At 46.0% G+C, this 72,089-nt stretch overlaps 2 protein-coding genes across 2 annotated transcripts; one reads left to right on the forward strand and one right to left on the reverse strand.

Moving 5' to 3' along the window:
• Positions 1–43,175: 43,175 nt before the first annotated feature.
• Positions 43,176–47,761, reverse strand: LOC127323731 (uncharacterized). Its single transcript, XM_051351851.2, has 6 exons — positions 47,346–47,761; positions 45,800–46,032; positions 44,651–44,860; positions 44,481–44,571; positions 43,886–44,120; positions 43,176–43,760 (listed from the first exon to the last, which is right to left on the reverse strand). The coding sequence occupies exons 1-6, from the start codon at positions 47,561–47,563 to the stop codon at positions 43,371–43,373; spliced, it is 1,377 nt and encodes a 458-aa protein (XP_051207811.1). The 5' UTR covers positions 47,564–47,761; the 3' UTR covers positions 43,176–43,370.
• Positions 47,762–50,892: 3,131 nt separating this feature from the next.
• On the forward strand, positions 50,893–55,062 carry LOC127323732 (uncharacterized). The gene is made up of 7 exons (XM_051351853.2): positions 50,893–51,990; positions 52,159–52,411; positions 52,926–53,083; positions 53,321–53,485; positions 53,565–53,655; positions 54,043–54,262; positions 54,356–55,062. The coding sequence occupies exons 1-7, from the start codon at positions 50,970–50,972 to the stop codon at positions 54,680–54,682; spliced, it is 2,235 nt and encodes a 744-aa protein (XP_051207813.1). The 5' UTR covers positions 50,893–50,969; the 3' UTR covers positions 54,683–55,062.
• Positions 55,063–72,089: the final 17,027 nt, after the last annotated feature.

Here is a 72,089-nt window from a genome sequence, read left to right on the forward strand (position 1 = left end):
AAAAGTAACTAATTTTTTTGTATTTTTAATATAGAGTGCAAGACAATAGAGCAAACTAGATAAAGTAAATGCAAGTAAACTAATTTTTTTGTGTTTTTGATATAGCAAACAAGATAGCAAATAAAGTAAAACTAGCAACTAATTTTTTTGTATTTTGATTTAGTGCAGCAAACAAAGTAGTAAATAAAACTAAGCAAGACAAAAACAAAGTAAAGAGATTGAGAAGTGGAGACTCCCCTTGCAGGTGTGTCTTGATCTCCCGGCAACGGCGCCTTAAAAGAGCTTGATGGCGTGTAACTCACACGTTCGTTGGGAACCCCAAGAGGAAGGTATGATGCGCACAGCAGCAAGTTTTCCCTCAGAAAGAAACCAAGGTTTATCGAACCAGGAGGAGCCAAGAAGCACGTTGAAGGTTGATGGCGGCGGGATGTAGTGCGGCGCAACACCAGGGATTCCGGCGCCAACGTGGAACCTGCACAACACAACCAAAGTACTTTGCCCCAACGAAACAGTGAGGTTGTCAATCTCACCGGCTTGCTGTAACAAAGGATTAACCGTATTGTGTGGAAGATGATTGTTTGCAGAAAACAGTAGAACAAGTATTGCAGTAGATTGTATTTCAAGATAGAGAATTGGACCGGGTCCACAGTTCACTAGAGGTGTCTCTCCCATAAGACAAACAGCATGTTGGGTGAACAAATTACAGTTGGGCAATTGACAAATAAAGAGAGCATGACAATGCACATACATATCATGATGAGTATAGTGAGATTTAATTGGGCATTACGACAAAGTACATAGACCGCCATCCAACCGCATCTATGCCTAAAAAGTCCACCTTCGTGTTATCATCCGAACCCCTTCCGTATTAAGTTGCAAAGCAATGCAGACAATTGCATTAAGTATGGTGCGTAATGTAATCAACAACTACATCCTTAGACATAGCATCAATGTTTTATCCCTAGTGGCAACAGCACAACACAACCTTAGAACTTTCTCACATCGTCCCTGTGTCAATGCAGGCATGAACCCACTATCGAGCATAAGTACTCCCTCTTGGAGTTACAAGCATCTACTTGGCCAGAGCATCTACTAGTAACGGAAAGCATGCAAGATCATAAACAACACGTAGATATAACTTTGATAATCAACATAACAAGTATTCTCTATTCATCGGATCCCAACAAACGCAACATATAGAATTACAGATAGATGATCTTGATCATGTTAGGCAGCTCACAAGATCCGACAATGATAGCACAATGGGGAGAAGACAACCATCTAGCTACTGCTATGGACCCATAGTCCAGGGGTAGACTACTCACACATCACACCGGAGGCGACCATGGCGGCGTAGAATCCTCCGGGAGATGATTCCCCTCTCCGGCAGGGTGCCGGAGGCGATCTCCTGGATCCCCCGAGATGGGATCGGTGTTGGCGGCGTCTCTGGAAGGTTTTCCGTATCGTGGCTCTCGGTGAGGGGGTTTCGTCACGGAGGCTTTAAGTAGGCGGAAGGGCAAGTCAGAGGGGGCACAGGGCCCCACACCATAGGCCGGCGCGGCCAAGGGGGGGCCGCGCCGCCCTAGGGTTTGGGCACCCTGTGGCCCCACTTCGTTTCGTCTTCGGACTTCTGGAAGCTTCGTGGAAAAATAGGCCCCTGGGCTTTGATTTCGTCCAATTCCGAGAATATTTCCTTACTAGGATTTCTGAAACCAAAAACAGCAGAAAACAGCAACTGGCACTTCGGCATCTTGTTAATAGGTTAGTTCCAGAAAATGCACGAATATGACATAAAGTGTGCATAAAACATGTAGATAACATCAATATTGTGGCATGGAACATAAGAAATTATCGATACGTCGGAGACGTATCACCGCCCTCGGAGGCGACGGGCTCGAGGGCGACGGTCGCCGGCGCATTCTTCTTGTCCATCACCGCCACGGAGCGCGCGTAGGGCGATTGGTGTTTTTTCCTTCGATTTGGAGAAGTTGATGGTACGTGAGAGGCGTGGTTGCGTGCGTGAGTGAGAATGAGACTGTGTGCAGAGGGAGGGACAAAGGGCTCTGTACAGGCAACGTGACGGTTGGTCTCGGCAGTTTTTCAAAAAAGCTAGACGTTTGGTCTCAACACGCGCACCGCCTAACCGCTGCATCTGGACATCTCGGCCTTCGAACTATCCTGCTGGGCCTTCTGACTCGTACAATTTCAACCCACTCCAAAATAGGAAAGTTCGGATTTTTCTCAAAAAAAAGGAAAGTCCTATGCTTCGCAAAAACAAAAAAAACAAGGAGATTCAACATATAAGTTTGTTTATGAAAAATAAAGATTTAATTATTGCAATAGCTCAGAGCGAAATACACTGTTTATTGTCTACAAAATAATCAAGATATCAGATGTTTCTTGTACGGGGAGGCTGACATCGGGGACCCATGAGCCAGCAGCGTCGTCAATGTTTTAAAGGCGGCAGGGGATCGAAAATAAAAAAACAATCAGTTGGTAAAAAAATCCAACAAAAGAAAACATTTATCGTTCTGAGAGGATGACATCCGGGACTCATGAGGCAGCAGCATCCTCAACGTTTATTGTTTATAGAGGCTGACATGTGGGACCCGTGAGCCAGCAGCGTCGGCAACGTTTTAAAGGCGGCAGGAGACTGAAAGAAAAAATAAGCCAAAAAATCAGTTGGTAAACAAAATCCAAGAAAATAAATATTTACCGTTCTGAGAGGATGACATGCGGGACCCATGAGGCAACAGCATCCTCAACGATTCCAAGGTGGCACGGGATCAAAAGAAAAAAAGGAAATATCCAGAAATTAATTAGGGGTCAAAATAAATCCATCAAAGGAAACTTTTATTGTTCATAGAGGATGACATGTGGGACCGACCTGCCAACAGCGTCCTCATCGTTTCAAAGGGGGCAGGAGATCAAAAGAAAAAGGCAAATAGCCAGAAATTAGGGGTAAAAAATAACTCCAAGAAAGGAAACTTTTATTGTTTGTAGAGGATGACATGCAGGACCCATGAGCCAGCAGCTTACTCAACATTTCAAAGGCGGCATGAGATCGAAAGAAAACGGAAAGTGACAAAATATCAGGAGCCAAAGATAATCCAAGAAAAGAAATTTTATTGTACATAGAGGATGACATGCGGATCCCATTTAGCAGCAGCGGTCTCAACGTTTCAAATGCTGCTTGAGATCAAAAGAAAAAAGAAAGTTGATTGTACATAGAGGATGACATGCGGGTCCCATGAGTCAGCAGCTTACTCAATGTTTCCAAGGCGGCAGGGGATGAAAAGAAAAAGGAAATAGCCAAAAATCAGAGGGTGAAAAAAATCCAAGAAAATAAACTTTTATAGCACATAGAGGATGACATGCGGGGGCCATGAGCCAGCAGGTTCCTCAACGTTTCAAACGTGGCATAAGATCAAAAGAAAAAGGCAGGTGACCAAATATCAGGAGCCAAAAATAATTCAAGAAAAGAAACTTGATAGTACATAGAGGATTACATGCGGGTCCCATGAGTTAGCAGCTTACTCAATGATTCCAAGGCGGCAGGGTATCAAAAGAAAAAGTAAATATCCAAAAATCAGAGGGTGAAATAAATCCAAGAAAAGAAACTTGTATTATACATAGAGGATGACATGCGGGTCCCATTTGCAGCAGTGGTCCCAACGTTTCAAATGCGGCTTGAGATCAAAAGAAAAAGAAAGTAGCCAGAAATTAGGGGGTCAAAAAAACTCCAAGAAAGGAAAGCTTTATCGTTCATACAAGATGACATGTGGGACCTATGAGCCAACAGCTTACTCAACGTTTCAAAGGCGGCAGGGGATCAAAAGAAAAAGGAAATAGCCAAAAACCAGAGGGTGAAAAAAATCCAAGAAAAGAAACTTTAAATGTACATAGAGGATGACATGTGGGTCCCATTTAGTAGCAGCGGTCTCACCGTTTGAGAGGCGGCATGGGATCGAAAGAAAAAGGCAAGTGACCAAATATGAGGCGCCAAAAAATCCAAGAAAAGAAAGTTTTATAGTACATAGAGGATGACATGCGGGTCCTATTTAGCAGCACCGGTCTCACCGTTTGAGAGGAGGCACGTGATCGAAAGAAAAAGGCAAGTGACCAATTATGAGGTGCCAAAAAGAATGCAAGAAAAGAAAGTTTTATAGTACATAGAGGATGACATGCGGGTCCCATTTAGCAGCAGCGGTCTCAACGTTTCCAAGGCGGCACGGGATCAAAAGAAAAAGGAAGTAGCCAGAAATCAGGGGGTCAAAAAAATCCAAGAATAGAAAGAATTTTGGTTCATAGAGGATGACATGCGGGACCCATGATCCTGCATCGTAAACGGCTCGATCGGAGAGCGTTGAACGAGATGGCGCGATCGAGAAAAAAAACAATGCTAGAGAGGCTGCCATCTGGGCCCTACATCCCTGGGTGGTGCGGATTTGCGTTGACTCGGCCGGCGAACCCGAGAATTCGCGATGCACCACATCTCGGGCCACCATAGGAGACATTTTGGCCGCTTTCGTCGGGCTAGGTGGCCTCAAAAACGAGAAAAAAAAAGTTTTGACATGCACCACGGAGAGACCCAAAATCGTCGGCCATGGTGCACCAGCAACCACGGCGCGACTTCAACTTCGTCGGCCATGGCAACTTTTCTTGTAGTGTCATCTTAATCTAGAAAGCATGGTCATGCATTGGACATGATCAACTTATTCCTCATTAATCTCTCTTTGTTATTCCTCTCATCACACTCATCCAAATTCTTAGGGTTTATGATCATCACCCAATTTGTAATGACCAAAGTATTGGCCTCATAATAATTCATTAGTGAATCATGGTTCTCTTCTCCAAGATCAAGTATAAGTCCCTATACTTGAGTATACACATGTAGCTTGAGCTCTTTGGGATACGTAGGGTTTTCTCTAGGGTTTATGATCATTACCAAGGTGTAATGATCACAACACTTGCTTCTCTTGAATCACTAATCCAACAAGTTCTTACTTACCATCAAATGTTAGCTAGGTCAAGTAGGATTTAATATTTTACTTATATTTATTGTAGCATTGGTTAATATCAATGACTTATCTCACTAGGATAAGATTTGAATATTAAGCTAGGTTCTACCCAGTGGATAACATAAGCATATGCATGGTTCTCTCCTTTCTCTAAGGTTTAATGGAATGAGTTGGGAAACAAGGTTGGAATGGTCAAAGTTTAGTAAAGAACTAATATGAATGTCCTTGACATGGATTCAAGTCTTGTAGTTGAAAGATATACCATGTGACTCATGGTAGGAATATTTGGTTAGTGAAAGACATGGAAAAGATAAGTAAAGAATGATTTCTTAATTAATTGTGTGCTTTGATTTATATTTGAATAAGTATTCATGTGTTGTTGTAAGGAATGTCATGTTGAGATCTTTTATAAGATCTTGTAGTTGACCCTTACTTAAGGTATTGTTTGTTGTAAAACTAATTCCATTTTATATAGCCAATCGATCAAATCATATCTACCCAAAACAAGCTTTTAGCAAAGTTCACAGTGAAGTTTATAGCGCTTGACTTGATGATCTACTTCAATTCCAGCAAGTCAAGTGAAACTTCAGTTATTGTGATAAGTTTTACTTGAAAGCGCAAAAATTCCCCGTATTTTCTATGCATGAATGCAAAGCACACTTTGGTGTTCTCTCATTTTATAGCATCTAAACCTGGGATATTACAGAGCCATGACTCGGTCATCGGCACCAACCAAAAGTACGGGAAATACTGGGCGAGGATCAAGGCAAAGTTCGATGAGCGTAAGCTAGTCAACAAGGATTACCGCACGATGACAATGAAGAGGAGCCAAAAGGCAATGTCGACACGCTGGGCCGTCATCCAGGCGTCGGTAAACATGTTCCATGGGTACCATAGCGAGATCGAGAACAGAGGGGACTGATACGGCCAAAACGTATCTACTTTCCTGAACACTTTTGTTGTTGTTTTGCCTCTAATTTGTGTATTTTGGATACAACTAACACGGACTAACGCTGTTTTCAGCAGAATTTCCCTGGTGTCTTATTTTTGTGCAGAAAATCAACTTTCAGGAAAATCCCCGAAAATAATTGCAATGGGCTTATTTTCACAGAAGACTTACGGAGCCAGAAGACAAGACGGACACTACTAGGAAAACCCTTACCGCCGGCGCACCAAATTGGCCTTCTGCCGGCGCACTGGAGCCCACCGGTGCGAATAGGCCGGTGATAACTGTCTATTGCCGGCGCACCAGCCTGTGCGCCGGTGGTAGCTCAGTTATTGCCGGCGCACTGGTCAGCGTTCGCCGGCAATGAGGTATAGCTCTGGCGCACGTGGTGCTGCACCGGCACTAGATGCTGTCAGCAGTGGCGCGTCGCTGTGCGCCGGCAGAAGGGGGTAGAGGTGCGCCGGCGGTATAATCCAAAATTTCAAATTTTACAGCACTTTCCAGCATATTACAATACATTCACAATCCATCAAATACAATAGATATTTATACAGCAGTACATGCAATATGAGAATCACATAGAGAGTCAAGTTTCATTTCGGTATCAATACACAAATACACAAGTCTCGTTTCGGAATGTTGATTCATACAACACAAGTGCATATGCAACACCGAACGACGAAGTTTCACAAAGTTAGAAGTCTCGGTACATAGTCATCACAAGTATCGTCATACACCTCACAATGTAGGTCCTAACCTAAACTACAATCACATAGAACATGACCAACATGGTCACGATGACCATCATCACGAAGGCCATGGTCTTCATCCGGTTCCTCCTCATGTCCCTCATCTCTCCCGCTAGATAACGGGCGTATCTTCCTTCTGTCTCCACCCTAGTGGGGTATCCCTTGTAGCTGTTGCCGCTGAAACGGTGCACCTATCTCTGACAGTCCTCCCAGTCGTCGTAGACTCCAGGAACCCTCCCCTTGTACACGACATATGTCGTCGGCATCTCCATTCACAAGACAAGTAAAACGTTATTAGTACCAATGCAATGAACAAGTGCCAACTCAAATAAGAGACAAGTAGTATGAACTAAATAGTGCCTCATACTTTGTTGGTCGAAATAAATAATAACATACAGGGATGGGGTCAGTGAGGCTAGGTAGGATGCACAATAGATTGATATTTGTGGCCATCACACCAAGCCTCACTGGCCCCACCCCGGAGTGTACAAGTGACCGAACATTTTAATCATCGGCCAATGCAATTAAGAAGTGCGAACTCAAATAGAAGACAAGTAGTACGAATTAAATAGCGTGCCTCATACTTTGTCGGTCGAAACAAATATTAACATCCAGGGATGGAGTCAGTGAGGCTAGGTAGGATGCACAATAGATTGATACTTGTGGCCGTCGCACCAAGGCTCACTGGCTCCACCCCCGAGTGTACGAGTGACCGAACATTCTAATCATCGGCGAACTCCAAATACGAGGCAAGTAGTGGTCGAGTAAATGCAAATAATTATTAAGCTATGTATGCCATAATCTTGAAATATATAGCAAAGTAAATGAAACTATAGACACATGTTCACATGCACATTCATACAACTAAATAAAAGCAACTAGTCGATTCCGAATATATAGAAATTATTACAATACGGAAGTTCAAGGACATATCGTTCAAGCTTTAGCAAGTGTTCCCGTCGTAGGATCAGGTTGTACGCCTAGGGGGGAATGGACGGCAGCCCTCAAGCGAGTTGAACGGCCTCTCATCACGCGACATCTCCAAGCGGAGTTCTATCTTGTCATTAGGTGGTAGACCGTAGCCGTAGAAGAACTCGCCAGACCTATTGTTGACATCCTGCAGGATTATCGTGCAAATGAACTGCTTGATGCGACCCCAGTTCTTTCTAATCTCTCTATCAGGGACATCTGCCATGTTTGCAAACCTGTTTCTGAGATTCTCTGGCAGCAACATGTCATCTACGTACTTTATGTACTCCTGCATCTGAAGGATGGCGTACCACGCGTCCATCCCATTGTCGGGCGTCGACTGCCTGAGGCAGGGGAAGTTGGTTGTGTGGGTTAAGACCAAGCCTCCTCGGGATTTCCTCTCTACTTTGAGGGGGCCTGCCTTGTTGGCGAAGCCGGTGAGAGCATCATTGAGAAGGGCCTTGATGTGGGTGTAGTCTTTCTTGTGGTCCCTACCCGAGTCGAGATAGACTGCATGCGAGTGTTGCGGGTGCATGACGATGACGGTGCAGAACTTGTCTCTGCGGAAAACACACGGATTAACCTTTGGAAATGCAAATGGAGATATAGGATAGAATGGTAATGGGGGACTAGCGAGTGATTACTTACTCGGGGAAGTAAGGGAAGAGAATGGCGCCCTTTTTAATGTTCGCCAACATGAAATCCTCGACCTGCTGGGTGGCAATCGCCCGATCCCCAGCGTTGCAGATGATGCTCTCCCGCATATAGAAGGGGTCCATTATCGCGATGGTCGGCGTCTCCCCCTTAACAATCTGGGTAGACAACCTAAGAGCAACTAGGCGAACCACACTAAAGTGGAGCACTTCCATGCGATAGATGTTGAAGATGTCGTTGAACCGGATGAAGCACAAGTCCGCGGGGTACTTCTCGACGAAGTTCATGCCAGTTGGCACCTTCGCCACGAAGAGAGGGTAACCAGGATCTTTTGATTTGAGAAGAAGGTTCTCCACATGCAAGACAGTCTCATGCAAGCTCCTCATATCCGGGGTGAGTTTCTTCACGACATGCTCCGGCAGCATCGGTTCACCCAAGTGATGCAGAGGTCGCCAATTGTTTGGCAACTTGTCAAGGAGTGGGACCTTGTCCTTGGATTTGGCCGCCGCCGCCTTGTCTTGGGCGTCCTTCTTATTTTGCCTCTTCCTCTTCTTGGGTTGTACTACTGGACCCTCCATCGCCGTAGTGGCCGTAGCATGGAGTGTGTTTGGGCTCAACATATTTTTGACGGCGGCGGTGGCGACCTCCTCAGGATTTTCCTCCTCAGCCGTTTCTTGAGAATCGAACAGCTTCTTGGAGCACACATATTTCAAGGCCGGCGCATCCTCATGGACAACTTGTGAAGACGTAGGAATATCCCATTGGAAGTTCTCACGTTCGTATTCCTCGCCTCAGGCGCAGCTGGCTGTTGTGGTGGGGCGCTGACCTCTGGCGCAGCTGGCCGTTCTGGTGGGGCGATGACCACCGGCGTCGCTGGCTGTCGTGGAGGGACGCTGACATGTGGCGCCGCAAGGTGCTTGTCTTTGCTTGCCGTCGACCCCGAGTAGGTGTTGATCCAAATTAGGGTCTTCGGCCATAGCAGTACCCAACCCTTCAGTGAGGCCAGATTCAACGGACTATCGTCATCGGCACCATGCGGTTGATTAGGAGGAAACAAATCCTCATAGCCCGGTAACGCCCGATCCACTTCAACCCGGTAAACGTCATCCGCCATATCTCGTGTGTGCCACTTATTATCCAGGGGCCGAAGGATGGATCCCCTCGCGACGTCTTTGAGTTCATCGTTTACTCTCATCAGGAAGGTGCATGGCGTTGAGAGCGCCTGCGAGAACATGTGTATGGTGTTAGAGAGAGGGCAAGGATGATGAAACTAATATATTAACTTGATGTACACATTAATTAATTACCGTGAGGGCGTTGAGATCGGCTAATGTCGACGGGCCAGCACATGCGGCGGCGGGCGTGCAAGTGACGGAGGGGCTGCTACCCGGCATGGACGGTGAATCCCTAGCACCAGCGACATTGCCGGTGGCCGGAGGAGTCTCCATTATAACATTGTCATTGCCGGCGGACGGCGGCGCCATCGAGTTGCTGCCGTCGAAGCTAACCACTTGCATTTTCGGGGGGGGGGGGGGGGGGGGGCGTGTTTGCCACCCTCATACCATGCGTGTAGAGCGTTGAAATCTGCTTGGACTGAAGCGGCGACTTCAGCTTTGACTTCAGGTACGAGTGTAGCTTTGAGTTGCGGTACCAGTTGCGGTACCAAACCAGCTTGGACTTGGGCTAGGATTGACTCCCTCATTTCCTCCGCCTCCCGCTGCTTCCTCTCATTGCGCGCATTTTTATCGGCCGCAGACGACAAGCCGTAGTGATCATGCTTGTGGCATGTACCGGCGCCAGCCACACGGCCTCTATGCGGCCTTCTTGTAGGTGAATTCTCATTGACGATGTTTAGCGCCCGTACGAGAGGCTTGTCCCATGCTACCCTGCCCGTCGACGCCTGGGACGAGGAGCCTTCGTCACCTTGAGAAAGTCTTTGTCTTTCTTCTTCCTGCGGAAGAAACGTGAACCATTTAGAAATGTTGCTACTATTATATGAACGATACTTGATCTAATAAAACCGGTAAATTGCTTACCAGTTTGTTCTCCAACGACAGGACCTTCTGGTTGTTCGTGAACCAAATTATGTCGGTTACGACATTGGGGTCCGTGACAAGTTCCCCAGTTAGTTTCTTCTTATGGTACCGGGACCTGATGAATCTTCTTTCAAGCGGGTCCTTGTACTTGAGCCAGGGGTTCTCAATGCCGGCCTTTACATACGCCTCGTCCTCCTTCTCCCAATAGGGCTCCTTTCCCTCGTACCCACGGCTCCCAAGGTTGTGGTTGCTGATGTTAAGCTCCCGCATTTCCTTCCCCCACAACTTGCGATTCTTCGTCGCTTGTAGCTCTTCATTGGCCACAAAAGCATCAAAGTCCGCATGGGAGACATGCGGAAAGGCAGAGTGGACCTCTTCGAAACCTTTGCCGTCAGCAATCATCTTCCGCACCATGTACTTATAGCTGCTGAGGTGTTTGGTGAACTTCAGGAGGGCTTGTGAGTTCACAATGTTCTTGGATTCATGAGTGGAGGCGTAGTCGCCTAGGAACTTGTATCGTGAGTGCAACCTCGCAATAAGCTGGGCTCGCAAATGCGCTTTGTTCTCAGCTCGGAGATCCATCTCGTTGAGATTGATGACCTCTTGGAGGATACATGCCAGTTGGTTGCCGTACCCCTTGGCAACATCCTTAGGCTCCACCGGCAAACCACTGGCGGGGTCCACCTCTTTGACTGTGTCTCTGCCGGTGCCGACCGTGTTTTGGCGCCTTGCCTTTCGCGGCCTCTTGGAACCACTTGTCCCGGTGGCAGTACTCCCGGCGGCGCCGCTAGGATCGTCGCCGGTTGTCTCGCCGCCACCCCCGGCGGCGCCGGTTGCCTCATCGCCGCTAGGTTCGTAGGTACTACCCCCGGCGGCGCCGCTTGCCTCGCTGCCGCTTGGCTCATCGGCACTACCCCAGCGGCATCCTCCATCTCATGGTCCTCGTCGCCGCCAACACCAGCGGCCTCGGCATCCTCCTCCGTCCTAAAGAAGTGCCTATTGTAGTGCTCCTCTAACTGTTCTTGAGACGCCATGGTGGCTTGCACTAATAGAAGATGAAAAAGAGTTAGAATTCACGGAAAAAATCGGCATGACCTTTGCTAAAAATTGGTCATGCTGAGTGCTAGAATTGCCGGAACGGAAATGAATCGACATTCCGGCACTCAATAGCAACTCAATCCCTGTAACAGAAATGCAAACATGTATATGAAAACTTCATTTTCACCGGAGCTCAACCATCACCATAATCAGCATGTTCATTTAGCTCAACCATCACCATAACCATAACCATAACCATAACAACAACATGCATAGCAGCAGCATGCATAGCATCAGCATTTAAATACCACCAGTAGCATTTCCACTATAATAAAAAACCCCAATTCATTTCCAGAGAACCATGTACATCATTTTCATTTTGTTTTAAATGAACCAGAGAATGAATTAAACACTAAAGTGTTCTGGGCAGTAGCATTTTTAAACCAGAGAACACCAGTCAAGATGCTAGCATTTTCTGGGCATTTTATAAATGGTATGGTGAACTAAACCTGCTGCTTCTTTACCTAGCAAACCAGAGAATGAATTCATTTTAGTGCTCTGTCAAAATTTCAAAACAGAAAATGAATTCATTTTAGTGCTCTGTCAAAATTTCAAACTAGAGAATCAATATGAGGTAGCATAGCATTAATTACCTAGTTCTTCTCCAACTAGCATTTAATCAAGAACTAACATACTTCCTACTGCCTAGTTCTTCTCCAACTAGCATTTCATTTTCCTTTTTCAAACCAGAGAACAAATTAAAACCTGTGAAATAGCATTCTCTAAGAGAAATAGCATTTTAGGATTTTTCAACTAACAAATTCAAACCAGAGAACACATTTTTAGCATTCTCTAACAAATTCCAACCAGAGAACAAATTTTATCAACTAAACCAACTAATACTAGCTATTTACAATTTTCATTTAGTTATTTCTATATCACCAAAACAAGAGAACAATTTTTAGCATTTAACTAAATCAATTAAATGAAACCTACTGCTAGCATTCAAAATTTTATGTATAACTTATAATGAAAAATTGAAACCTACTGCTACAATTTGAAACCAATTTTTAGCATTCAAAAATTGAAACCTACTGCTAGCTAAACCACCCTATTTGCATTTAACTAAACCAAACAATTGCCAATTTTTTCAAACCAGAGAACCAATTGGTTTAGGGTTGAACAAATTCAAACCAGAGAACCCTATTTCCAATTTGAACAAGGAAATTGCAATATGGTTCATTTAAAAATTACTACATTTTCATTTGCATTGAACCAATGAACACCGCAATGAACCCTAGTAGCAATTTCGTTAGGGCTACTGCAAGAACTGCAAGAACTAAACCAATACCAATTTCGGAGGCAGGGAGAGGGGAAGGGAGAGGGGAAGGAAGAAGGGGAGGGGAGGGGAGGTGGAGGAGGTCCTGGCGGCGTTGGGAAAGGAAGAGGGGAAGGGAGAGGGCGGTTCTTACCGACGGTGGCGAAGGTGGCCGGCACGCGTGCGACGCCCTCCTTCTCCTCCGCGTGCGACGACCTCCTCCTCCTCCGGTGGCGACGGTGTGGAGACGCCTGCTCCTCCTCCTCTCGGCGGCTCTGCTCCTCTCGGCGGCTCGGCGGCACGGGGGAAGGTGCAGGGCGGCGGCGGTTAGCTAGGGTTTTGGCGGCGTCGAAGGAATGGGGAAGAAGGAAGGAAATCGAGTCGGCGTGAGGTTAAGTCCCAAGTATACACGGAGAGACTTATTGCCGGCGCACCAGGGCTTTGGTGCGCCGGGGACAGGTGGACCCCTGGCGCACCAAAGCCCTGGTGCGCCGGCAATAAGTCTCTCCGTGTATACTTGGGACTTGGCCCAGATCACATGCAATCCTCCCCAACTCATATTTTCTTTTGTTTTTCTTTATTTCTTTTCTGGCCTTTTCTATTATATTTATGTTCTTATCTTTTCAAGATAATAGCCAAGAAATATGCATGAGTTATATATGCAAAAACAATTTCAAAATCTTAATTAGGCATTACAAAAAATATGAGTTATATATTACATACACAAAATATTGACCAACACAATATTAATTAGTCATACATAAAATATTGGCCATGACCATATGAGTAGTTATGAATTACACAAAATATGAGTTATAGGTTGCAAATAAAGTTTTACATCATCGATTGAGAAGAGTGTTTCGCTTTCTTCTTGCTTTTCTTGCTCGTCGTTGAATAATTTAGCCCCGTGTCATGACTTCTTCTTTTGAAGGGTCGACTTGACCTCAGTAGCGTGATCCTGCTTCTTCTTGTGGTGTATGTTGTGTCTTCGTCCTCGGATTCTTCCATCATTGGGTCTCCGACTTGTCCTTCGAAGTCTTCCTCGTTGGCGACTCCATCCTTTCCGACGATGGTCCTCTTGCCTGTCCTCACGATAACACGGCTAGGCCTGGATGGGTCGGTTATGAAGAAGCATTGGTGCACGTGTTCTGCCAGTACCCATGGCTCATTCTGCGCGGTGGCGTTCGTGGACTTTGATTTGTTGGCTTCGGGTAGAAACATGGTGGTGAAATACCGGTCTTCTTTTGTGACGCTCTTAGCCCATCTGATACGGAACATCGGCACTTTCTCCCCAGCGTAGCTAAGCTCCCAGATTTCCTCGATTCTTCCGTAGTATCTAGTCTTTACGTCACTCGTCCAGGAATCCATCGTTACCCCTGAGTTCTGGTAAACACTGTTCTTGTCTTTTTCTTCCGTGTAGAATGTGTACCCATTGATATCGTACGCTTGGTAAGTCATGATGTTGGGCGCGGGGCCATGTGACAAGGCCAATACTACTTTATCCTTGTCAGAATCCATTGGTGGGGGATTAGCATCAATGTGGTCTTTGAACCAGCGCGCGAAAGAGGAGTTGTGCTCTCTGTATATTTCTGCTTCCGTCATCATCGGCTTGCCACTGTTCTCTATCATGGTTTTGTGCTCTTTCAACCAAGGATCGATCAAGTCAATGTGTTGTAGCGCTACTAAGTTGGCCCTGTCAAAGTCAGAAGTCTGACCAGACATGTGCACGTGCAGTTCCTTCCTTCCATTTTTGTGGCCTACTCCCTCGAACCTGCGGAGGTGCTTGTTTTGAGGCAAACCAACAGGGTCCTCGATGTCTAGATAATTCGTGCAGAAAGAGATGCACTCTTCGGTGAGCCAGCCCTAGACGATGCTTCCATCCGGATGTGACCTGTTACGAATGTATCCTTTAATGACCCCATTCATTCTTTCAAACGGCATCATGTTGTGTAAGAATGCCGGCCCTAGACATCATCCATGATATGGATCAACAGATTGACCATCACGTCAAAGAATGCAGGCGGGAAGTACATCACCATCTCACATAGGATCACCACGATCTCTTCCTGGAGCCTTGCGAGTTTCTTCACGCTTATCGACTTCTGAGTTATGACGTCGAAGAAGTTACAGAGCCCGATCCAGCGTTGCACGGACATGGTCATCCATTATACCTCGGATTGCAACCGGAAGAATCTGCGTCATCATCACGTGACAGTCATGAGACTTCATGCCGCTGAAGTTTCGTTTCTTGGGGTCCATGTATCTGCTTATTAGCCCGGAGTAACCGAAGGGCACTCTGACTCCTAGAAGGCAATTGAAAAATTGATCGACCTCGGCCAGACTAAAAGTGAAGCAGGAGGGGGGATAGTAATAGTCTGGCTGCTTAATCCTTTTGCGCTTCTGACCGCCGTCCGCCTCCTCCTCCGACTGTCCCTCTTGGGCCGGCGGGATCTGAAGCTCTTCCCTGATGCCCAAAACTTTCAGGTCGTGTCTTGCTTTCGGCCCATCTTTGGTCCGGTCCGGCATGTTGAGAAGAGTGCCAAGCAAGCTCTCGCACACGTTCTTTGTAATATGCATGACATCAAGGCAGTGAGGTGTATCGAGAATTTTCCAGTACGGCAAGTCCCAAAACACGGACCTCCTTTTCCATACACCAATGAGCGGCGTCGTTTCCTTTTTCTTCTTCTTCTCTCCAGGATTTTGACGAATCTTTCCCGGCGCAGGGCACTCCTTCCAACCTTTCAGTAATGTATCGATCTCTTCGCCGCTCTTCTTACGTGGAGGTCCTCGGGGTTCATTTGTACCATCGAACAGATCTCCACGCTTTCTCCACGGGTCAGTCTTCTGTATCCACCTTCGATGCCCCATGTAAACTGTTTTCAAAGTGTCGGGATCCTTACCAAGCTGCAAAAACATCGTCTCTTCCATGCACCTGACACATGCCTTGTGTCCATGGCACACCTGGCACGAAATGTAACCGTATCCGAGGTAGTCCTGCACCGTCGTGATCAACGCGGATCTCAAAGGGAAATATTCTTCCGCGATGGCGTCCCATGTATCTACCCCTTCCTCCGCCCACAACGTTTCAAGCTCCTCCTTTAATAGTTCGAGATACATGTTGATATCGTTTCCTGGCTGTGTCGGCCCTTGAATTAGCATACTCATCTATATGTACTTCCTCTTCATGCACAGCCAGGGCGGGAGATTGTAGATCCATACAAACACGGGCCATGTGCTATGTGTGCTGCTCTGGTTTCCGAACGGATTGAATCCGTCTGTGATCGCAACCAACCTGATGTTTCTGGGATCTGCCCCAAAACTTCCGAATTCATTGTCTAATGCTTTCCACTGGCTTGCATCCGAAGGGTGCATCAGCACTGGGTGCTCAATCCGCTCTTCATCATTCAACACTGCCTCCTTTCTTTCTGCGTGCCAGCGCATGAGCTTTGCTTCCTTGCGGTCCGCGTAGAACCGTTGAAGCCGGGGGGCGAGCGGGAAGTACCACACAACTTTCCGAGGAGCTTTCTTCTTCCCTTTCTTGTACCGTTTAGCTTCACACACAGGACATTTGGTCTTTTCCATGTGCTCCTTGCGATACATGATACAGTCGTTGATGCAGGCGTGATACTTTTCGTGGGGTAAGTCGAGAGGGCACGTGATTCTCTTGGCCTCGGCTAGACTACCAGGACACGTGTTCCCGGCAGGAAGGAGATCTTTCACGTATTCCAGGATGTCGTCGACGCTTGTGTCCGTCCATCCGTGTTTCGCCTTCATCTGCAGCACATCGAGAGCTACTCTCAAGCGAGACTCCCCCAACCCGCGACCTGAGTCGTACAACGGAGTATTCGAGTCTATCTCGAGTTGCACAAGCTTTTATTTCCGCTTGGCGCCTTTCGTCTTTTCGAGAAGCAGATCTTGAAGATGAGGTTCCCGCATGACTGAAGCTAGCGGCACCTCTTCGTCGTCGTCAAGGTTATTGTCGTCGTCAAGGTTATTGTCGTCATCAAGGTTATCGTCCTGTGCGACAAACTCTTCATCGTCATCAATATCATGATGCCCTCCTTCTTGCCGGCCATTATTACCACCTGCTGCCGTCGCCCCATTGACCTTCGCGCCATCATCACTCATCCATTGAGTGTGTCCATGCATGAAACCATTAGTGAGCAGGTGCCCCTGCAATTTGCCTGAATACGGGTCAAACCATTTCCCTCGTTTGCATCTCCGGCACGGACACAATACCTCCGTGCGGTTATTTTCATACATGTCGATGATCGCGTGTTTCAGATATCTCATCACGATGCTTTCACTCATCTCGATAACCATTATCGCCTGCATGGTAAGATTACATAATTGATTAGAACCATGCATCCGTCGGTAGTTTTCACGGAAAATTTTGGCATGACCTTCCTACACGGTAGGACATAGGAGCCCCAGAAATGTGCCGAAACGGAAACTTAACGAATCAACATTTCGGCGCAACGTTGGCAACTCATTTTCAACGCCAACACACACAAGCACAAACACAACATATATATATGCCACACACGAGAGCTTTGCTTCAAATGTCCAACATACGTCAATTTCATTCCTCAATCTGTTCATTAATCACCTATTTGTTTGATATATTCCTCGATGAGATCGAGACGACGCGCCGCGACAATGGCGTATGGAAGCCAACTTTCTAGATCTAGATCTAGATTGAGCGGTCAATGCGGGATAGTAGATCTAGATCTACATAGGGGGATGTGGGAGATGCATGTAGGAAGGGAAGATTTGCTCAAAAAATATGATTTTGTTTGGTCAAATTGGCTAAATTGGTGGTAGAAATGGGCAAAAATGAGCTGGGTTGGGAGAAGGCTCGGGTGTGTGTGGAGGAGTGGAGTAGTGTTGGGTGTGTGAGTGCTGGTTGGTGGGAGAAATAAGTGCCAGGTTACTGCCGGCGCACCAGGGAATGGGTGCGCCGACAGCACATAGCCCATTCGGCTATATCTGCTCCGGGCCAGGCCCAAGAATCATTGCCGGCGCACCAGCCTAGGGGCGCGCCGGCAATAGTAAATTTCCACCGGCGCGCCCTTGGGCTGGTGCGCCGGCAATGATTCTTGGGCCTGGCCCGAATCGTGCGAGCCCATGCCAGGATTTATCCCCGGCGCTTCTATTCCTGTGGTGCGCCGGCAGTAGTCCTTCATCGCCGGCGCGGCGACAAAGTGGTGCGCCGGCACCTCTTTCCACCGGCGCATGTCCAAGGTGGTGCGCCGGCACCACTTGCCTCCACCTATAGGCTTTTTCCTAGTAGTGGGAGGGGGACCACGAGGGGCGCACACCACATGGCAGCGCGGTGGGCCCTTGGGCCGCGCCGCCCTATGGTGACGCCGCCTCGGCCAGCCTCCGACGCTCCCCTCTGGACTACTTAAAGCCCTTGACCTAAAAACGCACGGGGGTTCGACCAATTTTCCAGAAGACATCCAGAACTCCGCCGCCGTCGCGAAACTAAATCTCGGGATCAGAAACTTCGTTCTGGCACCCTGCCGGGACGGGGAATTGGAGGAGATCATCGCCATCATCACCACCGACGCCTCTCCATCAACCATACATGCTTCCCCCATCCATGTGTGAGTAATTCCCCCGCTATAGGCTAAAGGGGATGGTAGGGATTGGATGAGATTATTCATGTAATAGCCATAAGATTGTTAGGGCATGGTGCCTAGTATCCGTTGTTGGTACTTTTATGATATTGTTGCAAATTGTTATGCTTAATGCTTGTCACTAGGGCCCGAGTGCCATGATTTCAGATCTGAACATGTTATCGATTCATGATGATATTCATTGTTTTATGATCTTACCTGCAAGTTGTATACACATATTGCTGTCCGGAAACCGAGGCCCCAAAGTGACAGAAATTGGGACAACCGGAGGGGAAGGCTGTGATATGAGGATCACATGTGTTCACGGAGTGTTAATGCTTTGCTCCGGTACTCTATTAAAAGGAGTAACTTAATTACCAGTAGTTTCCCTAGAGGCCTGGCTGCCACCGGCTGGTAGGACAAAAGATGTTGTGCAAGTTTCTCATTGCGAGCACGTACGACTATATACGGAACACATGCCTATGGTTATTTAGTACTTGGATACTGTTTTATTATTATCTGCAAATGCCTTGTCTTGATTATTACATGAGTTATCTTATCCATGCAGCGCCCGTTCATCCATCCCTATGCCTACAGTATTTTAATCCTGATGTTTACTATAATCCCTACTATTATCTTTATTACACTGTTGCTTATATTTCACGACTGCTACTGCTATAAAACTGTTGCTACTGATAAACTCTTGCGAGCAAGTCTGTTTCCAGGTGAAACTGAATTGACAACTCCGCTGTTAAGGCTTACAAATATTCTTTGGCTCCCCTTATGTCGAATCAATAAATTGGGTTTTACTTCCCTCGAAGACTGTTGCGATCCCCTACACTTGTGGGTCATCAAGACTATTTTCTGGCGCCGTTGCTGGGGAGCAAAGCTTTATTTGCAAGTTCACCTGAATTGATATTGTTCGCTGCAAATCCTCCATAATGGGTAAACCTCGCGATACTAAAGTCGCCATATTACCATCCACTACAAGAAAAGGTAAAACTCTGAGTACCTCTGCTGCTCTTGATTCACCATCCGTGATAAGTCAACTTGTTTCACCACCACAAGCTTCACATGTTGGTACTTCTGCACAATCTGAAAATTCCTCTTATAATTCTAATGATGCTTCTACTGTGCTTGATGATAATGGTTCATTAGATCCTTTTCTAGATTCTACAATTGCTAGGTATAGACAAATTGAAAATACTGAAATTCCTATTGAAAATACTGTTACACCTGTTAATTCACCTGAGTCTGTTGAACACTCTAGTGATGATCTTGATGAAGATTATGTGGAACTTGATGATGATTTTATTGATAAATGTAATGCTACTACTGGTGCAAGTAATATTAAAAAGCTTCTTGCACAACATGCTGTTAGATATAAACTGTCTCCTGATCCTAAATTTGCCACATCTCCTATAAACATTAAGGATAAGGATTATGATTTTTCTCTTGATTTATCTCATATATCTATTGTTGAGAAAACACCTTTTTGTGGTACTGAAAAAGAAAGTGTTGTAGAGCACATGATTGAGCTTTCTACTTTGAGAAGCTTGTTTTCTGATGATCCCAAGAAGCGTACTTATTTTGTTGCTAAAAATTTTCCTTTCTCATTAAAGGATGATGCTAAAACTTGGTATAATAGTTTGCCTCCTGATTCTATTGATAGTCCAAATGGTTTGCTTGATGTTTTCTTTCGGAAGTATTTTCCTGCTAGTGCTCAACATATTGCTTTGCAGAAAATTTATAGTTTTGACCAGGAAGTTGGAGAGAAATTGCCTGAAGCTTGGGCAAGGTTTTGCTCTCTTCTTAGAGCTCGGCCTGGACATGATTTGGAAAAGCATGACTTACTTGATATATTTTATAGTGGACTAACCATTGAGTCTAGGGCATACCTGCATAGTTGTGTTGGTTGTGTTTTCAGGAAAAGAACTGCAGACGAAGCTGAAGAATTAATGGCTAGAATAAGCCAAAATCATGATGATTGGACTACACCTGAACCAACCCCAACACCAATATTGTAGAAGAGGGGTATGATTGAATTAAATGATGAAGATATGAGGGAAACCAAGAAATCTCTTAAAGAGAAAGGTATTAAATCTGAAGATGTGAAGAATTTACCCCCCATAGAAGATTTATGTAAGATAACTCCCCCTTCATCCACGATTGAGGTACATCCTCTTCAATGCTTTGATAAAGAAGACATTCCTTACTCAAAACCTCCCGATCAATGTTTAGATGAGTTTGATAATTATGTGGTTAAGCAAGATAACTTTAATATGAGAGTAGATAATCATTTAATGGAAAATTCTCAAGCTATTAGTAAATTGCATGATATTGTGGAGAGAACCTCCAATGATGTTAAGATGCTTGTTAAACATTTTCATATGGTTCAAACTCAAATTGATCAACTCACTAAAGTGCAAAATGACTTGTTAAGAAATACTTCTAAAGAAAAACATACTTATGAAGTAACAACTAGAGGCGGTGTTTCTACTCAGGATCCTCTATATCCTGAGGGGCATCCCAAAAGAGTTGAACAAGATTCTCAACGAACTAAAGAAACTAGCGCTCCTTCTAAGGAAAAGAAGAAGAAACATAAAACTGTTGTAGAATCCTCTGAGCCTGATAATGATCCTAATAGTATTTCTATTTCTGATGCTGAAACTGAGAGTGGTAATGAACATGATAAAGATAATGATAAGAATGATGTTTCTGATAAAGAAGAGGTTGAAGATGAACCTGAAAAGCATGCTAAAAATAAAAAAGTACACTAAAGAAGATTTTATTTCTAAGAAACATGGTAATGAAAGAGAACCTTGGGTTCAAAAGCAAATGCCTTTTCCTATTAAGAAACTAAAATCAAAGGAGGAAGAACACTATAATAAATTTTGTGATTGGATGAAACCTTTGTTCCTGCAAATCCCTTTGACTGATGCTATTAAATTGCCTCCTTATTCAAAGTATATGAAAGATATTGTCTCTAACAAAAGTAAAATTCCTAATGAGGAGATTTCCACTATGCTTGCTAATTACTCTTTCAATGGCAAGGTTCCAAAGAAGCTGGGAGACCCAGGTATACCGACTATCCCTTGTTCCATCAAGAATAATTATGTTAGAACTGCTCTATGTGATTTGGGAGCAGGAGTTAGTGTTATGCCTTTTTCTCTTTACAAGAGACTTTATTTAGTTAAGTTGATACCAACTGATATATCTTTGCAAATGGCTGATAAACCTACTGTTGTTCCTGTTGGTATATGTGCGGATGTTCCTATTCAAGTTGCTAATAATTGCTTAATATTAACTGATTTTGTTGTGTTGGAAATGCCTGAAGACGATAATATGTCTATAATTCTTGGAAGACCTTTTCTTAACACTGCAGGGGCTGTTATTGATTGCAATAAAGGAAAAGTTACTTTCAATGTTGATGACAAGGAGCATATTTTTTATTTTCCAAAGAGGATTGATAAAGTATATGGAGTTAATACAATTTCTAATTTGAGAACTATCAAAGTGGGAATTATTGATTGTCCTATATATGAGCCTAAACAAGGATATCAAAATATTATGATTGGATCCATATCAATACAATATAAGGTAACATGATTGATTTGAGGTTTATTTCTTCTTATGTCATGTAAAATTTATTTGGCGGCAAGACTTGATCAACCTTGTTAACAAGTACTACCTATGTTCTTTTTTAATCGACGCGGCAGTACAGCCTAGCTAGTAGAGATTGCATGCATGTAGAGCGTCAATTAAACAGGAACGGAGGGAGTACACTTTATATGCAGAGAAGAGCTAAACAACATTTCTTTCTTTCTCCACACTTGTTTACTTTCTGTAGTATTACTTGTTTTGCAAGATGCTTCAGTTGTTTAGAAGTTTGAAAATCTTTTTTTGCCTTGTAATAGTTATTTTAACACCCAGAAATGTGCATTTTTCGAAGTTTTCAAAAATTAACAAAAATTATACCACTAGTCCTTTTTTTAAATTTGCAACCTGGGAGTGCCTGGGGCTGACCAGTGGGGCACCCCAGGGCTACACCCCATGTACCGGCGCGGCCTGCATGGGGGGCGCCACCCTGTGGGGAGGGGCCCTCCTGGCCCCACTCAGTCATCCCTTCCACTAATTCCACTCTCTCTCCCGAAAAAACTCATACCAGTTTGTTCTCACTCGCGTTTTCACCCGAGAGCTCAGGATTTCTCGATCTCCTTGCTCAGCCTAGATTTCCGTCTGAAATTTGGCACATTTTCTCTCCGGTATGTGACTCCTCCGATTATCCAAATAGAATTTTGTTTGGTTGAGTATATTTTGAGTATTTTGCTGCTGTAGGTGACATGTTAAGTGAGTTTGCATGCTTGTTCTAAGTTGTAAAAAATAGTTTTGATGCATGTTTAGTACTCTATCAAGTTCCTATAGTAGTTTCCATCATTCATATGTCTCGAAGTCAACTTTTATAATGATTGTTGAAAATTTTTAGAAAAGGAAAATGCATAACCACACCTTTGGAGAAGTGTTCGAGAGGGATACGACAAGACCGGCAAGGCCTTCAAGGGCAGCCACTCGAGTTAGGCGATCCTATGATGAGGATGTCATTGCACCTAGCTTTGAAGATGATGAACACAACGGGGTTCCTAATGCTTCATCCTTTCCATGCATTGACTTTTTGCGTAATGCAGGGCTACTTGATGACTTCTTGTTTCTCATTAATAGTGTCGGCTTATCTACCTATATGGAAGATGAGAGTGATCAATTTTACAGGCTAACTAAAATCTTTGTTGAAAGCTTTAAATTCAGCAACTCGTCCTTCACACCATCGGTTAAATTTATGATTTATGACACGCCTATTACTATGAAGTTGAAGGATTTTTGTGCTGCATTGGATATTACTCCTATAGGTACAGCGAAGAAGATCGAGAACCGCCCCAAAGCTTTGACGGAACTCTATCGAGAAGTTACCAACGATGATGATCGTACCATTCAGCGCGGCAAGATAAGGAAGATTCAGCTCCCTGCCATTAGATATTTCACTTACTATCTTGCTACTAGAATTCTTGGTAGGGAGAACACTAGCAACATTTCTAGTTATCATCTTGCTTTTCTGGTTGCTACACTTACTGGAAGTACATCTTATCATCTTGGTGCTCTCATTGCTCGTCGCTTAGCTAGTAAGGGACCTATTTATGGAGGAATTGTTGCCTCACGTATTGCTGCATATCTAGGTCTTCCTGTTGATCCTAGTGATGAGAAATTAATTCCTATCAAGGTTGATATTGCTGCTATGAAGTGTCACCAATCTGTCACAACCGACTCTAATTTAGAAAATATTGTCTATAGAATGTTGTTTATTGACGGGGATGAGAGGGAAATCCCTTTGCTGCAGGCCGATTTGTTCAGTGTTCGCAGGAAGCCGTGGTCGTGTTCCAAGGAGGAGGTGGATGAGCAGCTGAGGATACTTGGCTTTCACCAGCAGCACGACTCCGAGGACGCCGAGCCCTCCGACGGGTACACTGTCACATATCCCGGTGCATCCTCCAGCATGTACCAAGGACAGGCTCCTTCTTCATCATACTACGGAGGTGCCACCTCATGGGCACCGTGGGATTGATCTCCACTTAAGCCAAAAGCCTAAGCTTGGGGGGAGGTATGCCAGCATCACTCATTCATTGCATATTACAATTGCCGGTCATTTGTATATATTTGTTTCGCTTCTTTTGGTTGTTTCTCTTTTGGTTATTTTTATTTCAGTAGGCTCTTATTTTAGTTTTTGAAGGTTGTTACTACCGTAGTAACCTTTACTTTTACCTTTTTTATTTCATTTGTGTGCCGATAGTTGCCTCTAATATGAGGAAGATGATATTTGGGGAAGTGCTGTCTAAAAAACAGATTCTGGACTGATACTAAAAAAATTCCAAAAAATAGCCAGTACGTTATTTTGAGCAGCAAAGTTTTGTACATTTTCCCCAGGTTATCATCTAACTTTCATTAGTTTATCACTTTTCGAGTTGAACAGCAGAAGATTTTCGAAAAAAATGATTATTGTAATGCTGTCAAGTTTGACGGATTTCTGCCACCTTGTGTTTGTGTGACTCTTTTAGTTTTCATTCTCTTGTTTTTGCTTTGTTTCTTTTCTAAAACACAAAAATACCAAAAATATTTCTGTTGTTTCTCTTTATCATTTGTTTATTTGGTTTCTTGTTCCTATTTTAGTTTATTTACTATTGATGGTTTGCTATAAGAAAATCCAAAAAGATTTTACTTTCGTTCTTGTTTCGAATTCGAAAACACCAAAAATATTTGTTGTTCTTCTTCGGTTTTGTAAAGTTTATTATGGAGTTCAGCGGTCTCCGGTGGTTGGAGCTTGGTTTTCATTTCATATTATTCAAGCCACACAAGTGAAAGCAATAATGACGATCTACGACAACTCGACTGTGGTGAGAGGCTGGTATGAACTCTATTTGTTTTCATTTTTGTACGTATACTCATTCATGTGAGCATGCTTAGTTGGTTCATGTGAGGTATATGTCATTTAATGAAAGTCTAGTAGTTCATGATCTCTCATGTTTAGCTCCAATTTATTAATAATGAGTAGCATGTCATAAATATTTGCTTGCATTGTTTTATTCATAGATAGGTATGACATTGTGGTATCCTCCTCTGAATAATTCATTTGAATTGACTTGGCACATGCTCACGCATGCATATGACTGAAAAACAAAAGTCAATTAAGTCTCGATGATTTACTTTGCTTCGGAGTTCTCCGTTAATTTTATTTTGTATGCCTCCGTTAATTTTATTTTGTCGCAAGCATGATTATGACAGTTATTGCTCTCTTGATTGTCGCTTCCCAGTCTATTGCTAGCCTTCACTTGTACTGAGCGGGAATGCTGCTCGTGCTTCCAGATCCCTGAAAACCAAGTTATTCCAAAGTGACCACCATAAATACCTATGCATGGCATTTCAAACAATTCCAAGTAAATTTTATGTGCTACCTTTAAAACCTTCAAAGTACTTCTCAATTTGTGTCAATGTTTTATAGCTCATGAGAAAGTATGTGGTGTTTCATCTTTCAACCTTGTCATTTACTCCTGACAGACTTTCACCAGTGGACTAGTGGCACATCCACTTATCCAATAATTTTGCAAAAAGAGCTGGCAACGGGGTGCCCAGCCCCAATTAATTAACTTTCATCGATAATTCTCTTCACATGTTTTGCCCCGATTTATCAGTAAGCAAATTAATTTGCAAATAGACACTTCTCCATTGTATGTGAATGTTGGAAGACACCCGAGGATTCGGTTAGCCATGGCTTGTGTAAGCAAAGGTTGGGAGAAGTGTCATCCATAATGAAACTAAAGTACATGTGTAAACAAAAGAGAAGAGGGATGATCTACCTTGCTGGTAGAGATAACTTCCTTCATGGGAGCCGCTCTTGAAAGTCTGGTTGAAAAGGTAGTTAGAGTGCCCACTACCATTCGTTGACAAAAACAAACACCTCTCAAAACAATTTTACTTCTGTATTAAAAATGAAAAGCTCTAGCACATGTTAATCCCTGCTTCCCTCTGCGAAGGGCCAATCTTTTACTTTTATGTTGAGTCATCATCCTTTCTTTGAGCACCTTCTTGAGAGCATAATTGTCATTCTTAGTGTAATATGTTTGTTCCAGAATATGGTTAACTGTGGTATAACTTTGATGCTTTTATCTTTGATAATCTTTACTTCTAGTCTTTTCATGAAATTCAGAGGTGCCTGAGCATTTATGTTTTGCTGAATGATACGTCCAATTTGCATCACTATTTTGTATCATAATTTGCTGTTATTCATTGATATATTTCATATTTGGATACAATACTTATGTTATTTCATCTATTTTGCATGTTTCATCATTATTGGAGGATCAAGCACTGGAGCCAGGATTCTGCTGGAAAAAGCACCGTCAGAACGCAATATTTCGGAAGATCAACTGTGGAAGGAAATTATACCAAAAATCCTATTTTTCCAGATGACGAAGGAAGCCAGAAGGGGGAGCTGAGAAGGCCTAAGGTGGGGCCAGACCACAGGCCGGTGCGGCCCATGGCCTGGCCGCGCCACCTTGTGGTGTGGGGGCCCCACAGCCCCTTTCGCCTCCTTTTCTTCGTGAAACCCTTCGTCCCGAAGACCTAAGCCACAGAGGGTACCTCGCGAAGAGTGACAGCCGCCTCTGCGGGGCGGAGAACACCAGAGAGAAAAGAGCTCTCCGGCGGGCAGGAATCCACCGGGGAAATTCCCTCCCGGAGGGGGAAATCGACGCCATCGTCACCGTCATCGAGCTGGACATCATCTCCATCACCATCATCATCATCTCCACCATCATCACCGCCGTCTCCACCGCTGGACACCGTCACCGCCGTAGCAATTTGGGTTTTATCTTGATTGTTTGATAGGGGAAACTCTCCCGGTATCGATTTCTACTTGTTGTTGATGCTATTGAGTGAAACCATTGAACCAAGTTTATGTTCAGATTGTTATTCATCATAATATCACCTCTGATCATGTTCCATATGATGTCTTGTGAGTAGTTCGTTTAGTTCTCGAGGACATGGGTGAAGTCTAACTGTTAGTAGTGAACTATGGTTGAGTAATATTCAATGGTATGATATTTAAGTTGTGGTGTTACTCTTCTAGTGGTGTCGTGTGAACGTCGACTACATGACACTTCACCTTTATGGGCCTAGGGGAATGCATCTTGTACTCGTTTGCCGATTGCGGGGTTGCCGGAGTGACAGAAACCTAAACCCCCGTTGGTATATCGATGCAGGAGGGATAGCAGGATCTCAGAGTTTAAGGCTGTGGTTAGATTTATTCTTAATTACTTTCTTGTAGTTGCGGATGCTTGCAAGGGGTATAATCACAAGTATGTATTAGTCCTAGGAAGGGCGGTACATTAGCATAGGTTCACCCACACAACACTTATCATAACAATGAAGATTATTTAGCCATATGTAGCGAAAGCACTAGACTAAAATCCCGTGTGTCCTCGAGAACGTTTGGTCATTATAAGTAAACAAACTGGCTTGTCCTTTGTGCTAAAAAGGATTGGGCCACTCGCTGCAATTGTTACTCTCGCACTTTACTTACTCGTACTTTATTCAACTGTTACATCAAAACCCCCTGAATACTTGTTTGAGAGCATTTACAGGGAATCCTTCATCGAAACTGCTTGTCAACACCTTCTGCTCCTCGTTGGGATCGACATTCTTACTTATCGAAAATACTACGATACACCCCCTATACTTGTGGGTCATCAAGACTATTTTCTGGCGCCGTTGCCGGGGAGTGAAGCGCTATTGGTAAGTGGAATTGGTAAGGAAAACCTTTACTGTTTGTGCTGATTTTATTTCTGCCTGCTGCTATAAGTCATTATGGAGAGATCTTCTCTTCAATTTCTATTTGGGAAATCTACTACTACTGCAACGGTAGTGGATGAGGCGCCAGGTGAGGAAGTGATACCATATAAAATACCTATGAAAATTATTGAACGTGTTATGGATAACCGCTATGAAGGGGATGGAACTGTCCACCCTGGAGATCATTTATTGTTCTTGCATGAATTATGCGGTTTATTCAAGTGTGCAGGTATTGCTATGGATGAAGTGAGGAAGAAACTATTCTCTATATCGCTGTCTGGTAAGGCGGCGCATTGGTATAAATTACTGGATAATGGGGATTCTCTTGAATGGAATGATATTGTGCCCCGGTTTTATTCTAAGTTCTATCCTCCAAGTGAAATTCACAAGGATCAGAATCGCATATATAATTTTTGGCCTCATGATGGAGAGAGTATTGCCCAAGCTTGGGGGAGATTGAAGTCTTTAATGCTCAAATGCCCCATTCATGAGCTTCCTGGTAATGTTATTATTGATAATTTCTATGCAAGACTTTCTTTTCAAGACAAGACCTTGCTGGATACTTCTTGTTCTGGATCATTTACACGCAACAAAGAAGAGTTTAAAAGGGACCTTCTTGATCGGATCCAAGAAAATACTGAAGGTTGGGAGAACGACAAGGATAGAGAATCAGGTATAATTTATGATTATAAATGCATTGAAGCTTTTATGGATACTGATAAATTTCGTAATATGAGTGCTACATATGGTCTTGATTCTCAAGTTGCCGCAAATCTTTATAAAGCTTTTGCCTCTCATTATGAATTGCCAAAGAAGAATTTTGATAAGTATCATGAACCGTATAAAGATAAAATTGATTCATCTATTAATAAATGCGTTGTAGTTGAAACTGCTGATCATGTTATTCCTGAAGCTTATATTGAAAAAACTCCTTTCCCTGCTAAAATGAAGGAGTACTCTGTTATAAATAGTGCGGTTCATAAAAGTGAAAAGAAACCTGTAGAACCTGAAGAACAAATAAAAGTTGAACCCGCTATTGCAATAGTTAAAGATCTTGTGACTGAAAATGTGGAGGATGGCCATATTATTTTCTGTGAAGATGCTTCTAATATTGTTTCACATCCTAATAAACCCAAACAAGTTAGTATTCCTATGCTATCTGTTAGAATTGGTGATCATTGCTATTATGGATTATGTGATATTGGTGCAAGTGTTAGTGCTATTCCTTATGAGCTTTACACGGAGATTATGCACGAAATTGATTCTTGTGATCTTGAAGATATTGATGTGGTTATTCAGCTGGCTAATAGAGAAACTATTTCTCCAATTGGTATTGTTCGAGATGTGGAAGTTTTATGCGGTAAGATTAAATATCCTGCTGACTTTTTGGTACTTGGTTCTGCTGCTAGTGATTATTGTCCTATCATTTTTGGTAGACCTTTTCTAAATACTTGTGGAGCTATTATAGACTGCAAGAAAGAGAAAATTTTGACTAAATTTGCTGGTGAATCTTATGAGTTTAACTTCTCTAAATTTACCAAAACTCCTTATAAAGCTGATTTGCCTAATAATGATTTTAAAATGGAACAGTGTGCAGCTATTGTTCTTGTTCCTAATAATCCTTTGCAGCAACATTTGGAGGATAGCGAGAGTGAAGTTTTTAGGAAAGAAAGAGATGAGCTTGAGGAAATTTTTCTCCGCCAACCTATTCTCAAGCATGATTTACCGGTGGAAGATTTGGGTACAACACCGCCACCAAAGGAAGATCCTATTTTTGAATTAAAGCCTTTTCCTGATAATCTTAAATATGCTCATATTGATGATAAGAAAATATATCCTGTTATTATTAGTTCTAAGCTTTCAGAGATTGAGGAAGAAAGGTTATTGGAAATATTGAAGAAACACCGAGGAGCTATTGGCTATACTCTTGATGATTTGAAAGGGATTTCTCCTTCTATTTGCCAACATGCTATTAATATGGAAGATGATGCAAAGCCTGTTGTTGAACATCAGCGTCGTCTAATTCCGAAGATGAAGGAAGTGGTAAGGAATGAGGTATTAAGACTTCTTGAAGCTGGTATTATATATCCTATTGCTGATAGTAGATGGGTTAGTCCTGTGCATTGCGTTCCCAAGAAAGGAGGAATGATCACAGTGCCTAATGATAATGATGAGCTCATCCCTCAAAGAGTAGTTGTAGGGTATAGAATGTGCATTGATTTTCGAAAAGTTAATAAAGTTACTAAGAAAGATCATTACCCTTTACCATTTATTGATCAAATGCTAGAAAGATTGTCTAAAAATACTCATTTTTGCTTTCTTGATGGTTATTCTGGGTTTTCACAAATTGCTGTTAAAACTAAAGATCAAGAGAAAACCACTTTTACTTGTCCCTATGGAACTTATGCTTATAGACGCATGCCTTTTGGTTTATGTAATGCTCCTGCTACTTTTCAAAGATGCATGTCTGCTATTTTTCATGGTTTTTGCGAGAGTATTGTAGAGGTATTCATGGATGATTTTTCCGTCTATGGGAATTCTTTTGATAGTTGCTTGCGAAACCTTGATAAAGTTTTGCAGAGATGTGAAGAAACTAACCTTGTTCTTAATTGGGAGAAATGCCACTTTATGGTTAATGAAGGAATTGTATTGGGACATAAAATTTCTGAGAGAGGTATTGAAGTTGATAGAGCTAAAGTTGAAGCAATTGAGAAGATGCCCTATCCGAGGGATGTTAAAGGTATTCGTAGTGTTCTTGGTCATGCTGGGTTTTATAGGAGATTTATTAAAGATTACTCCAAGATTTCAAAGCCTCTTACTAATCTTCTTCAAAAAGATGTACCTTTTGTTTTTGATGATGATTGTAAGGAAGCTTTTGAAACTCTAAAGAAAGCCTTAACAACTGCTCCTGTAGTTGAACCTCCTGATTGGAATTTGCCTTTTGAAATTATGTGTGATGCTAGTGATTTTCTTTGTAGGCGCTGTTCTTGGACAGCGAGTAGATAAAAAACTGAATGTTATTCATTATGCTAGTAAAACTCTTGATGCTGCTCAAAGAAATTATGCTACAACTGAAAAAGAATTATTAGCTGTAGTCTTTGCTTGTGATAAATTTAGATCTTATATTGTTGATTCAAAAGTTACTATTCATACTGATCATGCTGCAATTAGATACCTTATGACAAAGAAAGATGCTAAGCCGAGGCTTATTAGATGGGTCCTTCTTTTGCAAGAATTCGATTTACATATTGTAGATAGGAAAGGTGCTGATAATCCGGTTGCTGATAATTTGTCTAGATTGGAAAATATTGCTTATGATCCTGTTCATGTTAATGATAGTTTTCCAAATGAGCAATTGGCTGTAATAAAGGTCAGCTCGCGAGACAGTCCTTGGTATGCTGATTATGCTAACTTTATTGTTTCCAAGTACTTGCCTCCAACCTTTTCAAATTTCAAAGAAAGGAGGAAATTCTTTTATGACTTGAGGCATTATTTCTGGGATGACCCACACTTATATAAAGAAGGAGTGGATGGTATTCTGCGAAGGTGTGTTCCCGAATATGAACAACAAGAGATATTGAGTAAATGTCATGGTAGTGCTTATGGAGGACATCACGCCGGAGAAAGAACCGCGCAAAAGGCTCTACAATCAGGTTTTTATTGGCCAACTCTCTTCAAAGATGCGAGAAAGTTTATTTTATCTTGTGATGAATGCCAAAGGGTTGGTAATATCTCCAGACGTAATGAAATGCCTATGAATTATACTCTTGTTATTGAACCGTTTGATTGTTGGGGATTTGACTTCATGGGACCTTTTCCCTCTTCAGAAGGTAACACTCATATACTTGTTGCTGTTGATTATGTTACTAAATGGGTGGAAGCCATACCTACAAAAAGTGCTGATGGTGAGACCTCTTTAAGAATGCTTTTAGATATTATTTTTCCTAGATTTGGAGTGCCTAGATATATTATGACTGATGGAGGTTCTCATTTTATTCCTGGAGGTTTTAGAAAAACTCTTGCTAGGTATGGTATTAATCATAGAATTGCTTCCGCTTATCATCCTCAAACTAGTGGGCAAGTAGAATTATCAAATAGAGAGATTAAATCTATCTTGCAAAAGACTGTTAATAAAACTAGAAAGAATTGGGCTAGTAAATTGAAGGATGCACTATGGGCTTATAGAACTGCTTATAAAAATCCCATGGGAATGTCACCTTATAAAATGGTTTATGGGAAAGCTTGTCATTTACCTTTAGAACTAGAGCACAAAGCTTATTGGGCAGTTAGAGAATTAAATAAAGATCCTAAACTTGCCGGTGATAAGAGGTTGTTGCAATTAAGTTCTCTAGATGAATGGAGAAGTGAAGCTTATGAAAATGCTAAACTCTTTAAAGAGAAAGTTAAAAAATGGCATGATAGGAGGATTATCAAAAGAGAATTTAATATTGGGGATAAAGTCCTATTGTATCGGTCTCGTCTCAGATTCTTTGCAGGGAAATTACTCTCGAAATGGGAAGGACCATATGTTGTCGAGGAGGTGTATCGTTCAGGAGCAATCAAAATTAGCTCTCTCCAAGGCAATGCTACGCAAGTGGTGAATGGACAAAGACTCAAGCATTATATCTCAGGTGATTCTTATAATGTTGATGTTGATATTATTCAAGTGGAAACACCAGAGGCTTTCATCAAAGGGCAAATTGACAGTCCGCCAGAACTCGACTTTGAATAGGTAACAGTACTGGTAATGAAAATTACGCAATTTACTTTCCGAACAATATTTTTGCTATTTTTGGAAAATATGAAAAATTACGAGTTCGAAACGGAGTGGAAAAGACGCACGAGTGCGTGCCACCATAGGCCGGCGCGGCCTGGCCTGGGCCCGCGCCGACCTATGGTTTGGCCGCCTCGTCGCCCCTTTCTGACTTTGGTTCGATCTGGTACTTTCCTTATGTCGTGAAAATTTTTGCTATATAATCCCCCGGACCCCTGGAGGTCCGTATATCGTTTTCTCGACGTGTTTTGTTTCGAGCTGTTTCTGTCAGGATCAGTTTTCGGTCTAGAAGCACCATGGCCTCAAACAACAAGGGCAAGGGGCTTTCGGAGGAAGAAGTGAAGAGGGTGCCATCAAGACAAGAGCAGCAAGCCGTTGGGAGCAAGCAAATCTTGGTGGGATCTGTTGACACTCGACGTTCCTTTTCTCATAACTTGCAGGGACCTTTACCACCCGCTCTTAGCCTCGACTCCTTCCCTGTGTTGGAAGAAGCTCTACGAACTACCGATGAGTTTTGTGATCAATATCGGGCTCTAAGAAGAGAAGTGGAGATACTCCAGGAGGAGAATTGCCGTCTCCGAAGAATGCTGGAATACCACTCGATTCACATCACAAGGTCATCATCGCCAACTTCAGATAACAATGAATCTCTTCGAGTCTTAGTGCAGAATTGCCAAGCTAAGAAACTGAAGCTGAAGGAGATCTGTAAGAAGCGCGGGAGGAGTTCATCACCATCATCGCCAAAGGAGTAATTCATCATCGGTATTGGCATCCCCTTGGTTTGTTCCAAGCTTGGGGGAGTGCCGCGGTATCACATCATCACTACCTTTTACTTTTTATTGTCAAGTAGTGTCATATCATGAGTAGGGAAGTTATCATATAAGATGGGTTGCAGTTTGGAAGTATCTCTCCTTTAGTTGGTTATCTATGTATCCCTTGGTGTGAGTTATCGTTATGGAATATTAATGAGAAGTCTTATCATTTACATATTGCACATCTTATTTTAGTTTGCAATCTCTATTATATGATTTATCTTGTCATTAGTATTGGTATCACTTTGGGAGCATTGAATAAATCTATTTGGTTTTGGCAAACTTAGCATTGGTCAATAGCAACAACACTTTGAGGTTTAAGTAGAAAAGAGAAATACATGTAGTTGTTTCATTGTCTTTCTTTCTTGTTAGCTCATAGCTTATTATTCTGAAGTTAAAATTGTTTGTGCTTACAAGGAAGATGCATGATTGTTTCTATCACATGTATATTTGTTTGTTTCCCTCAACTCTTATGCTTGCTAATTAACCTTGCTAGCCAAAAACCTGTACTGAGAGGGAATACTTCCCGTGCATCCAAATCTTAACCCAAACCTATGTCATTTGTGTCCACCATACCTACCTACTACATGGTATTTTCTGCCATTCCAAGTAAATACTTCATGTGCTACCTTTAAACAATTCAAAACTTGTTATCTCTTATTTGTGTCAATGTTTCATATCTCATGAGGAAGTATGTGGTGTTTTATCTTTCAATCTTGTTGGGCAACTTTCACCAATGGACTAGTGGCTTCATCCGCTTATCCAATAATTTTGCAAAAAGAGCTGGCAATGGGATTCCCAGTCCCACATTAATTAAACTAAATAGACACTCCTCCATGGTATGTGATTGATGGACGGCACCCGAAGGATTCGGTTAGCCATGGCATGTGTAAGCAAATGTTGGGGGGAGTGTCATCATCATAATAAAACTAAAATAAAAAGGCACTCCTTCATGGTATGAGATTGTTGGCAGGCACCCGAGGATTCGGTTAGCCATGGTTTGTGAAAGAAAGGTTGGAAGGAGTGCCACACAAAATGCAAATAAAATGGGAGCCGCTCTTTGAAGGTTGTCTGGCAACGGGGTTAGAGTACCCGCTACCAGTCGTTGACAACAACAAACACCTCTCAAAATGTTACTTTTATTATCTCTATATGATTTCAAAACTGAAAAAGCTCTAGCACATGATTTAATCACTGCCTCCCTCTGCGAAGGGCCTGTCTTTTACTTTATGTTGAGTCAGTAAACCTATTTCCCTCCATCTCAAGCAAGCATTTGAGTAGTTGTGATCAAACCATTATATTGTGATTTGCTTCATCATGTCTTTTACTTTTCCTTGTTTAGTTCAAGTTTTATCTGAATGAATATAGCTTTGCAAGTTATCAATGATTATGAGGAGACCATTATGATTGAGTATGCAAGTTGTGCCTTATAAACTTTAACATGAGAGCGCTGCTCAATGAGATAAATATAATCTGTTAATTGTTCTCTGACCAAGAACGAAGTTTGCCATCACCAACTATGATTTCTTATGCACCTTTATTTGTGATTACCTTATACTTGTTTCAAGTTGAGTTATATGAGGAAGTTGTTTACTATAATGTCTTGTGTGAATGAATATGATGCTTCTTGTCCGTATTTTATTTACCGACTCTTCACTCCATAAACATGTGGTCCTGTTTACCGAGTTCAGTTTCGCTTGGGGACAAGCGAAGTCTAAGCTTGGGGGGAGTTGATACGTCCAATTTGCATCACTATTTTGTATCATAATTTGCTGTTATTCATTGATATATTTCATATTTGGATACAATACTTAAGTTATTTCATCTATTTTGCATGTTTCATCATTATTGGAGGATCAAGCACTGGAGCCAGGATTCTGCTGGAAAAAGCACCGTCAGAACGCAATATTTCGGAAGATCAACTGTGGAAGGAAATTATACCAAAAATCCTATTTTTCCAGATGACGAAGGAAGCCAGAAGGGGGAGCTGAGAAGGCCCAAGGTGGGGCCAGACCACAGGCCGGCGCGGCCCATGGCCTGGCCGCGCCACCTTGTGGTGTGGGGGCCCCACAGCCCCTTTCGCCTCCTTTTCTTCGCGAAACCCTTCGTCCTGAAGACCTAAGCCACAGAGGGTACCTCGCGAAGAGTGACAGCCGCCTCTGCGGGGCGGAGAACACCAGAGAGAAAAGAGCTCTCCGGCGGGCAGGAATCCGCCGGGGAAATTCCCTCCCGGAGGGGGAAATCGACGCCATCGTCACCGTCATCGAGCTGGACATCATCTCCATCACCATCATCATCATCTCCACCATCATCACCGCCGTCTCCACCGCTGGACACCATCACCGCCGTAGCAATTTGGGTTTGATCTTGATTGTTTGATAGGGGAAACTCTCCCGGTATCGATTTCTACTTGTTGTTGATGCTATTGAGTGAAACCATTGAACCAAGTTTATGTTCAGATTGTTATTCATCATCATATCACCTCTGATCATGTTCCATATGATGTCTTGTGAGTAGTTCGTTTAGTTCTCGAGGACATGGGTGAAGTCTAACTGTTAGTAGTGAACTATGGTTGAGTAATATTCAATGGTATGATATTTAAGTTGTGGTGTTATTCTTCTAGTGGTGTCGTGTGAACGTCGACTACATGACACTTCACCTTTATGGGCCTAGGGGAATGCATCTTGTACTCGTTTGCCAGTTGTGGGGTTGCCGGAGTGACAGAAACCTAAACCCCCGTTGGTATATCGATGCAGGAGGGATAGCAGGATCTCAGAGTTTAAGGCTGTGGTTAGATTTATTCTTAATTACTTTCTTGTAGTTGCGGATGCTTGCAAGGGGTATAATCACAAGTATGTATTAGTCCTAGGAAGGGCGGTACATTAGCATAGGTTCACCCACACAACACTTATCATAACAATGAAGATTATTTAGCCATATGTAGCGAAAGCACTAGACTAAAATCCCGTGTGTCCTCGAGAACGTTTGGTCATTATAAGTAAACAAACCGGCTTGTCCTTTGTGCTAAAAAGGATTGGGCCACTCGCTGCAATTGTTACTCTCGCACTTTACTTACTCGTACTTTATTCAACTGTTACATCAAAACCCCCTGAATACTTGTTTGAGAGCATTTACAGGGAATCCTTCATCGAAACTGCTTGTCAACACCGTCTGCTCCTCGTTGGGATCGACATTCTTACTTATCGAAAATACTACGATACACCCCCTATACTTGTGGGTCATCACTGAACAAATACGGGCAAGCAAGATACCACTTTATCATATCTTTTTATGAGCATTGCAATCCTGCTGATAGATATGTTTCATGATGCTTATTATTAGTTTGTTGGTATCTTTTTCATGGTTGACATAACTATTAGATGACTTAATTTGCATTTATCTTATTATGAATTGCCTAAGTACTCGTCCATATAATGAGAATATTTACATCATATAAGCAAATGTGTTCGTGAAAGTTCTTTTATCGCACTCAGTTGTTAACTGAATTGCTTGAGGACAAGCAATAAGGAAGCTAAGCTTGGGGGGACTTGATACGTCCAAAACGTATCTACTTTCCCGAACATTTTTGCTATTGTTTTTCCTCTAATTTGTGTATTTTGGATACAACTAACACGGACTAACGTTGTTTTCAGCAGAATTGCCCTGGTGTCTTATTTTTGTGCAGAAAATCAACTTTCAGGAAAATCCCCGGAAATAATTGCAATGGGCTTATTTTCACAAAAGACTTACGGAGCCAGAAGACGAGATGGAGAGGGCCACGAGGGGCGCTGATGTCTACGCACGCTTCTATTCCTGTAGACAGTGATGGGCCTCCAAGAGCAGAGGTTTGTAGAACAGCAGCAAGTTTCCCTTAAGTGAATCACTCAAGGTTTATCGAACTCAGGGAGGTAGAGGTCAAAGATATCCCTCTCAAGCAACCCTGCAATTAAGATACAAGAAGTCTCTTGTGTCCCCAACACACCTAATACACTTGTCAGATGTATAGGTGCACTAGTTCGGTGAAGAGATAGTGAAATACAAGTAATATGGATGATTATAAGTAGTAATTGCAATCTGAAATAAAAATGGCAGCAAGCGAACATGTAGCGGAACTTGTTGGAAACGGTGTTTCAATGCTTAGAAATAAGGCCTAGGGATCATACTTTCACTAGTGGACACTCTCAACAATGATCACATAATTAGATAACTTCTCTTCACTTGTGCTACTCTGAATTACTCTCCTATTGGAATCACTAATCATCACGTAGTGGCTATGAAAGCTCCACTCAAAGTTCATCAAGTACTTGACAAACACCACTCATAGGGATATCCTCATCAAATCATAATCCAAGATAATACCGTTGCAATTTAGACCGAGTACTAACATAGCATACACACTGTCAACAATAGCTATGAAAGGGGGAATAGATCACATCAATACTATCATAGTAATAGTTAACTTCATAATCCACAAGAGATTACAATCATAACATACGCCAAGTACTACATGATGCACACACTGTCCTCTTTACATCATGGAGGAGGAATAGACTACTTTAATAACATCACTAGAGTAGCACATAGATTAATAGTGATACAAAGCTCATGATCACATAAAGATCACACCATGGGAGAGAGAGATGAACCACATAGCTACCGGTAGAGCCCTCAGCCTCGGGGGAGAACTACTCCCTCCTCATCATGGGAGACAGCAACGGCGATGAAGATGGCGGTGGTGTCGATGGAGATGACTCCGGGGGCAATTCCCCGTCTCGGCGGCGTGCCGGAACAGAGACTTCTGTCCCCCGAAACTTGTCTTCGCGATGGCAGCGGCTACATAACTTTTCGTGGAGGAAGACCGATATCTTTAGGGTTTTCGCATCTGGGAGAATATATAGGCGAAGGGGCAGCGCGAGGGGGTGCCCGAGGGGCCCACCCCATATGGCGGCGCGCCCCCCTCTTGGCCGCGCCAGCCTATGGTGTGGAGGTCGTGGGCCTCCCCCTGGCTTGCCCTTCTGGCTCCGTGTGTCCCTCGGAAAAATAGGAGGTTTGGCTTTTGTTTCGTCCAATTCCGAGAATATTTCCTGTGTACAATTTCTGAAACCAAAAACAGCAGAAAACAGGAACTGGCGCTTCGGCATCTTGTTAATAGGTTAGTACCGGAAAATGCATTAAAATGATATAAAGTATGAGTAAAACATGTAGGTATTGTCATAAAACTAGCATGGAACATAAGAAATTATAGATACGTTTGAGACGTATCAGGCGCACACCACATGGCGGCGCGGTGGGCCCATGGGCCGCACCGCCCTATGGTGACGCCGCCTCGGCCAGCCTCCGACGCTCCCCTCTAGACTACTTAAAGCCCTTGACCTAAAAACGCACGGGGGTTCGACCAATTTTCCAGAAGACATCCAAAACTCCGCCGCCGTCGCGAAACTAAATCTCGGGATCAGAAACTCCGTTCTAGCACCCTGCCGGGACGGGGAATTGGAGGAGATCATCGCCATCATCACCACCGACGCCTCTCCATCAACCATCCATGCTTCCCCCATCCATGTGTGAGTAATTCCCCCACTGTAGGCTGAAGGGGATGGTAGAGATTGGATGAGATTGTTCATGTAATAGCCATAAGATTGTTAGGGCATGGCCTAGTATCCGTTGTTGGTACTTTTATGATATTGTTGCAACTTGTTATGCTTAATGCTTGTCACTAGGGCCCGAGTTCCATGACCCTCAGATCTGAACATATTATTGATTCATGATGATATTCATTGTTTTATGATCTTACCTGCAAGTTGTATACACATATTGATATCCGGAACCCGAGGCCCCAAAGTGACAGAAATTGGGACAACAGGAGGGGAAGGCTGTGATATGAGGATCACATGTGTTCACGGAGTGTTAATGCTTTGCTCCGGTACTCTATTAAAAGGAGTACCTTAATTACCAGTAGTTTCCCTAGAGGCTCGGCTGCCACCGGCTGGTAGGACAAAAGATGTTGTGCAAATTTCTCATTGCGAGCACGTACGACTATATACGGAACACATGCCTATGGTTATTTAGTACTTGGATACTGTTTTATTATTATATGCAAATGCCTTGTCTTGATTATTACATGAGATATCTTATCCATGCAGCGCCCGTTCATCCATCCCTTTGCCTACAATATTTTAATCCTGTTGTTTACTATAATCACTACTGCTGTCTTTATAACACTGCTGCTTCTATTTCACTACTGCTACTGCTATAAAACTGTTGCTACTGATAAACTGTTGCGAGAAAGTCTGTTTCCAGATGCAGCTGAATTGACAACTCCGATGTTAAGGCTTACAAATATTCTTTGGCTCCCCTTGTGTCGAATCAATAAATTGGGTTTTACTTCCCTCGAATACTGTTGCGATCCCCTATACTTGTGGGTCATCAGTGACTGCAGCACGAACATCGGCGATACGGTACACCTCTTTCTACCAAAAGTTTAGCGGCTCGTTTAATCACGATCTGATAGTCCATTATGCTTCCTTTGATTAGTTCGACCGCGCCATGGGGATTTACCATAAGAACTCGGAAGGGTTATTTAGGCCTTTCGTGTTGCTGCATTGCTATATTAAGCTCAAAATGAACGAGAAGTGGCGGTTGATGCGTATTTCCTTATCGAAGGGGAAATATTTTATTGATCTGGATACGGCGATCGCAATATTGGCAGGGCACCCTATCGGCAACAAGGCTGCCAAGGTTGGCTTGGCCGACGCAGCGGCGATCGAGAAGACGCAGGCGTCGATCACACAGTGCCTCTCCGAGGTCTCCTCGACCCTGCTCTACCGCGACAAAAAGACCGACGAAAGGTGGGCGACGCTGCTCAAGAGGCAAGATGAGAAGATGGAGCTCAAGAAACACAAGGAGGACATATCCCTGCTAATCGCGTTGACAACTGGAATATCTTCACGGACGTTGGTGGCCCACAACTTCTACAAAGGCATGATCCTCTGCGACATCGAAGCCAAAACAGCGACGGCCGAGGCAGCGGCAGCAACCCCACCCCCGAAGGCAGAGCTGGCACCAGAAGGCGCGTCGGCAACATCGTCTACTACTACACATGCGTCGGCGGCATCGGCATCGGCATCTGCATCTTCATCGGTGTCGGCCTCGGCATCGGCAGACCGGGCAGTCGTCGTGCTCGACGGGCCTACGTCGACTCAGGATGTGTTGTCGGCATCGCCGAACCCTTTCTTCTAATTTATGTTTAGCTTCACCACCGGTATGTAATATGATCGCGCGTTCAGTACTTTGATCGTGGCTACTTCGATCGCGGTGTCTTCGCGAACGATCTCTTTTAAATGTAAACTATCTGAATTTATGTTTCGGGATCGTGTTTGGGGGACATGGCTGGGATGCGATGTTCCCCGAATGCGACACGAAGAAAACGCGTCCCCCAAACAATCGATCTGGTGCTGTTTGGGGATGTTTTGGGAGACGCGGCTGAAGATGCTCTAAATGCACCTATTAAGAATACATTTTAAGTTTATTCTAAAATGATGAAAAAATCTGGAAAACAATTCCAAGTCTACATCTAGATATCCTATGTTCATTCACAACGAGTGCATCAACGAGTGCATCTAAACCTGGAAGCCAAAGATGATTTTCCCGAGGAAACGTTGCTTCTAAGTAGTCAAATACTAGCTACCGCCTCTATTCCAGTGAACAAGACTTATATTTTTCCAAAAGTCAAATTATGTAAATTTTGATTAAATTTTTAGGAAAAGATATTAATGTGTACATTTATCGATTAACATACTTAGATACACCATGAAACAATGGCCTTAGCCTTAAGCCATCGCACCATTGATCTACACCATCACCAAGCGGAAGTCTTAGTCCATCCGCAAAGCCCTCTTTGATGAAGCTTGGATCTCTCAAATTGATGCCACCGCCGGCCTCACCATGCAACATGTATAAGTGTTCACGAAGATTTGGAAATTTACCTCGCAAGTCCATCTTAGTGAAGATACACCGGATTCTATCCTTTGGAAGCTCACCGACTACATGACCTACCCTTGCACCTCGGCATACACAATTCGCCACGACAATCCGCTCAGAGATGGATTGATTGGATTAAATCGTGAGAAACACTCTGGTTTTAGAACTATCAAGCTCCCTTATCCTCTGCTACAGTAGGGTGAGGAGAAACCAGGGCGTCCAAGTCTGCTCTCGTCTTCCGCCGGCGAGCCCGCCGGTTCCCCTCCCCTCCGTCGGTCGCCTCGGCAGCCGGAGGGCGGGGGAACCCCGGTGCTCCATCCTGGCGTGTAGATAGTAGTAGTAGTAGTAGTAGTAGTAGTAGGGTTTGGGAGTGCGGCGTTCCGGTGGTGGCGGCGCTGTGCTATCCAATAAGGTGGCCCAAGTTCCAGCCCCATCTCACCGGCGACGGTGAGGAACTTTGGGTTCTGTTTGTCTCCGTTGGCGAAGTCCAAGCGAGGTTGGCTTCGTCGTTTTTGATGTTTTGTCCCCCTGGCTTCTTCCTCGTGTTGCCGTCGGTGGCTCCTGCGGCGGTGGCGAGCTGGTGGTGGAGAGTGATGAGGGGTCTGCTTCCAGGCCCTCGTCGTTCTTGTGTAGGAGTCCAGATGCCTCGTTCCGGCGAGGCGGGTGTCCGGCTGTCCCCTTTGTGCTGATGCAGGTCTTCAAGCAGGCTCCGGCATAGGAATAACAAAAATGTAAAATATCGACTATTTGATATTCTATATCAAATATCAAATATCGACTATCGAATATCAAATATTTTACAAACGTGTAAAATATCAAATTCAAATACTTTATATTCTGAGCTACATAAGAATAACAAAAATGTAGGTCTAAGTAATTATTTTCAAATCTCCAAAACACGTCAGATTTTGTCATTTTTGCCTAGCATAAAATAAAATAAATCTCGGGTTGAGATTTTGCATGATTGTGAGATGTATGACTGGCAATCCCCAAAATTATATGAGAATTTTTGATAGCTTACAAAAATATCTTTTATTTTTAAAAAAATGACAAGACCACCGAAGCTCGGGAGTCAAAAAAAAAAACTTACAGGAGATAAAAATGCTATAGGAGTACAAAGAGACGTGGGGTCCGCTTTGCTGTGCTCTGGCCGCCGTCGGGCGAGCGGCCCGTCGATCGGTCGACCGAAGTTGTTTTCCATAGTATAGATAGCAAATCTTCCAAATTCATGAAGTCGCTGCCCAGCTTGAGTACACTTTTACGTTAGCTAAAAAGTGTTTTTTACAGACTAAATGTCGCTAGACGAATTAGGAGTAAAAGTTATTTAGTACAGTTTTACCAGATTATTCACAAATCGCAACAGAACAGAAACATAGATTAAGGACTAGAGGGGCTAAACTCCGTAATGGGCACTTTCCTGAATCCTGAGTCGGCCAGATTTGGGCTCAATTCCAACATTTGCCGTCAGAAAAAAATGAAGCCTAATCCCTCTCTGCAAAGCCAATCACCTAGGGTTAGTACGGATCAACTTCTCGAGCTCGATGAGCCCGCGCTGCCATCCAGCCTGCTTTACATCAGAATCAGCATAGCTTGCAGTTTGTAGCCTACTACCACACCCAGCTGAGCTCTCGTTACGGCTCAACACCCGGGTGGCATTTCAAGTGTAAGCTTATGAGTCTCATCATAAGCTCATTCCACAGCACAGCCTAAATTACCGCAGTTGCCAAAATAGCCTTGCTCAGCTGCAACACAATGGATGATGACAGCCAGCAATCATTTGTAATGCAGGGTAACTAAAAAAAACAAATGCAATCAAAAGAGTTGCAGGCTAACTAAAAAAAACCAGCTGCAATCAAAGGAACACGCATTTGGAAAAGCACAAATCTCACTACACGCATCAGCCACCAACAACTGTCACGCTTGATAAACTTATCACCAGTTCAAGCTACTGCAAGACAGAGCTCTGAAAGAGTTGACGGTTCCTGCAATTCCTTAACATTTTAACAGCTCTGACAAGTTTGCATTAAGTTACTAACACGAGGTAGGGCAAACGAAAGTAACTCTACTTTGACACGGAACCCTCACCATCTTGCGCTGCAGGGTGAGCGTCTGAGTTGATGCTGCTGTCACCTTTCACAGATGGTGAAGCATCTACTGCAAGTCTCTTTGGACAAGGTTCAGCAGAAATAGGCTTGATATTAGCTCGCTTGACACCTCTTCCTACAACCCCAAGGTCCGTAACAGTGCTTCCAGTGCTTCCAGATGTTGCTGCTGTAGACATAGTTGGGGAATCAAAGCCATTGTTTACTCCAGCCATTTGCGAAGAAGTCAAAGATGCAGCTCTTGGTACACTGCCAGCATTCTGCATACCACCAGCCTTTGCAGCAATGCTTTTCATAATCTCCTCTATCTGAGAGCTTGGGGTTGCCATTGCTTGCTCCAGGTCTTCAAGCTGAATCAAACAGTCCAGAGATCTCATTGCTCATTGTAATCAAGAAAAAATATCTTGCACTCACACATCAATAGGTTGAAGATCATAATGGAGTTGATAACATGAATTAAATCTAATTTGTTTACCTTCTTCTCAAGGTCAGGCAATATACCAGTAATAACCTCCATCTCATCTTCTACAGACGATTTCTTTGAGCCTCCATCAGCAGATGCACTGTCACCTCCATCAGCCAACAAACTTTCCTTTGCATTTTTCAGGTTCTGTAAACGTGACTTGCATAATGAAATGGCTTTTGCACAGTATGGAATCGCCTCTCCAATCTTAGACGCCAACTCATAGACCAAACATATGCGGAAGTTTCTAGGACTGAATTAAGGAAACTAGCAAAGAAAGAACAACAAACAGTCTACAAGATACCAGCATTATATGACATTTTCCTGTGGTCAAGGTGCATAGCCACACTACACTAGGCATGGGCATACAATAATAAGTACCCGTGAAAAGATTTGAATTAAGCAAAATTACCTATACCACTCATGGCTTGATAAAATTAACAGGATAACTTCTGCCACATAAATTTTCAACTTACAAAAATGAACCACTAAAACCCCAGAGATACCACCCCAGGAGGCAAGCAATACATCACTTAGGTTGCAAATAATGCTACTTCATACTACTGTATGGCAGACATGGACATTACTATTACCACAAGTAGGATACAGTTCAACAATTCGACGATGATCAGGCTCAACCAAATGCTCCACGATGGCCAAAGCTTTGAAGTAGTCACCAAGTGAGTTGTCTATGTCCTCTGCAAACAAATGTAGGGCCAAGAGTATCAGGACTGAATACCAGTTTATGGCTGGAGTAACTAGGATGACAGAGAATACCTCTTTCCATGGAGACTTCAGCTAGAGCAGACAAGATTTTTACTTTCTCCATTGTGTTGTCTGGGCTCTTCTCCACTATCGCCCTTGCAATATCCAACATTTTCCATGCTAGATCCAAATCAGAATCGTCTTCATCTCCTCCCATCTCATCACCATCCTTGTCACTGTCACCATCCACATCCTCCTGATCTTTCTCATTTGAGTTTTGACCTAATCAATGACTATGTCAGTGTTTATCATGACAGGAAGAAAAACTCAGATAACATTACCATAAATTATTCTAGCAGAGTACTCCTAAAAGGGAAACAGCAAAAGTGAGCAGCAAGATGCATATAACTAAGTAATGATTGAAACTGATCGGTACAATGTGATCTCATTGATAAATATATTCATGGGGATTAGAAGCCTGATGGAATATGAGATGGCAATTATTATTACAAAACTTATGTAATACACAATCACAAAAATAGGGAAATATGCATGTTGTAAAACCGAGGCCATGCAAGTACACTAGGAAACAGCTAACTGCAACACAATCAAACGAAGATAGTGTTCACGGATCCATATCAGTTTAATTTGGATTGTCATTCCATGTGTACGAGTAACAGCCGCAGAAATAAATGTATAAACCTAGAAGGAAAATAGCTGACATCTAACAGCAGGCGCCAACCACTTGACATGTAATTGATCAACAAGCTTTTGTATAAGAAATCAAAGCACAAATTTCTACTGTCCCCATTATCATCTGCTATCTATAACACAAACTTGTTTTTTTTTACCATATAAAGGTTTACAAAAAAAAATACTTTGATGCAGTGATCACCTATAGAATGATGACTTGAATTTGAGAAGTCAAGAAACAATTTCAATTTTCAAATAACTTCCTGGCTCAAAATAAGACCATCATTTCGCAAGGCAGGAGCACAATCCTAATTAGCAGTTTATTGTATAACCTTCAGCAGGCATAAACAGAGGAACATAACTGTATAACTGTCCGTCTTCCGTTACGTAACTATTTAAAAGATACTAATTAGCAATTTATCGTGCATAGCCTTCAGCTTGCATAACTGAGAAACATAACTGTATAGATGTCTATCTTCAGGTGCATAACTGTATAAGAACCTACGGGGCAAAGGGATAACAACATACCTTCTTCGAGACCACCTTTGTCCGGAGATGGAGCATCCTTGACGTTGCTGCTGGATGCCTTTGAGTTCCCATTATCTTTATTGGCTGTGCTCTTCACTGATTCTTCATCTGGTGCATTCTTGGGAACATTACCCAAAGGATCAGTCTCCTCCTGAGATTTGTATAACAAGGCACATCCATATTTGTAATATGTGCTAGCACACTCTGGAGCAAGTTCTCCATGTAGTTCAACCCTGGTGACAATGAAGGTGTATATTTTTGAGTGTAACGTTGTCAAGGTATTAAGATTATAACTTATAGCATAAGAATAAGAAAGGTGATGAAATCTGAGACAAAATAGACTAATCTTGCACAAAATGGTAACTATGCTCCCTATCGGTTCATTTTTATAACAACTGACTGGCACTTGCGCAGATTATGAAGTACACTTCTGAAGTACTCCCTCCGTCCCAATGGAGGTGGTGCCTTAGTTGCATGCCCTAACTTTAACCATAAATTTAATCAATAATACATGCGTCATTGGTAATAAAAAAATGTATAACATCAGAAACTTCGTTCAAAAACAAACTCGATGATATAACTCTCGTGGCATATAGTTCATGTTTTGTTAGTTAGATTAGTGGTCAAAGTTAAATCTCGAAAAAGTGTGCGCCACCTAAATTGGGACGGAGGGAGGTAGCATAAACAAATAAACTACATAGCAGTGAAATACCGTAAATAGCCAGTACAGAGAGACGTATACACATTTCTCAAATAGGACAGCACCTATGACTCACACAATTTTTACACTTTGATTTTATGTCCATCCTAATACACACATCAAGCAGCAGCGGCCAACAGTGAAGAGCCTCAGGCCAAACCAAAACAAACCAACAGGACAAGCTGGCAGCACCAGCTCTCCAAGTCACACTGAGCACTGTAAGTACATACAAACTGAATGTACAGAACATGTCTAATCAGTTTTCAGTAGGTGTATCTTGTCACGAGGTGCTAGCTATGTGTGATGTTGATTGCCTTTACAGCTGTGGCTACAAGCGCTAGTCACAAGCCCTAGTGAGTAGTGGAGAGGCAATATACACATTAACCTCATAATACAAACTTCCCGAGGTCACTGCAGTAATGCTCACACAACACATGACAAATCAGAAGCACTAGTCAGTACTGGAGAGGCACATTGTTGCACTTCATTTTGTTGAAGCACATGTCTAATTATAACAAGAATGGCCAAAATCCCTAGTATTGCTACAAAATAACAGCAGGCTATGGGACAGGCTAACCATCCCTCACATCCTACCACACTCAATTGCGCCCCCCACTGGACACAACAAGTGCTAACAACACAGCTGGTGACCACCTTGCTGCAGATCCTCTTAAACCCTGCTAAACCCGCCGACCAAAGTACATAAATCAAAGGTTCTACAGATCAGCCAAGTTAAGTAACTAATCCAGATGAGGGGCGAACTAAATGGAAATTAACAACCCGAAACGTCCGTACGGAAGTTTCGGCCGGCGTAGGGTAGGGGCCGTGGGCGGGAGGAACCCTAACCTGATCTCGAGGGCGCGGCTGAGACAGTCGACGGCGTCGACGAAGTCCCCCTCCTCGATGGCCTTGGAACCCTTGTCGAACAGCTCCTCCGCCCGCTCTAGGGTTTTCTCCTCTCCCGCCTCCTCCTCGCCTCCCGCCTCCACCTCGCTAGGGTTCGGGGGCGGCGGATCCTGGCGCTCGTCTCCCGGCGCCGCGATGTTGTCCGAGGAGGAGTCCATGGGCGGCGGCGGCGGGCGTGGTGTCGGCGGCGGAAGCTGCGGGCGGAGGTGGAGGGATGGGGCGGGAGGAGGGCAGGCAAGGGAAATGGGGAAAGTTTCGGGGGAGACGCAGGCAGCGCCAATTCTGGGGGACTTGTAGGGATTGTTGCCGCCAAGGGGGGTTCAGCATTGGTGGTTCGGGGCCCGTTTGGGCTTTTGTTTGCGGCCCAAATTGGTGGTTCAGCATTGGGGAGGGACTTGTAGGGATTTGTTGAGGAAATAGCGAGCATCTATCTAGCAGAGCCCGTAAAAGTTTAAAACCGAAAAATAACCACCAATTTACGGGTTCTGGCTGAAAAATGGCCGTAAACGAGCCGAAACTAAAAAAAAAATCAGGCCGAGACCGAAACCCATACTCGGCCTGTATTTGTAGAGGCCGATGGAGCGAACCGAACGTAGCCCGAACACAATCCCTAGTTTACGCGTGAGGGAAGTTTCAGCTCCTCCCAACCGCTGCCGCTGCCGCCGCCGCCGATTTGCGCGCCCTCACCTTCCTCTGCGCCGCCGTCCTCCGATTTTTCTACGATGAGTCTCGAATCGACCCAGCCGGCCGCCGTTGCTAGCTCGCAGGCCGCCGCCACCCTCTCCCGCGGTCGCCAGAGCTTCTGCCGCTCCACCAACCACCCCGACGACCCCCGCGACCCCCGCGGAGGTAGCTACCACGGTCTCGTCGATGAGCGTGGTGAAGCGGCGACGCGCGAGAACGCATGTGGTCCCGCAATCCGGTGCCGCGGAGGCCACATGTGATGTCCCGATGGTCGCAACAAAGCCGAAGGCATCCCGTGCCAGACCGAAGAATTCGGCGCCCAGTCCTCCTAGCTGCGCAACTGTGGACGAATATGTGAGTGCATATTTGGTTTGTACAATTGTAGTTTCGCTTTGGTGACATATTGAAGATTTGTTGTTTGGTTTTGCAAATGTAGGACCGCATTGCCGATGCGAGGTATAGAGACATGGCCGGCAGCAAGGGCAAGAGCTTCACCATGCGCCATTGCTTTGATGTGCTTCAACACCTCCCCAAGTGGCAATTGAGGGACAAAGAAGTTGCACCCAAGAAAGCTGCAATGGTTGCGCTCGATGACACCGAGGACGAGAAGGAGGGCCGGAACGCTGACAAGCCAGAGGGGAACAAGAAGGCCAAGGAGAGGCTCAAGATCGAGGGGGATGCTGCATTGTTGAGGGACAAGTTTGATCAAATGATGAAGTTCAAGGAGGTGATAGCGGCCAAGACTTTGGAGACCAAGCTTGTCATCATTGTGAGGAAGAAGGAGGTGAGCCTTGCCAAGGTTGAAGCCAACCGAGATGAAGCAAGGAACAAGGCCAAGTTGGAGGAGATGATGTTCAATGTGAAGAAGGCCAAAGTAATGAAACAACTATTGGCCGAAGAGAGGGAGATCATGATGATGAACACCAAGGACATGAATGAGCAACAACTGGAGTGGTGGAAGGAGGCCTCGGCGGAGATCACGGCAAGACGAAAACTAGCTCGTGAAGAGGCAACTGGTGGTGGCTCGGTGACTCCTGGAGGTGGTGGCGATGATGGTCACGGCGGCCAACCTCGGTTTGATGCCGGCGGTGAGAGGAGATGGTGAACTATGAACTATTTGCTATGATTGTGTCATTTGATGTATGCACTATGAACTATGCATGAATTGTTTGCATTTGATTGTGTCATTTGTTTAATCATATGCAAAGTCTTTGACAAATCCTATTTTTACGGGTTCGGAACCCGCTGGCGGTGAACTGAACTCCATGTTTTCAGTTCGCGTTTTTACGGGCTCTGCTAGAGATGCTCTAACCCGAGTTATTGGTGAATCTTTTGCATAGAACCACATGTTGCGTTTGTTTTGCACAGAACGCCATGTTTCCTTGTCATCTTTGCAAGAAACACATAAAACATCTTTGGCCTATTTGACACAGCAATTAGAGGAGTGGTCTGGTTCGATCAATTTGGTCTGGTTCGACCAGTCCATCTTCTATATGCTTCTTTGTTCTTTGTTGTGCCTTTCATGCAATGTAGTAACCAAGTGTTGAAATGCAACGTTCAAAAAAATGCCTCTATATTAACACAATCAACACTTCCATTCGGTTAACATATCCATCCAACAGCTTGAGAATATCATATTTATCCAGATTTAGTATCTCACTTCAAATACAAAAGTAAGAGTCAAGATAATTTCTTCTTCATCACATGGCTCTTTTCATTTCGTACAAATTTCAGACATGATTTTCTTCCTCCTGTTGCTGACCTTGGCCATTACTTGCTGTGAAGTACTCCATATACTCGAGACTCAGTTGTCCCCGCATAGAAGGGAGCTTCTGCCTTGGTGCATCTTGAGCATGTCGAGGTTGTGTAGCAGCTTGAGCATGTCGAGATTGTGCATCAGCTTGAGCATGTCGAGGTTGTGCTGCAGCTGGAGCATGTCGAGGTGCTGTTGCTGGAGCATGTTGATATGCTGCAATTGGAGCATGCTGACGTGTTGTAGCTGGAGCTTGGCGAGGTGCTGCAAATGGAGCTCGCTGTGGTGGTGCGGGTGGGGGAGGTGGACGCGCTGCAGCTGTAGGCGAGGAAGGAGCCGTAGGCACGTCCAAGTACTTAGGCCGCTGACGGTTGCTCTAAATCAATACAAATTAATCAAGTAAACATCTGGGAGGCAGTTAATATAGAATATATGAGCATAAACTAATTACCTTGTGTCCGACCTTTCTAATTAAGAGCACGAAACGTACGTACGGAAGTTTCGTCCGGGGTAAGGGGTCGTGGGCGGGCGGGAGGAACCCTAACCTGATCTCGAGGGCGCGGCTGAGACAGTCGACGAAGTCCTCCTCCTTGATGGCCTTAGAACCCTTGTGGAACAGCTCCTCCGCCCGCTCTAGGGTTTTCTCCTCTCCCGCCTCCTCCTCGCCGCCCGCCGCCTCCTCGCTAGGGTTCGGGGGCGGCGGATCCTGGCGCTCGTCTCCCGGTGTAGCGATGTTGTCCGAGGAGGAGTCCATGGGCGGCGGCGGGCGTGGTATCGACGCCGAAAGCTGCGCGTGGAGGTGGAGGGATGGGGCGGGAGGAGGGCAGACAAGGGAAATGGAGAAAGTTTCGGGGGAGATGCAGGCGGGCAGCGCCAATTCTGGGGGACTTGTAGGGATTGTTGCCGCGAAGGGGGTTCGGGTTCAGCATTGGTGCTTCGGGCCCAGTTTGGGCTTTTGTTTGCGGCCCAAAGTGGAACTCCCACCCAGTACTTGCTGCCTACGTGTGGACCCAGATTGTCAGAAAACCCCCAACCGGCGGGGCGAGCGCGAGTCGAACCCAAAATCCAAATCCCCAATTCCCCAATTCCCCATCCTCATCCTCGGCTCGTCCTCACCATTTCCCACCATGCTTCCCCTCCATCTCATCGAGGAGATCCTCCTCCGCCTCCCACCGGACGACCCCGGCTGCCTCTTCCGCGCCTCCGCCGTCTCCAAGCCATGGCGCAGCAGCGTCACCTGCTCCAGCTTCGGCAGCCGCTACCGCGAGTTCCACGGGACGCCGCCCTTGCTTGGCTTCTTCGAGGTCGATCGCGCCTTTGGCTGCTGGTTCGCTCCCTCGTCCCCCACCTCCCCCTTGCCCCCGACCCATCCCGACCCCCGTGAACTCTTCGTCCTCGACTCCCGCCACGGCCTCGTCCTCTTAAGAACTCCTGGCTGGAGGAAGGATGAGCCCACGGTGAGCCTCATCGTCTGGGACCCCGTCGGCCGCCGCCAGTGGGAGTTTCCACCTCCGGAGTTCGCCGACGACATCGCCTACGACAACGCCGTGGTGCTTTGCGCCGACGACCACCTCGGCTTCACCGTCGTCTACGTGGGCACCGACGGTGGCCCCGGGACCCCCTACGCCTCCGTCTTCTCTTCACAGACTCGTGCCTGGAGCGCTGTTGCCACTATCCCTGACAAGTATCTCGAAATCCTCAGATGTGGGCCCAAAGCCCTCCTAGGGAATGTGCTCTACTTCTGCGGCTGTGACAATCTAGTTCTGCGCTACGACTTGTTCAGCCGCCAACTATCAATCATCGAGGGGCCCATACGCTCGTGCGATTATTATGTCCTCGTCAAAACGGAGGAAGGCGTGCTTGGATGGGCAACAATGGAGGAGGAATCTGAGCTTTGCTTGTGGTCCATGGAGACTGCTCCTAACGGAGCTGTGGCATGGACACAACGCACAGTCGTCAAGTTTGACAACCCCTGTGGCCTGCTTGGCTTTCTCGACGGACCTGGTGTCTTTTACCTCAACACAGCAAGTTGTATCTTCACGGTTGAGCTTAAGTCAGGCCGAGTCAACAAGATATCCATCAGCCGTTTCAGTCTCGGTTCCTATCTCAAGCCGACTCTATTTCCCTACATGAGCTTCTACACTCCAGGTGATTTCATTTTCAGACCTTTATAAGCTTGTATAGTAAGTATTTGCTTTGCTGCATTTTCTGGATCATTCAGCAACACTGATTGTTTGGGTGATGGTGCATTTTTTCGCAAGAATGAGTAACAGAATTTTGAGATAATAAGCACTCTGTTACCCTTTCTTTTTCCAGATCAAGCTGGGACCAGAACACTGTCATCAACCATGGCCTCCTCCTCCGACGGGCAGGTGGGAAATGAGCAGGGGAAAGGGGACGAGGGGGACGGATGGTTGGAAGTGAGCGCCGAGAAGGAGTGTGATGATGAGGAGGAGGAACACCAGGAGGAGAAAGCTATGCAGGAACTGTTTGACAAGTGGCCCAAAGCCTTTAAGGATGGGGACTTTGTCTTTGCTGTAGACTTCTTCCGGCGCACCCTCAAGATCAGGTGAAAGTTCTTCCTTCCACCTGACGCTCTTACTATAAAGCCTTGCTGATTGTTGGTTACAAACCTCCAATTAGTTCATTTCAGTAAGTTTTGCGATTTTCACTTATGTCATCTGGGAGATTTTAGTTGGCTTTAGGATGTTATACGTATCATGTCAAGGTGGTTATGTAACGTTGGACCTAGGACTTGGCTTTCTTATGTTATCATGTGTTCATTGCGATGAACATTAAACCAAAGTATATTTACTTCAGGGTTAGGTGTTATTATATTTAAGAAAAGTCCATATGTTTCTCTGGTTGTGAATATTTCATTGCAGCGCAGCTTATTTATACCCACTTCACAATGACACTTCATGATCTCTAAGCACCAGAGCTGTTACAACTTACAAGATTTAATCAGCAGTGAACATAGTTAGCACCTTCTTCCTGAAATATTGTGGCAGTTGCTTCTGATTGCCGTGTTCTATCTCAGATTATATTACCTTTCCTGACCTTATCCCTTTATAATCACCTAGGGTGGCACGTCATGGTAAACTTTCTCCAAAGTGTTTCAGCACATATGTCAAATATGGACGTGCTTTGCTAGGCAATACTATACTCAAGACCGAGAGTGCATCAAATCAAGAATCGGTGGAGGGTATAACCATGCAAAATGATACTAGACACTCACAAGGTATGTCTATCCCCTAGTTCCATGCAGTACAATAATCTGAACAAAATTGTTATTCTCTATATGTAGTTAATACTTGATAACATCACTGATTATGATTTACGACCTCGTCTCTTCATCTGTTCATGACTGCTGACGATGTGCATTTCCTCCTGTCATGCTCAATGCTGATACAGCCATTGGTTAGAGCAAAACTCAAATGGAAAGATGATTGTGGTTTTTTGGTAACATATTTGTCAGATTTGGATCTGGCGTGGAGGATGTTTCATGTTACAAGGTCGTCAGATTTGGATCTGCCGTGGAGGATGTTGCATGTTGCAAGGTCAATACTTGAAAAGAGTCCTGGTAGCACTATGGAGAAAGTTGAAATCCTTGCTACTCTTGCTGAAGTCTCAATGCAAGGAGGTAGTCTCAGTTATCTTAGTTATGCCAGAATTTAATTGGTCAATTGTCTTGATGCTCATGGCACCCATTTTCTTTGCAGAAGACATAGCCTACTCTCTCAATGCCTGCTTCAAAGCTTTAGCCATCTTGGAGCATTTGGTTGAGCTTGAACATCGTCATATTTTCGTTCTGTATCCTGCTTATGGTAGTAGGAGCAGTATGAATTGTCTGCCATGTAGTACTATACAGCATCACATTTGCAACCCAAGTACTACAGGGCTTGAGTGCTCCCAGGAGTGTGAATCCAGGTTTTAGGGGGTACATCCTAGTCAGTTGACTTGAGAATTTAGGTGGCTAAATCCATTTTCTTTGTATCATCCATCAATGCTTCAATTAATTTGAACTGGCTAAAATCTAGCACAAGTATCTTCACATACGTGAATACACATAGTAGTGCATGTGTGGTGTGGTGATTGGGGATCATCTTCGATCACCAAAGAATGATTCAGTATGATTGTGCTAATATCTTGCAGGTTTTGATTGTTCTTAGTTTGTCGATTTCCTTAATTCAGTCCTAGAAACTTACAGATACGTTTTGCCTTCGAGATGGAATCCAAGATTGGAGATGTGAAGGCTATTTCATTGTGCAAGTCGCACATAGAGGGCCTGAAAAGGGCCAATGAAGATTTCTTGGCTGATAAAGGTGATGATGCATCTGCTACTGAAAATCGCTCGTACACTCTAGCCAAGTGCATCGAGTATTTGACTGAAAAATTATTGCGTGCACTAGAGAAGAAGGTAAAAAGTTAGATTTCGTCCTAGTTACTAAGTTTTTCCTCATGAACCTAGTACATTAGTACTGTGTAACAGCGAAATCTTTGCAATTTTTAGATTCAGCTTGAAGACCTGGAGGAAGCAATATCAACGCCAGTCTCAGAGGCAATTGGTGCGCAGAATGTTGGAAATGATGTGCCAAGAGCTGAATCTTTGGCTTCTTTGCAATGTTCCGGACCAAGCAAACCGATGCCTACTGGTAGGACCATAACCAACCTTGAGGTTGCAGGCCGAGGCATCAAACGAGCTAATGTCAAGCAGGCCTCTTCTGAGCCTAGTCCCAAGAAGTTCGCAGAGAGCTCTCCATCTGTACAAGTTGATAGCAGCAACAGCTCAGATGGTCATCTCTCAGCATCAGACAGTGATGGCTCTGTATCAGAGTAGACTCTGTTAACCATACTTCTTGCTAGTAATCTACTCCTGGAACATCCTAGCCGACTGTTTGGTTCAGCTTTTACTTAGACATAAACTGCCACATGCGCATTTTGCACGAGCTGTTTTGAATAATGCAGAGTAAGCTCTTCATTTTAGCATGTATGAACTGGCTCCAGTCTCTTGTTTAGCTGTAGCCAAATTTTGTTTAGCTGAAGGCAAATACAGTTGAAGCGTGGAGAGGATGCCTAGCGATCTTCAACCATGAACCTGATGCTGCTGCCTTGTTGCTAAGCTGGTAGTTTGAATGTTGGTTTTCTATTTGGCAGATTCAAGTGAGAACAGTGTTCGTAATCATGGTGAAACAGTATTCCATGCACTTCAAGCTGGTAGTTTGAATGTCCCTTTTTCTCTGAAGTAATGATCCTGTTTGGTCTAAGTCCCAGTGTCATCTCATGAACAATATTTTTTCATACGGAGTACGTAATAGTGTGTCAGGCAGAAATATACTTGGAACTGAAAATATCTGTGTTATAGCTAAGTTTCAGACAGTACGGTGTACAATTTTGCGGTGAATATATAAACTGGATAATATGCCAAGAAGACAAGGAAGCCAAACTGGATAATTTTGCAGTGCAGAATGCATGCTGTGGGAGACTGCCCCCTCAGGGCTTGTTTGGTACTAGAGTTTTAGTGGGATAAGCGGGGATAATCTGCTCCAAACTTTAAATCCCCACTTATCCCCAATGCATGTTTGGTGCTAGAGTATGAACGAGTTTAATACCCACTTATCTCCACTTTTTCCCAAATTTTAGTGCAATTTTTCAATCCCCAATACTCTACCCTTTAGGCCTTGTTTGGTACTGGTGTTTTAGTGGGGATTAGTGGGGATAATACTCTAGAGTATTGGGTGACAGCAGAGATTCACCCAATCCCCACAAAACTCCATCCCTAATCCACTAGGTAGGGGTAGAGTATCGGGGATTGAAAAAATTACACTAAATTTTGGGGAAAAGTGGGGATTAAACTCGCTCATACTCTAGCACCAAACATGCATTGGGGATAAGTGGGAATCTAAAGTTTGGAGCGGATTATCCCTGCTAATCCCCAGTAAAACTCTAGTACCAAACAAGCCCTTACCTAGTGGATTGGGGATGGGGTTTTGTGGGGATTGGGTGACAACAAAGATTCACCCAATACTCTAGAGTATTATCCCCACTAATCCTCACGAAAACACTAGTACCAAACAAGGCCTCATGATGTTACAGTTCGGACTGGGCTAGATGATGGGGTCACCAAAGGATACTTTGATACCTCGTCCAGCTCCAAGGCACCGACGGGCCGCGGGGGAAACCCCATGATCTTCGAAAGGGGTGCAAAAGAAGATGGCGCAAGACTGCCCAAAGGGAAGATGAAGAGTGTCCGAGCACCGACCCGCTAGTTGTCAGCCTAACCGTCAATCAACACCAACTGCACCAAGTCTTCATGGATGGAGGAAGCAGCTAAAACCTTCTATACGTTAAGACTCTGGATCACATGGGAATCCCCCGTTGGGCACTGTGCCCAAGAGGAATCATCCCCAACTTCGGGGTAGTGTCGGGATTAAGAGCAATGCCCTTGGGGACAGTCACACTCCCCATGTTTGTCAGAAGCATGGGAAACCTGCAATGGATTATGCTCACCTTTGAGGTAGTCGACTTCCGAGGGCGCTACACCGCCATCTTGGGGCGCTCGACGCTCATCCATACTATGCAAGGCTCTTGCTTCATATCTCGAGCCACCGAGGGTTCATCACCCTGCAAGGAAGCACTCGCCACGACCTCGCAGAATCGCGGAAGAATAAGAAGATAGTAGCGTCGGATTGATTTTGGTCCCTCGACCTCCCGCTGGAGTGCAAGGAGCTGGAGGTGGAGGACTAGGAGGAAATGCGCGCAGAAGCATAGCGGAAACTTCGCAAATAGGCCCGCAACCTTAATCGAAAGGCAAAGCAGCAGGTCAAAGGAATCCTAGAAACAAAAGGCAGCCAGACATCAAGCAAATAGGATGTGCGTGCGTGATGGCTTCCGCCTGTACCGAGATGTCGGTACCAGGAGCTCATCGAACCGCCGACGGACCCGTCGCGCACCCCTATCATCATAACGCTCCTATCAAAATCATCAGGGGCACGTTTGGTAGGCTGGGCTGGATTCCCGCACCACTGGTGCAACGAGACGGGCGCCCCTGCGCGTCGCGAACGGGCCACATGCCACTTTTGGCCCATCGTTTGGCAACCTGTGCTGCATCGGCCCGAACAGAAGTGCAGATTGTTTGGATGCCTGGATACAGTGCTCCATCTCTGTTGTTCAGCCACAACACATGTGTTTGATTGCCATTTTGGGGACCCTAGCAAAAGCTTCTGCTCACCACATTCAAATATGGTGACATTACCATCACATAACGGCATAGAAAACAGCTGAAACACAATCATAATCACACAGCACACAGTCACAGAACAGAGTACCTAATCTAGCGTCAGAGTGGTAAGACGCCTACCTAAACCCGGGGGCAGACTACCAAGGTCCAAAAGCATTGTTCAACAGCCTCTACATGCCAACATGACAGTCACATATGCACAAAAGAAAAGTGTTTAACAACCTCCTAGAGGCCAACACAACTACTAACGGCGAGTATCAGACATAAACAGAGACAACGATCAAGCAACAGCACCTTAACAGCGAGGATCAGCATAAGGGCCCTCGCGGTGCCTCTTGCAGCCGAAGATGCTGGAGCAGGATGTCTCCTTCCTGAAGACGTCGACCTTGAAGCCGTCGTCCTGAGGGGTGAAGACGATCGTGTCGTCGACACAGAGTAAAAGCCTGGTGGCGAACTCGCTCCAGGACTTGATGAAGCCGACGCGCTGGCATGTCCACTACAGCTGCACCTTCCACGTGCAACGCTGGCCCATGTACAAGCAAACCTTCACCCGGGGGCATTGTTCTTTAGCTTGTACTTGGTGATCAGGAGCTGCTCCATGTAGGGCGGCACGACGAGGGCAAGGAGGTCCTGGCTCTCCACCTGCACAAAGAACGCCAGCAGCCCCTGCCTGGCAGCGTGCCCCAGGTCAGCATGACGGCCGACGTGAACCCTTGGTGCGGTGATCAGGCGGTGGACTTCCATGAACGCTACGTTGGGGTCACGCAGCTGCACCCGGACGACAATGTCCCTTGCGTCTAGTATGGGCCCTTCTGAGAACATTTCCAGGAAGGGGCGGTTCTGCAGATGCAATGACAATGCAAATAGTTGGCCATGACAAGATCAAGCGCAAGCAGAAGCACTATCAATCATGGTGCTTCAACTTAGCATTGCCAAGCACTGGTGCTTGAGCTTGGCAATGCCAAGCACAAGCACTATCAGCTCCATCATGGTGCTTGACAGTGGTTGTGCTTGCAATGCCAAGCACAAGCACTGTCAAGTCCATCATGGTGCTTCAGCTTGGCATTGCAAAGCACAAGCACTGTCATGGACAATGCCAATGCCAATTCCAAGCTCAAGCACTATCATGGACTTGACATTGTCAAGTCCATCAAGGTGCTTGAGCTTGGCATGTCAAGCACAACCACTCTCAAGCACACGCATGCACATTGCCTTGAATCCTATCAACATTCACATCGATATGAGCGGCCGGACAACTATGTGATCTACAATGTCATCGAATCGATCTAAACAAGCGGATGAGGAGGCGATTGAGGGTAGTTACGATTGGGTGGAGCGAGAGCGGGCCAGTCAGAGGAGGAAGAGGATGCGCACAGGCGCCAGTAGGTCCTCGAGGAGGTCGCACTCCAAATCCGGGAGGAGGAGGAGGCGGAGCCGGAGCGTAGGTCCTCTGTTACGGCACCGGTGCCGCGGTCGGGAAGCCGGGCGCCGATCGATGCCTGCATTGGGGTCGACGCGAACCCCGACGGGGGCTCCATCTCCCTGCTGGAGCGCCTCGTTGGACCTCGTGGCCATAGGCCGGACGGCTGGATCCGTTGGCGATGGAGAGGAAGGCGGTAGAGGAGGCGAGGAGGCCATGGCGGCGGTTGATGCGACATGGCGGTGACTGTTAGTGAGAGGAGTGAATGGGGAGGTAGAAGGAGGAAACCGGCTGTTGTGGGTATACTTTATGGGTATATCAACGGCATGGCCTAGATCCGGCAAGCCCGGGTGGCCCACAGACGGTGATGTGGCATGTGGCCCATCGGGCAGCCCAGTTGCTGTAGATCTTGAAGGATGAAGTTCAGCCCAGGAACAAGAAGCCGGATCCAAACCGACCTACGAAGGAGGCCAGATCTGTGAAGGCCCATGAAGTATCCGGATCCAGCACGGCCTGACGGAAGGCGGATCCTTGACGTACACGGCAAGATATTGTACCGTAGTTAGGCAACTTGTATTCCGGCTAGGACTCTCCATGTAAACCCTAGATCCGTGCGCCTTTATAATCCGGATCCCGGGAGCCCTAGAGGCACAACCACAACTCATTGTAACAACGCGAAAGTGCCCAGATAATTCCAGACAAGTAGCAGTAGGCCCTGTCATCGTGCAGGTGTTTCGAAGCTGGGTAAATCGCGTACCACCGTCCCGTGTGCACTCCGCCCTATGGCCCCTACTTCTTCTCCCCCTCGTGAGGATCCCTCCTCTGAGGTACCGTCGAATAGGCAACGACAGTTGGCGCCTACCGTGGGGCCAGCGACGTCTGGAGGCCGGAACCGGGAGGGTTCCGCCATGGGAAGCTACGACGACACCATCGCCGTGGGGCGCGTCCTTTACGCCGGAAACCTTCCGATCGTCCCTCCAGATGAGTGCTGGATTCCGGCTAAGACTAACCCCGTCAAGCTCTCCATCGTCCCAGTTGGCGGCATACACATCTTCATCGGCGAAACCGTCGATTCCGACGGAAACGCTCTGGTAAGTAACGCTGACGCGACCACCGCTGAGCAGGACGCAGTCGCGAAGATCCGATCTGAGATGCAGGAACTTCCTAAGGAAGATTCCGCCTTAGTTCTGGAAAAAATAAAACCCACCCAATCCGCCCCTGAGCAGGAAATAAAGGTGGAAGACCAATGCACATCCGCCTGGGTCTCCCAGGTGTTAGAGAAGCAAAGGTGTCACTTCGTGCATTTCCTAGCCCATACCGCAGGAGCCGCCCTTCAAGAAGTCGGAGCCGGCCCTATGCAGGTTGAGGCACCGGAAAACAACGCTGCTCCGGATCAGCAGGAGACTGTCGGAGAAAGCAGCGCTCCGGGTGAAGAATCGATCCTGGGCAACCTAAGCCCAATCTCCGGGGATGCCTCCTCCATGGATACTGAAGAGTTCGATCGCAAGTTAAAGGAGCTCGGAGGCGGTGAGGAACCATAAGTCGTATCCGCCCAGCCTAAGCAGGTTCTCGCAACCTTGGCGGCGCTGGATCAACATGAATTAGAGGATGAAAATACGCACTCCGACCCACAGCCATCCCATGCAGGATCTCCGCTCTCGCGGGAACGTCCGCATAAGGAAGTCCTGTCCCCAGAAGAACTGGTCGAGCAGGCAGGCATGGATGCAATCGCACACTCGGATATCCTCAACAAACCCATAACTCCCGAAGACGCAGCAAATGCGGAAGCCCTAGAAGCCAAAAGGCAGGAGATGCTGGCCACAGCCAAAAAGTTTGCCACCACCGCAGCAGCAATTCTTGACGAGAGATAAGAGGCCGCGAACTTCGTGGACAATTTTCTCCAGCGAGAACATCAGGTGGACGAGTCACTGGCAAAAGTCAAGCAACTCCGGAAGCACTAGGAGGACAAGATCACTGAGGCTCAGCAGGAGGCTGATAGGATCAGGCGAGAAGCTGTAGCTCCCCGCAAGATCACCTTCGCAACTCCGACTGAGCAACAGCCGTTCGCCACTCCAAAGGATAATATGAAGAAGGCTGCGGAGATCTTGAAGAAAAAGGACGAGGAGATTGACATCGACTACGTCCGTACGCTCGTTGCTTCAGCAATGAAGCAGCAGAGCAAGGCAGATACTTCGCGCAAGTTGGAATCCAACCCGGATCATTGCATCTCTACCGCGCTGGCGCCTACGACAATCGCCATCGCGATGATGAGTCGCGAACCGGATCCTTGGAACGCGGAAGGAAAACCAGAGAACACCCAAATCCAATCCCTGTACCATCAAAGACGCCTCTGTCAGATCCAAGAAAGGGAAAGGATGCAATGTACACTGGTAGGGACAAGTACCGTAACCCCTCACCTCCGCCCAAGGGGTATCCGTGTCCCCCACTCCCTCGCTGCCATAGTCCAGCCGGAAACACCAGACCCCATGGGCCTGGTGGAATCAATATCCGCGACAACGTGCCTCCTCCGAGGAATAAGAACATGGAGCGTACGCCGGAACACTGATCGTGAGCCCGAGCATAGGAGTCGGAACGAGGAGCATGACCCGGAGCCTCGCAGAAGCCGGAACGACGAAGGCAACCAGCACCATGGTGAAAGCAGCCGCCAAAGCCGGAGTCAGCACCGTGAAGCGCGAGAGGAATCAGAGGGCGGAAGCAAAAGGTTGCATCGGCCCACTCGCAGGTCTCCCTCCCCACCACCTAGCGGTGGAGGCGGAGGCAGAGTCGGAGGCTGGAGATCCCGCTCACGTTCAAAACCCCCCGCAATGACTCGCGTGACGCACGGGAACGTCTCAATGAATACAAAACTGACTACATCGGCCCAAAATACTTTGGCTGGATGATTCGAGAGGAACCAAAGCCAAGGATGAACCTCAAGCTACCCGGAAACCTGAAGAACTATGATGGCAACGAAAGGCCGGATACCTGGATCGAAGATTACTACAATGAAGTGACATTTGCCGGAGGAACCCCTAACATCGCCTGCCGCATGCTCCAGCTGTACCTTGTGGGTCCAGCCCGGATCTGGCTCAGCGACCTCGAGAAGAACTCCATCTTTTGCTGGTTTGACCTGAAGACCGCCTTCGAAAAGCACTTCAGGTGCACCTACAAGAGACCTGCCACGACAAGCGACTTACATGCATGTATCCAGAAGAAGGGAGAAACATCAAGAAACTTCCTCACACGATGGTTGGCAACGAGGAACGAGCGAAAACGTTGATAATCGCACGGCCATGCACGCCTTCATAGGTGGATTGCAGAGAGGAGGACTGCTGCGGCACAAGCTCACTTGCTTGGTCAATGCAAATAAACTGACTTTGGATGACATGATCACCATTGCCAGCGATCACACTGCCGCCGATGACGACGCAGACGGAGATCTCGCAGCTACAACAATTCCCCTGCATCAGCAGAAGAAGAACCGTGATAACGGTAAGAGTAGCGGCACTAAGCGGAAAAATCCCCCTGATGACCAGAAGAGTGGTGGATCCGAGATGGTCGCCATAGCTTTCCAACGCAGAGGTCAAGGAGGCGGAAGAGGCCGCGGTCGCGGAGGCGGAGCCGACAGGGGCCAGCAGCGTAGTGATGAAGTCACCGCTTCCGGATCCCGCGCGCCCCAAACTTATGAAGAGTACAGAGACATGCCCTGCCTGGCCCATTTGGATCTGGCTACGGGGAAGTCCACTCACACTAACCGCAACTGCAAGTGGGTCAACGATCTAAAAAATGACCTGGAGGCAGGATACAAGCGAGCCCGGAAGCACCGCCCACGCGGCAAGGGCAAGAACAAGGACAAAGAGGAGGACAGTTCCGAGGCGATGGATGAGGATGATGCTTCGCCGGATCCCAAGGAAGGATCCGCAGCTAAGTCCAACCCCTTCGGCAAAAAGAGTGTAGGCGCGTGTCACACCTTCCTCGGAACCCCAACAGTCCGCGCCAGCAAGTCAGCTTTCCGGATCCTGAACACCACAGTTCCGGCTGTGCCGCAGTATGTCAGGTAGTCGGAAATTCCGTGCACTTTTGATAGACAGGATCATCCTACTATCGTGCCAAAAGAATGCTACGCCTTGGTTGTAAGTCCCCGCATCGATGGCTATGACTTCTCCAAGTGCCTCATGGATGGCGGGGCCAGCTTAAACATCATGTACCTGGAGACTCTAGAGCGGATGAACCTTACCAAGGAACAGCTCAAACACAGCACCACTGAATTTCATGGTGTAGTTCCGGGTAAAAAGACGAATTCCCTCGGCAGCATCAGACTTCCCGTGGCCTTCAGCGGTATTAATAATTTCCGCGAAGAGATGATCACGTTTGAGGTTGTGCCCTTCAAGAGTTCCTACCACGTCATCTTCGGCAGGCCCACCTACCACAAGTTTCACGCAAGAGCATGTTACATCCACAACAAGCTCAAGATTTCGGGTCCCAATGGTATGATTACCTTATCCGGAGACTACAAGAAATCTCACGAGTGCGAGTTGGGCGAAGCCGCCTTCGCAGAGTCTGTGATATCTGGAGAGGAGCTGAAAGGCTTCAGAGCCGTGGTGGATCCGAAAGAGATGCATATCACTAAGAAACAGATCTCCGAACAGAAAACTTCGTTCAAGGCCGCAATAGAGACCAAGAAAATCACTTCAAGAAAGGAGATGATACCAAACAGGTCTCGGTCGGAGCCAACATGGACCCCAAATAGGAAGACGCGCTCGTCGAGTTCCTCCGCGCTAACATGGACATCTTCGCATGGCAGCCTTCTGACATGTCCGGCGTACCTAGGGAACTCGCCGAGCACTACCTCAACATAAATCCGGGGGCTAAACCGGTGAAGCAAGCTATGCGACGCTTTGGAGATAAGAAGCGCCGCGCCATAGGAATAGAATTAGCAAAGTTACTAGAGGCAGGTTTTGTAGTAGAAGTTATCCATACTGATTGGGTCGCAAATCCCGTCCTTGTACCCAAAAAGAATTCTGAAATACTAAGAATGTGCATCGATTACTCCGGCTTGAATAAGCATTGTTCGAAGGATCCGTTTCCCCTACCGCGCATTGACCAGGTCATTGATTCGACGACAGGGGCGGAACTTCTGTGTTTTCTTGACGCATATTCCGGGTATCACCAGATCCGGATGAAGAAGTCCGACCAAAAGGCGACCTCGTTCATCACCCCGTTTGGCACTTACTGCTATGTTACCATGCCTTTTGGTTTGAAAAACGCAGGTGCCACCTACCAACGTACGATGCAGCGGTGCCTGAAGGACCAAATTGGCCGGAACGTACACGCCTACATCGACGACATCGCGGTCATGACCCGGAAAGGATCCGACTTGATCAGCGATCTCACAGAAACCTTTGAGAATCTCCAACGGTACAAGATGATGTTGAATCCGCTGAAGTGCGTCTTTGGCATTCCAGCTGGAAAACTCCTTGGCTTCATTGTCTCTAACAGGGGCATTGAGGTTAACCCGGAGAAAATAAAGGCAATCCTGTGCATCAAAAGGCCAACTTGTCTCAAAGATGTGCAACGGCTAACTGGTTGTGTTGCAGCAATCAGCAGGTTTGTTAGCCGTCTTGGAGAGAAAGCGCTACCCCTGTATAAGCTGTTGAAGAAGACAGACAAATTTGTCTGGGACGACGCAACGGATGCAACACTTCAAGGGTTGAAGGAAATACTCACCTCCCCACCCATCCTAGCAGCGCCAGAAGAGTCAGAGCCCATGCTCCTTTACCTGGTAGCCACCAACAGAGTCATCAGCCTCGTCATCGTGGTGGAGCGACGGGAAGAAGGACACGAGTATGGAGTCCAAAGGCCAGTCTACTACATTAGCGAAGTGCTTATGGAATCCAAAAAAAGATATCCTCACTTTCAAAAGCTAGCCTATGGAGTGTTCCTAGGTAGCAGGAAGTTGAGGCACTACTTCCAGGAGCATCCAGTAACAGTCGTGAGCAAAGCTCCGCTGTCAACGATTCTCAACAACGCTGACGCAACAGGACGCACAACAAAATGGGGCATCGAAATATCTGCCTTCGACATCAACTACAAAGCCAGGACTGCGGTTAAATCCCAGATCTTGCTAGATTTTGTCGCAGATTGGATAGAAGCTCCGGATACAAATCTGGAGCCGGAACCAGAAACATGGGTTATGCACTTCGATGGATCCAAGTAGCATCAAGGCTCGGGAGCTGGAGTCACCCTAAAGTCCCCTACCAGAGAAGAACTGCAGTACATTCTGCAGATTCACTTCGAAGCAACAAACAACATGGCGGAATACGAGGCTCTACTACACGGTCTGCGCATCGCTAAGGAAATTGCGATCAAACATATCATTTGCTGTGGAGATTCCGACCTGGTGGCGCAACAAGTAGCCGAAACCTGGAACGCCAGAAACTCCGTCATGGCGGCTTACAGAGACGAAGTTGACGAGATCGCCAAATGCTTCCTCGGATATGAAGTCAAGTACGTCAGGAGAGACGATAACACATCGGAAGACATGCTATCCAAGCTCGGATCCGGCAGGAAACCAATTCCGCCTGGTATTTTCCTGGAGCATCTACGGATACCCTCGGTGAAGGGCGCTAACCCGGAAAACCCAGATGTGGTAGTATCTCCGGCTAGGGAAGTGATGGTCATCATTCCGGCCTGGACACAGCCTTTCCTGGACTACCTCATTGATCAAAAGCTGCCAGAGGACGAGGTCCTCACACGACAGATCATCAGACGAGCAAGATCCTATACAATCGTCGACGGATAGCTCTACAAACGAAGCGCAACATGAGTATTTCTTAAATGCGTCTCCAATCAAGATGGCATTGAAATCCTCAGAGAGATCCATGCAGGGGTCTGCGGGCATCATGCCGCTCCCAGGTCACTCGTTGCAAAAGCTTTTCGGCTTGGGTTTTACTGGCTCACAGCTAAAGAAGATGCTGACAAGTTGGTAAGACCTGTCGAGGTTGTCAGTACTACGCTACTCAACCAAACGCTCCAGCCCAAGAGCTGAAGACCATCCCTATCACCTGGCCGTTTGCGGTCTGGTGGCTCGATATGGTTGGAAAACTAAAGAAATCATCTCCTGGCGGTTTTGAGTATCTCCTGGTCGCTGTTGACAAGTTCAGTAAGTGGATCGAGGCAAAGCCAGTGAGAAAAGCCGATGGTGCTACAACCCAATTTGTCTGCAGCCTCGTGACGAGATTCGGCATCCCACACAGCATAATCACAGATAATGGCACAAACTTCGCACAAGGAGAATTGAAGGATTATTGTGATGATGTAGGGATCCGGCTTGACCTTGCTTCTGTGGCCCATCCACAATCCAATGGTCAGGTCGAAAGGGCCAACGGCCTCATATTATCAGGAATTAAACCACGCCTTGAAGAACCGCTGCGGCGCGCAGCTGGAGCTTGGGATGATGAGTTAGATTCTGCCTTGTGGAGTTTACGAACTACCCCTAACAGGTCAACCGGATTCACTCCGTTCTTCCTAGTATACGGATCCGAAGCCGTGCTCCCCTCCGACATCATCCACGATGCCCCACGAGTTTCCGCCTATAATGAAGAAACTGCTGACGAGGCCAGACAGCTATCTGTGGACCTGATAGAAGAAGCTCGGAATTTAGCTGACCAACGCTCTACCATATACCAGCAGAAGCTCCGACGCTATCATAGTCGTCGAGTTCGGAATCGCTCATTCATGGCCGGAGACTTGGTCCTCCGCCTTCGTCAGGTGAAAGACCATAAGTTGCAATCTCCATGGGAAGGACCCTTTGTCGTTAGCAAAGTGCTTCATAATGGATCATACTACCGTGTTGATTTCCGGGAGTTAAAAGACAGACCTGCTAATTGGCACCAGAAACGCAAGAGAGAGGATCCGGACGACATATATGACGAAACAGATCGCCACTGGAACATTGCACAGCTACGTTCTTTCCGCACTTAGCAAAAAAATTTCCGAGTTACATACTCTGTAATAGTTATACATGATCAATGAAATAAAGCATTTGGTTCACTCTTTGAGTCTTTTACCTCCTTTACTTGTTCATTTTTAGATCGTGTATGTTTTCCAACTAAAACCGCAGAGCTGGATATTTCCGCCTAGGCGTGTATGAAATTTGTGATTTTCAAAAATCGTCCTTTAGGACGTAAGCTTAAGTTTTCTGGTGGAAATATTTTTTGCTGCAAACTCATGGATTCCTAGTAGCGATTTTTGGCACCTTGACTGGGGGCATGTTTTCGCGGTTATTGACGGATTGCCATTGGGCTTTGTCGCCGCTGGTGAGTGTTTCCGGTTAAAGGTCTTCCGGCTCGGGGAAGGTCAAATGAGTAAGCCGGAAAACATAGAAACCAGCACTTGCTTTCATATAAACGAAACATGCAAATAAAATTAACGGATAAGTTCTTTCCGCCCATGCATACGTGTTTCGTTCCTAACTACTTAAGAATTTAAAGTTATATTACAAACCCTCTCGGGGCCAAAATGATGCATTGTTTTCTCTTCTTCCCGCAGGAATAAGTTTTTTACTTTTCCCTAGCCGGAGAAGTTTCCACATTGACATCAGCCTTCGGAGCATCCTTCTCTTCACCTTTGGCTGGAGAAGATACATCATCGTCGTCGTTTGCCTCCTCGTCTACAGCCGGAGATGCAGCGCCAGCTTGGTCCTTGGAACCTGTCCAGGTGTACTGGCTTCCGGATTGGGCAGGGCGGGACTCCGCCTTGTGTTTCTTGTGGAGCTCTGCTTCAAGGGGCTCGTCGGCTGGGAGAACCACCTTGTCATAAAACTCATCGTGGCAAATTCTCCGGGCGATGCGGGTGTCATAGCCGCTAACTGCATCTAGTAGTGCATTAACATCCGCACCCGGAGGAACGCCAGCAGTCACTCAGTCAATGTCCAGATCCGGGTTATGCGCCAAGCACATGGCCAGGGACATGGCGGCCGCGCCTCGAGCCGATGATGCCTGCAAGTCCACCACCAACTCCGGAAGAACATCCATCCTCTTGATAAGTTTGCGAACATCGCAGTTTCGGCTCTTCTTGATGGATAATTTGTGACAAATCTTCCAGGAGGTGGAGATTAGATCCTTGCAGTCCTCTCCGGCAAGTTGAAGCAGATCGTCGCGTGGGAATTGGCTCTGACGTTCTTCGTTATATCCAAGAGGATCTGGAGGATGCAAATTTCGATAAGTATAACAGATTAAGCGCAACATATGCATTAGTCTATGAGCTTCGAGGACATACCCCTGAAGTCGGAGTTCAGCAGATCCCAGCATTGCTCTGCTGTCTCCATGTACTTCCGGAGTCCGCCAAGTTCCTTTTGTTGCTGCTTGATGGTTTCACTGTCAGTTTTCCTCTTCAACTAGCATTCACCTTCCTTTCGGATGAGCTCCGAGCTCTTCTCCGCCAGTTTCTTCTCCGCCTCTGCAAGCTTTGACTCTAGATCTTTATGGGAAGAGCGCAGGGTCTCGAGCTCGGAGGAGGCAGCGGCAAGAGAGGTGGATGCACCTATCCAAGATAAATCAAGTTCAATTTGGAGTTCGGATCATGTATTATCTGAAACTAATTCGGAAACCAACCTTGGGCGTCTGATAGTTTCTTCTTCAAATCCGCATTCTTCTCTTTGAAATGCTGGATTTTCTCCGCCTGGCTTAGGGTAACGCGCCGTTGCAGAGCAATATTCTTGTGAAGCTCATAGTGCAGAGCCTGCTGTTTCTGTAAAGTACAAACACAGCAGGAGTAAATTTCCGATATTTTATAAGTAAGCCTCTCTGAAGCATTATTGCCGGAAATATTTCTGCCATAATGCTTGGGGGCTACTGCGACACTTTTTCACACAAAACCTTCTTCAGTTTGAGTTTTCTTCTAAGTATTTAGGTGCTAACTATTGACTAGTTTCCGCCTACATACTTGGGGGCTACTGGGGAATACCTTCCGCTTGCAGAGGAGCTTGTCGAGGAATTGGCCGGTTTCCTTCTTAAAGTCCTGAATCTCCGATGACTTGGCGTCAGGCTTGCCCCAGGTATTATCCACCATGGAATTGAGCAGATCTTGCTCAAGCTCTCATTTTTCGGCTTCAGTCAACTTGTTGAAAAACTTGGTCGCATATGCCTTTGGGGTGGAGGTAAGATCTGCTGGATCTCCGAAGTTCTTCGGAAAAACGACGATTTCACTCGCCGCAGCTTCAGCTTTGCCGGAGGAGTTGACTTCCGCTTCCTCTCGGCCTTGTACTTCAGTCTCATCAGGGGCAGGGCCCTTTCCTCCGGAGTTTTCTCCGTCCACCTTCTCGCTGCTAACCGGAATTATTTCCGGTGGAGTGGTTGTAGCAGGAGGGGGAGATTGATCCGCTTGAGGAGGAGATGGCTGTGGGGTAGCTTGGGGGGCGCTTGGCGGAGCAGGAGTGGCAGGACCGACGGCCGGAGACTTCTTCATGTATTTTGTTATGGGCTCCTGGATGTTGGGCCACGCGGTGGTGGTGCTCGGATTCCTACAAGCAGGCAAAGGAAATATATAAGTAACAAAGCTTACCAAGATAAAAGACACGTTGTACTCGGAAACTTACGTTGCGCCCGGAATGTTGGGACGCGAGCGTTTTCCTGATGTCGCCAGCAGTTTGAGACGCTCACGCTCCGCCTTCTTGGAATCGAGCGGAGGCGGCTTGGTCAACTTGGGCTTCTTGGCGGAGGCCTCGCCGCTAGCTCCGGCTTCGGAGCCGGAAGCTTTGGTGCGGGGACGCTTCGAAGGTCGAGGGGCAGCCTTTCGGGGTGCTTGCTCCTCTTCCTCCTCGGGGTCCTCCGGATCCTCCTCCGCCGCATCGCTGCTAACGGGGACTCGAAGAATGTTGCGTAGATCTTCCTCTGCTAAAGTGTCAAGCTGGGAGGAAAATTCAAGAGTAAGTTAGAACGTTTCAAAAATATGAGAAGTTGAAGAAATGACAGAGGAACAAGTGCTTACCGGAGGACATTGGTCGTGCGTGTTGATGTCTTTAATCAGTTCCGGGACCGGTTGGCCCCAGCCTATCTTCGCAAGGGTCTTGATTCTCCTCTTGAGAGAATCAGCAGGGAGATCATGGCGTGTTACTCGGAGAGGATCATCCGCCCCGGTATACGCGCACATCAGATGAGCGTTGTAGCGAAGAGGCTGGATTCTCCGGGAAAACCAGCTAAGGGTCAGCTAGGCTCCGGTCAGTCCGTCATGGACCAACCAAGAGATCCTCCGCGCAGCCTTCTCCAATATCGGAGTTTGGGCGAGGGTGGGGACGAAGCTCCAGCTAGCCAATTCTTCCGGAGGCTTGTTGATGAACTTGGGCAGTCTTTCGTGGACGCCCGGAACTGAGATGTTCTTCTCATAGAACCATCCGGCGTTCCAGTACAGGACGGATTCGTGGGAGTCATGTGGCGGATACATGCGGCCAGGTCGGAGCATGAAGGTCATGCTCCCGCAGTTCACCATGGCCTTTTCTTTCGTTTCCTTCTTCACCCGGAAGAAAAACTGCCATAGCCGGACATCTGGTCGGATCCCAAGATGCCCTTCGCAGAGAGTTGCGAAGTTGGAGAGAAGGAGGTATGAGTTCGGCCAGATGTTGTGGGGCTGAAGTCCGTAGGTGGTGAGGATTGAGAGGAAGAATGCCGAACAGGGGAGCGATAGACCGCGCTCAACCCAAGCCTTGGTCATGACCCTTTCATCCGCATCCGGCTTGGGGGCGTCGGAGTCACGCATGAAACTCCAATGGGAGGAGATCATGCCCTCGTTCTGGAGCTCCCTCAACTCCGCGTCGGTAGTTTCGCAGGGCCACCATTGACCCCTCTCGCCTTCATGGATCCAAGCCTTGGAGGCCTTCTTGTTTTTCGCTTCCTGCACTTTGGCTGCCATCCTGGCTTGTCCTTCGAATTCTTCTTGGAGTTCTTGGGAAGTAGGGATCCGGCCTAGCGCAGTGCTGGAAGAGGCGGAGAATGGTTGAGCTAGTCTGATGTCGGAAACAAAGGGTGACAAGTATGCTATGGGATCCAGACAGATAGGTTCTAATGTGTTGGGCTCTGGACTACTCGGAGAACTACCAGTACAAAGTGGCGAACCATGTGACATGCTTCCGGCTGCACCCATGCAAACTAGTTTGAGTAGTCGGAATCTACACTAAGCTACTTCTTCTTCTACAAGACCGATGCACGTACCGTTAATGGCGCGGTGGTCCGATGAAGTTCCGGTGAGGTAGAGGTCGCTGGACTTGGAGCAAGCTTCGTTTTTTGACCACGAATCGGCGGCAGGGAAGTTTTCCCGATCACCGCGACGATCTTGGCGCGAGGGGAGGCTCGGAACGGCGGCACGCAAAGCTTCTGCGGAGTGAGTTCGCCGGAGTCGAGATCGGACTGGCGGCGCTGCGCGAGGAAGAAGATGAGGCGAAGATTGTGGTGAAAGAATGGAGAAGTTACCGCGTGTGGGGGTCTTTATAGACCTCACGCGGAGATTCGTGTTTCGGATCCGATGGCGGAAACTGAACGGTCACACCGTTGGATGCGTGACACGTGTCTTAGGGTTAAAAGCGGTGAAACAACGTGGAGGTAACTTGACTGCGCGCTCCCGAAATTTCCGTCTATAGATTCGCATCTCCGTAAATTTAGCGCGGGAAAGGAGGAAGTTGTGCGCGGGAAAACTGGAATCTTTGTTACATTACCGATTCAGAAGAGAGGAGGATTTCCGGGTAGATGATGCCGGAAACAAGTAAAGTTTTGAAGCTCTCCAAGATTCTCTTCGGATCCGAGTTTTGAAGTCGGAGGAATGATGAATCTCGGAGAACTTCGGGGGCTACTGTTGTGGGTATACTTTACGGGTATATCAACGACATGGCCTAGATCCGGCAAGCCCGGGTGGCCCACAGACGGTGATGTGGCATGTGGCCCATCGGACGTCCTAGTTGCTGTAGATCTTGAAGGATGAAGTTCAGCCCAGGAACAGGAAGCCGGATCCCAACCGATCTACGAAGGAGGACGGATCTGTGAAGGCCCATGAAGTATCCGGATCCAGCACAGCTTGACGGAAGGCGGATCCTTGACGTACACGACAATATATTGTATCGTAGTTAGGCAACTTGTATTCCGGCTAGGACTCTCCATGTAAACCCTAGATCCATGCGCCTTTATAAGCCGGATCCCGGGAGCCCTAGAGGCACAACCACAACTCATTGTAACAACGCGAAAGCGCCCAGATAATTCCAGACAAGCAGCAGTAGGTCCTATCATCGTGCAGGTGTTCCAAAGCTGGGTAAATCGCGTACCACCGTCCCGTGTGCACTCCGCCCTATGGCCCCTACTTCTTCTCCCCCTCGTGAGGATCCCTCCTCCGAGGTACCATCGAATAGGCAACGACACCGGCGACTGGAAGTGGGGAGCGAGGACCAAGACAACGTGGTGTCTCTCGCGCTTCTCCACACGTGTAACCGTTGCACGAGGGCGTGCAAAATGGCACGACAACGGGACATGCCTGCTGGAAACTGCCGATTCGAGCATTCCTCAAGGTCCTGTCCCAGGGGTGCTTTGAGAACCGGTTGGGTCACAA

This window comes from Lolium perenne, chromosome 2 (genome assembly GCF_019359855.2).
Source record: "Lolium perenne isolate Kyuss_39 chromosome 2, Kyuss_2.0, whole genome shotgun sequence".
Classification (NCBI taxonomy): Eukaryota; Viridiplantae; Streptophyta; class Magnoliopsida; order Poales; family Poaceae; genus Lolium; species Lolium perenne.

Excerpts from the sequence above, each read along its gene's own strand:
- LOC127323731 (XM_051351851.2), bottom strand. The coding sequence starts at position 47,563 with ATGGACTCCTCCTCGGACAACATCGCGGCGCCGGGAGACGAGCGCCAG. Across the intron at positions 44,572-44,650 it reads TGAAGTCTCCATGGAAAGAG|AGGACATAGACAACTCACTT; the intron begins GTATTCTCTGTC and ends ATTTGTTTGCAG. Across the intron at positions 43,761-43,885 it reads TGCCTGACCTTGAGAAGAAG|CTTGAAGACCTGGAGCAAGC; the intron begins GTAAACAAATTA and ends TGTTTGATTCAG.
- LOC127323732 (XM_051351853.2), top strand. The coding sequence starts at position 50,970 with ATGCTTCCCCTCCATCTCATCGAGGAGATCCTCCTCCGCCTCCCACCG. Across the intron at positions 52,412-52,925 it reads CGGCGCACCCTCAAGATCAG|GGTGGCACGTCATGGTAAAC; the intron begins GTGAAAGTTCTT and ends ATAATCACCTAG. Across the intron at positions 53,656-54,042 it reads CATCGTCATATTTTCGTTCT|AAACTTACAGATACGTTTTG; the intron begins GTATCCTGCTTA and ends ATTCAGTCCTAG.